We start from the raw sequence: 72,089 nt of genomic DNA, 5'->3' as shown, positions 1-72,089 counted from the left end.
TTTGGGTGATGGGAATTGCTGTCCTGCCAGCCCCTCCATCCCTCCCAGCTGCCAGCACCACTGGCCTTGTAGAGTATCCCAGGATTGTTGCTTCCTGACAGAGCCTAGCTGTAAAGCAGGCAGCAGACACAGCTGTATACTGAGCACCAGGAGATGAGGATGGACAATTTTATTATAGATTGTACTACTGATATTCATGCAAGTGTTTGCAATGCTATGAACCAAATAACCCTTCTTCCTCATCCAACTCTCCTTACAACACTCTGTCTCTCTTCCCCATGTGCTTTACTGCTTTGTATGCCTCAAAGCATCAGCAGCTAATGTTTTAGATAATGTTCAGGCATGAACACAGTTACTTTATGTATTTGCACAAACACAAATGTGCATTTGAGGATCGATAAATAACAGAGAAATATGACCTCTACCAACTAGAAGATGGCAGAATAACAGTGTAAAAAGGCCAAGAATAGACAGTATATCTGGCCAACAACTTCTTTATTGTCTAATGTGAAAGTCCTTTGTCTTTCCTTCCTGTTCTTTATCCTGTAGTAGAACAATTATCCAGTATATTGGATTATTTTGGCTACATAGATATTGAGCCTTATATAGCCCAAATAATCTTGGGCTATAACCTTGAGAAAATCAATAGAAAATGTCTGCAGGGTTTTTTTTAATGCTAAGATGTCACTTCTTTAATTTCAGTTATTAAAATAGTTTTTGTGTGAGTGTATGTGTGGGGAGATTAATTATACTCTACCTAAGTTATAGTTTTTTAACTTTTTAACTTTTGCCAAAGAAAAATTAGATTATCTCTTCCAAAGTAATTTTATGCACTTAGCTGAAAACTGCCCATTGACTCCACATAAAAATTGACTTTAATGGGGCCATACGTGAATTAATTTAACCCACTTAAATCTGGCTGGACTTCAAAGCCAGCTGGTATTTTCCTTGCATGGCTTAGCTGAGACCTCCTTAGTCAGCAGAGCTGGGTCTTCCTCTCACTTTCTCCTAATTTGACATGGTATCTATCCACAGGCTTTCAATACCCTCTTGAATAAATAGTGAGGAGCACTGTTTTTTAAACCAACAAGATTGTAATAAATGTTGACAGGAGTCAGATTCTGGAGCTGAAAAATACCCCTTTCTGTGTCTCTGTGTCTGTGTTTCATTGCAAATAAATTTGAAGGAATTATTTCTGTAGAAGTCCTGTTGTAACCTGTGAGTACATTATTATAATCAATATTTTTTAAACTTCTGATATAATTTTATGTGTGAGCTTTGCCAAAGCTATTTGAACATTCAGGAAACTTCCCTGTCTGACCATCCAGGAGCCACTCCAGCAGTCAGACTCCCACCACCTGAGACTGTCACTGCTGGGACCAAAGACTGTGGGCAGCTTCAGGGGGATGACAAGTGCCCATTGGGATGTCCTACACACCCACTCCACACAGTCAGAGCAGGTTTCCACACTGGCTCGACCCTTGGATTTCCAGAGCAGAATCTCAGACATCTGGAACCTTAAACAAATTTACTCGTGGTGCAACCACGGAGTAACAGGCAAAGCTGGTGCCTTTGAGGACAGACCCTGAACAAAGGACCCCCTGGGCTTTCATACCCTCACAGTCTGTGCATGGTGAAGTTTGGGGTCTTCCAGCTGAGTCCTTGGCTCTTGCCATGTCCCTGGGTGCCTGGTCACCTGGCTGGGACACAGGTCCCTGTGCCCCCTGTTCTGCAAAGGGTCAGCAGCTCACAGCCTCTGGGATGGGCTCCAACACCCAGAGCTCAACTCACAGCTCAAACTGCAGCTGCACCCCAACCTACCAGCAATGAATGTATTCCTCACCATGAATATCAAAGTGATTTCTAGCCATGATTTCCTGATTACAGATCACCACGGAAACATAAAAAGGATATAGAAAACAAATAAATAATTCTTTATAAAATGCTCTCACATCTCTAACTCCATGGCCTAAATTTTAAAATGCCATCAGTTATTTTGAATGGGTTTTTGGGAACCTCACCTGAATTATAAATGTGCCTGGTTTAGGTAAAATGCCACATTTAGAAAACTAAGCAATCACCCTCCGAATATCTATCCCTTTTCAAGTATTTCAGATGTAAAATTTTAATAATTGAAACCACATATTGATATTTGTAGATGTAAGATAAATATAAAAGAAATCCCATTACCCTTCAAATTCTTCCTAAAATTGATTGACATATGTAGGGACAGTCATGTACAAGTTCTTAATGTAATAGTTGCTCAACAAACAAGAAACTTCTTTGTTTTTAATCAAGACATAATATTAAGGAGTTTATCTAGCAGTTTCCCTTGAACTTCCATTTCTTTTCATCCTATTTCCTCTATTCAAAACTCTCTCCATTGGTTTGTTTACATATACTTCATTAGATTAAACTAATCCACATGTATCTTAGTATATTTATAGTATATATCATTCCCTCATGGATACCCTTTGCTGGTGACAGTAATTTCTATTTTTAGTTGAACAACATATTTACTGAGTGCTGGTGCAAGTGCTTGGCTTCAGATTTGTAACACTGTCAAGGTTTATTGAGCCAACAATTTTGTGGCCATATTAATATGGCTGACAATGAAGATACAAATACTTGTGTACAAATTATGTTTATTCTTACATTTCCAATAATTATATATCTAAGACTCTGTCAATTTCACTCCTCAGAATGTGCATAGGGTCATTTTGGTTTTATTTAATTAAACCCCAGCAAATACATACCTACATAACAAAAAAACAACAACACAACAAACAAACAAACACAAATAAAAAGAGAGGAAGATAAGCAAATACCAATATCCACTTCTTTTTTTTTAAAAAAACCTAGAAATTTTATTTCATTACATTTTATTACATTTTGTTATATATAAATTCATTGCAGAGTATCCTTTACCATTAGATGACAACTTTCCTAAAAGATTTGTTTAGAGTGGAGGAGTCTCAGTCAGCGGAATGGTCTCCCATAAGTATTTTGGGAGAGCCCTCCCTCTAGTGGAAAAAGAGGAGAGTTTTTGGAAGAGGTGTTTTTCTGTCACACCACATGACAGATATACATGATAGGTCGATGCTGCAATATAGGAAAAAGTAAGAAAAAAAGGCATTTAGCTAAGAATGAGAAGTTAGAAGCAGGAAAAAAGACTTTGTGGACCAGGTCGGAGTGTTTTATGGAACTGTGTAAATAGTGATTGTCATCTTCCACCTATCCTAAAGGGAAAACCCCCCCTCCAAAAAAAAAAAAAAACAACAACAAAAAAACTCCATATAAAACTAGCTTTCTTATATCAGAAGAGCTGCATCTTTAATATAAAAATATATCTGAAAACCCTTCAGAACTTTGCATAAACAGCAGGTAGAAAACCCTTGTATACTTATTGATTATTCTAGAAAGTATGATTATCCCAGAAAGTCCAGTTTCAGATTAGCTTCTGACAAAATTCTGTGTTCTTGTTGCATCAGCATTTACATAAGTGACTTCCCTTCATCCACTGTGATTCGTCAATTCTGATAAGTTTCATCCTTTTTGATAAGCTTTGCCTTCCACAGAGGTTGCAGAAGAAAATGCAAACATACGCTGGAAAAGATGTTAAAAATGGGAAACCTTCATTTCCCTTGTATTGCTACACCACCCATTCACTACAATGCTTTGAGCCCTGTTGTTCAGCCAGTTCTTCACCCAGTGCACCCTGTACTGCTCATCCCACAATTGCACAACTTGTCCAGAAGGATGTTGTGAGGGACGGCATTTAAAGCCTTACTAAAATCCAGAACTTTACATCCACTGCATTCTCTTCATCCATAAGGTGGATGACCTTGTCAAAGAACAATATCAAATTATAGTTAAATAGGAATTTCTCTTTGTGAGCCCATATAGATTGTGACTGATCATTACATTATTCTTTAATTGCCTTTCAGTAGTACCCGGTATAATCTTCTACAGTGTTTTTTGAAGAAACTGGATCTTCCCTCACTCTTTTTGTGGATGGAAATAACACTGGCCAATTTCCAGACATAAAAGACCTTTGGTAGATGGTCAAGAGAGGTCCTACCATAACATCCACCAGCACCTACAGAACTCTAGGATGAATCCCATCGGACCTCATGGACTCTGCTGATACAGCTGATCCCTTAAAATTCTGGTGTCCACAAATGGAGAACCTCTGTTCCTGCAGCCTGTGACTCAGTGACTCAGGACCCCAAGACATATCAGTAATACTAAAGACTGACTCAAAAAAGCATTCAATACCTCTGCCTTTTCTTCATTACCATTTGTCAGATGACCAGCTTCATCAGGTATTGGTTTCTTAAACCTCTTCTTGCCATGAACATAATTTAAAAAGCACTTTTTATTGTCTTGACACAGCACTGATCAGTTTCAACTCTTCTCCTTTTGTGTTTTCTTCCTAGACATGAGAACTACAGCTCTATGATCTTCTTGTGAAGCCTAACCTTGCTTCTAGAGAACATACAATTTCTTCTTTCACCCAAGTGGCAAAAGGAGTTCCCAGTTCAGCTAAAATGCCTACTGTGTCACTTGCTTGACTTACAACACCATGGCATTGCCTGCTCCTGGGCTTGCAGAAGGGGGTTCCTCAAAACCGACAGGCTCTCACAGAAAGCTCCAAGTCTTCAAAAGGCAGGGCACTGTAAACAGGCTGCCTCAGCTACTTAAGGCTTGCCCTCTTCTAGTCCAGGGCAGTGGCTTCACTGACCTTTTTTCTCATTACACTGCAAATTTTAAACTCCACCATTTTGTAATCAATGTGGCCAGATGATTATCATTTGTACTATTACACCTACCATCACCCCTCCTATGAGTCCTCTATACACAGATAAGAGGTGATAAGATTTTATCTGTTGAGGATATAAGGAACCATGGGGAGACACATAGAGCTACAAACTGACCTGACATGTTGCATCATGCAGTCTGGGTGAGAAGCCAGCCTCCTGCTCCCTGAGCACCTGGCATAGAGAGCCTGTGGCCCAAAATGATAGAGCTGGCCATCAGGACAACTGGCAGCCTTCACTTGGGCATTGCCTGACTTGTAAGCTGTCATCCTTGTGATGCTGTCAATGCTCTTTGGACACAGATCTCGAATCAAAGACATGAGTGAATATTTTTTCAGTGCTACAAAGCCATCTCACAGATCATACATTTTTATTTTATTCAGGGAATTCTTATAAAAGCTTCACCCAAGTCCTGCTGTAGGAAAGCAGTGCAAGTCTCCTATACCAATTGATTCAGTAGTAGAAATGATTATCAGGGTGAAATAAGGCACTTTGGGTGGTTTTCTCTCTGAAGTCAGTAAAATCTAGGTGGTACGAGAAATTATAACTGAGAAATTGAGGAAATTATGACAGAAGTGAGATATGGGAAGTTCTAAAACTTGCTATTAAAAACTTGGAGAGAATTTATGTATCCTTTGTGTCTTTAAAATAATGTTTTTAATACCTGAAAATTACTGAGTAAACATATGAACTAAAGTTAGACTAAAACTATTAAAACACACTGAAAGACACTTTCTAATATTAGACTGCAGTGAATCAAGTCTTTCTCCTATATTTGAATTCTCATAAACTTCACCTTCCTCAGTGTCTGCAGAAGAAAATGCAAAAATCTTTTTAAAAGTTTCTAAAATGTTAAAATATTATACCAGCAATTCACAAAATTGCAGGGGTTTTTCCTTGTGTTTTTTTTTTTTTTTTAATTATTTTTGGTTTGGTTGTTTTTGATTTTTTTTTGTTTGTTTGTTTGTTTGTTTTTTTGGTTTTTTTGGGTTTTTTTTGTGATTTTTTTTTTTGTTGTTGTAGTTTGTTTGTTTGGTTAGTCGGTTTTTTTGCTTTATAGAATGAAAATATCCAATTTTTTATTTGCCCTAATTAAATAATATTCAAAAACTTGGGAGAAAAAAAGAAGAGTAGAAAAAGAGGATTCCACAACACCTCCTCTTGAAACAAGTTTAGTGATTTTCCTCTGGAAACAATCCAAGTTGCCTCTAAAAGCATGACCAAGAAGTGGCAATGTCTGTGCTCCCTCTCCTGGCTCTGCAGCTACATTGGCCTGGGCAAATCCTAACCGGGATAACATCAGGGCTGAAGCCTGTGCACAACAGAAATAACAAAAATGTGAAGCACTGCATTGTTTCAGCTTCCTCAATGAGGAAAACTAAAATTTTTTCAAATGGAAATTAAAATTATTAAAAAAATATTTTATTTCCAAGCTTCTTGAAAGTTTTTTCCAAGATTTGACAATGAAAAAAATATAAAAATGTCCACAAGGGACAACAGCAGTTTTCTCAATATTTGTAATACTGCAGGCAATTTTTAAGAATAGTTAGCTACTGATCTCCATGGTGGGCAATCTGAAATCTTTAAAATAATAGTTTATCTGATAAATTGCTCACAAAGAAGATTTAAATAACCTTTTAATGCTAAAATTAAATCCTTTTTAATTGTGTAATTGTAAACCCAGTAGCTCCCCAAAACCAAACATTACCAGAAATAAAAAGCAGACAGCTTCATTCTCTTAGGAACAATTTATTTGTATATTTCTATATGAAGAACTCATAGAACCAAGACTTTATTGCATCACCACGAATGATTATGTATAGTCTGCTATGAAGAAGAACAGGTGGTGTGAACAATACAACTTTACTTCAAATATGACAGAAGGTATAATTTAAAATTCTTTGCACTGGTTCTGCTACATTCAAAACAGAGCTCTTACATGTGTAGGATGAAGCCATCCTTGCTAGATTAGTCACATGGCTTCTTAGCAGTCTTTAATAATGGCTGGTTATTTCAGTCTTAACTAAGAAAATATATTTATTTATAACTAAAAATAAATCAGTGGTTTCACAATAAATAGATAAAGTACATTCTAGCACTTGAGATTACTTTTTCATTTATTACTTATTTCATTTATTATTAATTTTATTATTATTTATTTTACTGTAATAAATATTAAATCTATGATCTTAGATAGCTGAGCCATCTCAGAGGCAATGAGGTTTATACTGTGACTCAGGAATGCCATCTCTCCAGTGTGGTGTACTAGACAAAAACTTGAAAAAACAATTTTCCCCTACTGTTGTTCAATTTAATATGAACGTGAGCGGGGCATGAGGGGTAGCAGGAAGGACAAAATAAAGATCCTGCTTGCTTCTTCCTATATTTTTTGGAATTCTTAATATCTGAAATGGAAAGGATACCATATTGGAAAGCACACTAGACAGCACTAAGCAAAAATCTGCCACGCCAGGAATCAACTGTCCACATACTGTGTAGTGTGACTCAAACCTGAGGGAGAACATTAGGTGGTGTCTAAGACACACTGTAGACAGGATTTTGAAAATAACATCTGGGATGGACCATGTTAATTACTAGGGAGGCAGCCTCTCTTCCCTAGCAGTAAATCCCAAACACAGCATATGTTCTTCCTGACACGACAGCCGAGACCATCAGCAGCGTCACAGCTGCCTCCAGCCTCAACCCCTCCTTCACAGCAGTTTGCCTGAGGAAATTGGGGAATGTGGGCAGCCTCTTTCCTCACATGCAGGCATAAATTCAGGCGTGGCTCTGCCCCATAATCATGTGCTCATGCAAACCAGAATGACATAGTAGCTTGAGACTCCATTACGAAGATTTCTGGAAGAAGTCCTGCTGGTTGGTGTCATAGGGCCAGAGTTATGAGCTATGTCGTTCCCTTCCTGCTACTCTGCAACTTGTGAGGGAAAGGAAGGAGGTATTAATTACACCCTGCCTCCTTTTTCAGTTGTCCTTCACATAAGCACAAGCAGCAGCTAAGCTTTATTTTGCTGCCATTGGCAAAGTGGAGCAATCCTGCATCTGTGCTGGTACAAGCCAATGAGCAAGTCCACTAACAAGCTATCCCTGCATTAGTACAAACTAGTGAGGTTCTAAAACACCAGCATGTTGACTTACAAACCAACACTTCCTACTTTTCAAAACACAAGGCCGTTTTGACTTCAGAAGTGTGATCTATTCTGCTAAATATCAACCAAATATCCCACTTTTGGTCTCTGTATTTAAACAATAATTAAAACCACAGAATTTGTAGATTTTACTTCTGACAGTAGCAACCTTGGCTTTCAAGAAAACCTGTTGAACAGCTGTTAGGTGAATTCAAAAAAGCAATGCTTTATTCTATGACTTACAATCTCAAGCTAAATGTTGCATGCACCACCTATGAATACTTCAAGCACTTGTAGCTTTGGGACACTGCACAAAGCCTTTCATTGAATTGTAGGGTGGTTTAGATTGGAAGGCCCCTCTGGAGTCTTCCCCTGCTCAGTAGGGCCATGTTGATCCATTTTCTCCAGTTCTGTCACCTATCTGCTTCCTGCAGCAAGAGAAAGCAAGAGAGACATACAGTCCCAAAGTTTAGGGCTGTTGTATAGAAAGACTATGGACAAGGAAGTTGTCTAATGTCCAGAGCCTATTTAATAATTAAATTTTTTGTTTCAAGGTTAGAGGAAGACATTTAAATCTTACATACCATCTGCTCTGAGAGCTTCTACAGGCCCTGCTTTTTCAGTAGCAGTGGGTCTATTTAGTTAAATTCACTTTGCAGGAATAGGTAGTAAAAAAAAATCCCTAAACATTCCTATAAACATTTATCCTTTTGGACCATAATCAAGTAAGAGTATTACAAAGCTGACCTGCTTTGTTATACCTGTGGAAGCAACAGAAGGTGCCTCAACTTTCAGATGATCAAGAACTGATAAACATTTGCTATTTGTGAAGGATGGAAAGGGGAGTCTCCAGGTCTACATCAATTCTGTGACATGATTCTCAAAACTCATATTGGGGCCTCCTGAAATAAAATATATATAGACAATATATAACATATATATAGATGCTCCTATAGACAAGGAACACCAGGTAGAATATAATTTGACCCTTTCACACAGTAAAGGCAGTACATGTACAGATACATGTCTAGATAGCAACCAATAGCAAGCCACAAAACTCAATACAATGAGTACAGTATGAGACAGTACAAACTAAAAATCTGAACAACATACAAAATGGTTTAGTTCCATCAACCCATCTTGATGCCATCCAGTTTCAGCAGCCCTGATTTTTAGCCTGTGTGTTAATGCTAGGGACTGCAATAAACTGCAGGGACATGGAACCCTTGATCTCTAAGTCATCCTGTCTGATATACCTGAGGTCTATAATGCTGAAATGCTTTTTCTGGGAGACACTAGGAGCCCCAAGTCGGGTGTGTTGTACCCTGGCAAAACCAGAATCACATTTAACACTAAACGAAAATCTCCAGTCAGAGATGAATGTTTAAATACAATTGCAGTTTAGGAAGTATAGGTCTGGCTAAAAGATGGATGATGTGCCTAGAAGTTATTCTCTTCTACAACTGCCATTTGTATTTAAAAAAGGGACAAATCTGAGTTAAAAAGACAGCTATGGAAAGTTAAGAAAATGTCAGCTTTCAAAGAAAATTTAGAAATTGCAGCTTTACACTTTGACAAAGATTGCTCATGACCACAAGTTCAATGGCTTTGGAGAGGAGTCAGCAAAAAGAAAATCTCAAGAAATGTCAGGAAGGATCGATCTTTCTTAACTTCACTGGCCACATTAAGCTCTCACGTTATCAGGTGATCCAATAAAAACGTGAATAAATACAACCCATTGCTTTTAGACATCAAAGGTCACTACAATGTGTTAGATAAGATTACTGCAAACTAAGTGCACACCAAACCTACGAACTTTGGGAGTCATTACACATGAAAACATCTATACTACTCTGAAAAACTTAACAAAGGTTTCATAAGCCAAAAGGGCTATTAGGAGTCCATGATGCATTAACAAGTAAGAGAATTATATTTATATTATTTTATTTTCTTAACAGTTTATTTATATTTTGAGTATATTGATGTTAAAATGCAACATTTATATCAATCCACAGAATATATTTGTCAATTTTCAAAGTTTTGAAATTATTATTTAGTTACTTAGTTCCTACTAAACGTTTGGTACCCATAAGTCATATACATGATACAGAATATCACTATCATGTATCAGCTGTAACTGATTTCTTAAATGAAAGTGTTAAATTGTTGGAACCTAAGGACAGCTGATCAATGTGCCCTATTTTTCCTTCTTACCCCCTTCAAGGTTTTTTTGTACAGGTAGGAATGAAATTTAGGGTATGGGTTTTTTTTCCCTTTAACAGCTACAGGAGAAATAAAAACGTACTTGTCTTACAGAATTATGACATTGTAGAAGTTAATTATTACTTTGACCCTTTGTACAGATTCTTATGTTGCCATAAATGAAACATGATCTTTACGATTTTTGTTTTAGTTAAAGTACTGGTTTTACATGTGAATGAAGTTTGAGTTAAGAAAAAACTACTCTTTTTTTTTTTTTTGTGTGTGTGCATGTTTTGAAAATTTCTATTGAGAACCTAAAGGTATTGTATCTTAAATAGAAACCATTTTATTTATAGAAGACACTTTATACTTGGGAAATTATTTCCTCTGATCTAATAAATAGTTTTATTTTATACTCCTGTAATTCCAGCTGTGAAATGAAATTAACATTGCCCAAAAGATTCTACAAAACATTGCAGTCACTTCTGAGGATGTGGGATTTAAACATTTATAAGGCTTTTAAGATTTCAAGTCTGCAAACTCTAGAACTGGGAATGTCAGCAGCATTTATTTATTTATTTATTTATTTATTTATTTATTTATTTATTCATTTATTTATTTATTACAGTTACTCTGAATATCACCACAGAAATGTGATAACAGCACACTTCTATAAACACAGAAATGTTCAAAAACTACCACATGCAGACAAGTCGTATCCAGTGCATAAAATGTATTTGTGAAAACCTCTGTGTGATCACTAACTTCATTTACTTACTGCATTGTGCTTCCAAATAACTGAAAAAGCAGTTTAGAAAATGAAATATCAGAAAAGTTGCTGCTGTGATAATATCCATACATTTATGTGGGAAAGCCTTAGAGGCTGTGTTTTTTTGCCGGCTGTTGCATATCCAAGGATCAAAGGTAGTTGCAATGCTTGTCTGAATGCAGTGCTTGTCTCAACTATTTTCACTAGACACTGGCTTTTGCAAAGGATTGAGGGACAGATCCAAAACCAAATTAAGATTCTTATCACAATGCTTAATCTCAGTTCCTGTCCCTTCAGAGATCCATCAGAATCCCAAGGTTAATGATCTTTTTCTATGTGTTCATGTGGAGTTAACGTATAAATTGGTGACTGTGAATCAAGGACTTTTTATACGTGTTTATAGAACAGTCTCCAGAAAATTTCAGGCTCTGGTGATTTTCTGTCTACTGACAGGATGTTCATCACCCACTATGCAGGGAAACTGAAGTGTATGTTGTAATTGGGAAGTCCTCAAAAAAGTACCTACTAAGCTAGCAGCTTATTCAGTTGGCTTGCCACACTCTCCGGTCTTCAACAAACTTTCAAGGATGATAAACAAGTCACAAATAATTGTGTGCAGGCAGCCTCAGCCTCCTCCAGCTCTCATTTAGCTGTCTTGGTGATAGTGAACTACCTGAATTTCTCTCCCTCTGAGAACACCAGGCAGGCAGCTCAGGAGTCACCCGAAAAAGGCAGAGTGAATGATTTCCAAGAAACACTTGCCTTTGTGCACTGCCTGCCTGTGCAGAAGGCCTGGCTCGGGAGATCAGGTGGAATGCTGATCTTTAAAAGCACAGATCAATCTGACTGAGGGACATCGTGTGGGGACATTTTCTTTTAGTGCTCGGGTACCAGAGAAAGCAGCACGTATGTAACTTTTCATGGGAAGGTGCCACACTGGTGGGCACAGGGGTCCAGGGGGTTGTCCCATGTGCTCCCACCGCTGCTGTCCACGGGGATGTCCGAGCAGTGGCGTGGGCTGGGCCCCCCGCCAGGTGCACCCTAAGGAGCTGGTACACCCTGCATCAGGGAGTACACAGAACTTTGCTGCCAACTCTCATGTTTTCAAACACATTTTTTTGGTCCCACCTCTTCTTAAACAAAAAAAGAAAGTATATATATATATTCAGATGTTTTTTCCTTTTCCTGTCAGTCGCAAACACTTATGGGAGTTAGCCTGTAGGGAGCTGAGGGAATACCGGCTGTGCCTCCCTTCCTGCTCGTCCAGGGTGCGGCTCCTTATCGCAGCAACTCCCGGCTGCCCAGCGGATCGGGGGCTGCTCTCCGCTCCTGGGAGGCCACAAACAGGCAGCAACTGTGTCCAGTTGTGGGCTTATAACAGGGAATAACCCCGAGCCTCAGTACAGATTGAGGATGACCTGCTGGAAAGCAGCTCTGCTGAGGAAGACCTGCGGGCCCTGATGGACAACAAGTGGTCCATGAGCCAGCAGTGTGCCTGAAGGCCAAGAAGGCCGATGGTATCCTGGGGTGCATCAGGAAAAGCATTGCAAGTAGGTTGTGGGAGATGATTCTGCCCCTCTGCTCAGCCCTGGTGAGGCCACAGCTGGAGCGCTGTGTCCAGTTCTGGACTTCACAGTACAAGAGAGACATGGAGCTCCTGGAGAGGTCCACATGATATGGAGTAAGGGGCTGGAGCATTTCTCTTACAAGGAAAGGCTGAGGGAGCTGGGCCTGTTCAATCTCAAGGAGAGACAACTGAGAAGGGATCTCACCAGTAAGTATCTGAAGGGAGGGTGCCAAGAGGATGGAGCCAGGCTCTGTTCGGAGGTGATGAGCAATAGGACAAGAGGCCATGGCAGAAATTGATGCACAGGAAGTTCCACCTGCATCTAAGGAAGCACTTCTTGACTGTGCAGGTGACCGTGCAAAAGAACAGATTGTCCAGAGAGGTTGTGTCCGTCAAAGGAGATATTCAAGAACGATCTGGAAGCAAACCTGTTCAGTGTGTTCTAGGATGACCCTGCCAGAGCAGGGAGGCTGGGCCAGGTGATCCAAGGTGGTCCCTTCCAACCTCACCCGTTCTGTGATTCTATGATCATATTCGGTAAGGCTATCAGCGTTTCCAGGAAACAAAACAAGTACATGCGCATTTCAAACACCAGTTGGGAATACACAGCGGCATTTCTTCTGCCCCTAGAGCACCGCTCCACGCCGCCACAGCACAGGGAACGCGCGGTCCCGACCCATCCCAGCACCGCCCCACACACTCCCCCCGCCCCGCGGCTCCCCGCTCGGCCCCGCCTCCCGGCAGCCCCCGCGCGCCGCCCGGCCTCGCGAGACTCTGGGCTCTCGCGACAGCGGGGCGCCGCCATCTTACCCGCTCGCTCGGGCGCTCGCTCCGTCGGGCGCTGCGGCTCAGGGCGGCGGGGGGGGCCGCCCGTCCCGGACCGCGCCGCCGCCGCCGCACTCGGCCGCGCCGCCCTCCGGCGGGGGGGACCCGCGCAGCGCCCGGGACGCGCTCCCCGGCACAGGAGCGGCGAGAGCGGGACCCGCGGGAAGCAGCCGCTGCTCGATTGGTTCCGCCCCCTCCGTGTCGCTGGGCCTCCGGCCCCTGCCCGGCGGCCTCTGCCGAACCGGGAGGCGGCGGAGGCTGCGGGAAGGCGCGGCGGGAGCCGGGGCGCCGGCCGGCGGGGCGGCGGACCCCGCCGCCGGGGCTGCTGCTTTTGCTGCTGCTGCTGCTGCTGCTGGCGGGGAGGCGGGGGGCCCGGGCCGCTCTGGATGGTGGTTAAAATGATCATAGAAAACTTCGAGGCGCTGAAATCCTGGCTCAGCAAAACCTTGGAGCCCATGTGAGTAGCCTTCCTCACCCTCTCGCCCCTCGAAATAAACCTTCCCCTTGCAGAAGATGGGGATCCGCGGGGGCGGGAAGCGCGGTGCCGGCGGGTCCCGGGAGGGCATCCCGGGAGATGATGCCCTCTCTGCGCCCTTCTGCCCCGGCCGCCGTGTGTGAGGGGCTGCGTCGTTCTCCCGCTCTCCCGTCGCCGTCCTCGGCCGGGAGGTAGGACCATCTCTCTCCGAGGATGCAGCTTCCCCCCCTAGCGACCGCGTTCCTCTTCCCTTTGTAGCCCGGGGAGAGCGGGAGACGCCGCGTGTGCGTGTGCAGCTCGCTGTGCCCCGCGCTCGGCCCGGAGCGGCCGCGGTAAGGAGCACGGCCCGCCGCCCTGTGCACGGACCTGCTCCGGGACAGCTCAGGTGCCGCTCGCGCGTCTTGAGGGATCCTGGCATCTTCCCAGTAGCACTTTCTACAGACTCGTCGCACATTATTCTTAGTTGTTTTGAGTATCTGACGCTGTCTGGTTTCCCTGCTCTCAAATAAAAATTGCATCAGTAGAGGACTTGGGAGTAGGAGCCCCAGAGAATAATTAGTCTGTTTGTGAATACGTGCGTGGCCTCTAAGCATAACATTCATGTGAGTAAGTGGAGCTCTTCTGCAAATGCGCCTTCCTTCTCTAAATGGTATTTTAGTGGGACTGAGGTGTGAACTTAGTTTTAAAGGTTTGTGTTCTGGAAGTGTAGTGTCTACAGATGAAAGCATACACTTTTCTTGTCATTCTGAACCACTCTTTTAACATGGCTGAATTGAATTGTTGGAGTTTGGATTGAGTTAAATGAGCTAGAACTCCTGAATTCAGTCTGGTGTTAACTTTTGTGCTGAGGTGTTTGCGCACTGTAGGTTTTACTCTTGATGAGTTCACGTGGGGGGGAAGGAAAGGAAAAAATTGCTTTATGGCTTCCATAGCCATTAGTTAAGTATATCTTATGCTGAAATAACTTGAAAAAATTATAAAATGCTGGGACATTTTTAGGAGAGCTCCACTTGGGTTGTTCTTTTGTTTGTTTGGGGCCTTTTTTTTTTGAGGTGGTGGAGGAGGGGGGTAGTGGTTCTTCTTTATACCATAGAGTCTAATCCAGACCACACTGAAATAGATGAACTGTGAATTTATTTTCATTGAATTTGGCCTGCAGCAAATTACACTGAGTGTCTTTGTTATATAGGTTTGACGTTTAAGATTTTTATTTTGTGGGGAGAAAAGGGCATCATCTTGTAAAGCTGTAGTTGGGAAGGTGAATTACTTTTTCTCTTGGTTTAGTGTAATGCAGTTGTGTTCTGGGATAATAGACTTCCCTAGTTCTCTGCTACATAATGCTCCCTATAAGTTTCTGGGTGCTTTCTTGTATGGTTATTTTGTTAATGGCAATCAGCAACTCGCTGTCAGTGTTTTGAGTGTGGTGGTTAAGAGGGTTGGAACAGTCTCAGATTGGTCCATGTTTCTTTGTTTGAATATCAAACCATGAGCTCTCTTAGCAGTAGTCAGCAGTTAAAGGGTGAAATTGAGATTTTCAGCTTTTGTGATCAGTGAAATTTTCTGCTTTTTTTCTACTAAGAAGACCAGCATGTATCTGTTAGGTTAAATTGTGGTATGTGAGCAGATCAAAAGTGGTTGTCGTTTTGGAAAACTATGGAGAGCTAGGGAGACGCTGATCTGGGGAGGATGATGAGTTCTCTGAATTTTTAGCTTTGGGCAGAAACAAACCAGCAGTGACTGTCAGTCAGTTTTCTGCAGTGTCCTGTATTACTACATTGTTGAATAGATGCTAGAATTTGTGAAGATGTATTGTCCTTTCCCAGCAGTCAGATACTCTTGGAGGTGCTTTTGGAGTCAGCTATCTGAAGTGTGTAACTACAGCTGTAGCTTCTGGCTGTGTAAAAATTTCAGTGTGCAGCTACTTCTAAAGAAGTAACTGTTGCATTACTGGCACAGTAAGGCACTAACTACTGATCCTCTAGAGGTGTGTTGCTGTAGCCCAAAAATGATTTTTGACTTGTCTTTTCCTCTTAATGAAACAAAAGTGCCAGGTGTTTTTGTCTAGCGTTCTTTCAGAAACCTTTAGCTGCAAGATAAATAGCTTAACCTCCAAACTGCGCTAAGAAAGACACCTCTGTATTAGGTCATTATGGAGGTGGTGTCTTGGTGGTTGTAACGGTAGAAGTGCATTAGGAAGAAACATAAATTTTATACAAACGTGTCTGTATTATTTATGTGCTAGTTACCTAGAGCTGCATGGTTAGAACATGCTGCACTTTCCAAGTTGTCTTTTCCAAAGAGCTAGTATTTTTTAATCAGGATGTATAACTTATTCCAAAGGCCATAATGCATGTACTTCTGAAACATAATGTTTCAGAATTAAGATATAGCGATAGCCACAAAAATTGTCTCATTTTATCTTTAAACAGTTTTAAAAATGCCAACTTCTTAATATAATGAAACAAGGGCATTACGTAATTATGTGGACTGGACATTGTTTGGTTGTTGGACTACTTTTACGTAGAATCCCTGGGAAACATTGTTCATAGACAGGAATGTTGAGGGAGACAAATGGTGGAGGAATTTTTTGTTGGTGGTAGGTTGTTGGGGTTGTTTGTTTGTTTTGGACTACTCTGATGCCTTTGGCTAAGCCTTGGTGATCATCCATACAAAAAGGCTTTATCTGAGTTTTGTCTTGTTGCATTGAGGCAGAAACTGCAAATGCTGCCATGCTGGAGCATTTGGACAGTCCAGCTCCGTTTGAGGGGTAATAGGTCTCTAAGAGCTTTCTGCAGTTCTTCAAGAAGAGTCTGCTTTTGTGGTTTTGGAAACAACACTTTGTAGAGCTCTGTGTGGTGTACAGAGAATTGCTAAATATCCACACAGAATCATTGCAGATACAGCCATGTAAATGTAGTACCAGTACAAATAAAGTGGCAAGAGGCTTTTTGTGCTGTGGCTACTCTGTGTTTGACTAGAATTATCTTGTATGTTTAACTCCAGTCAGCTCTGTAAAGAAGGCGTTTGTTACCAGTCGTCCTCATTGCTTGCAGACAGCAATGAGCTAAGTTTCTAGTGTTACACACTTTGTTGTCCGTGGCATGATTTCTGTCAAGTGTTGGAAGATAATGTTAGACTTAGAATATAACCGTATGCCTGTCACTTCTGGTTTCTGTACTAACAAGGCACTCACTGAACCTGTCAATTTGATGGGTTTCTTTTCTGCAAGTTCATTCCAGATACTCTATAAACTGTGTATATAGTCCTTGCTGAAATATCAGGATCTGGCTTGGCAAAGTTCCTGGTAGGGATTTCCTTAATTTATGTTTCTAGAATTTATTTGAATCTCTAATTGTGAAAAAAACTAGCTTTTTGTACAAATGCTACACTCACAATTTCACTTATAAAGCATTGTAATGTTCTCCCCCTTGTCCTAATTCTCCACACAGGAAAGTTTCCTTGGTTTTAATTACTTTGTGTAAAATAAATTAAACTGAAATATTTCTGTGGCCTGCTGAATGTTACTTTCAATTTGATTAAGGCTCCCATATCTATTTTTTTCCACTTCACTGTATTTACACATTTGTAGAGGTTTTCTTCTGTACTAAATCAAACTTGAAAAAAAGATGAAATGCCTACAACATTTATGCAGTATTTAGGCATACCTCATTGAAATGGAAAGGTATTTTGCATTAATGAATTCTGTAAGTGAATATGGTGGTGTAACGACTTACATCAGATGGAATAAAATTAAAATTGTTTAAAGAATATTTTGAGTATATTTATCAATGGAATATTTTATGTTAAGCGATCTGGTGTTTTGCCCTCACTATTCTTTGTTTGTCAAACTTTTCAACCCATTTTTTTGACTTCACAGGTAGCACATGAAAAAGGTTTAACAGTAGTGTAAGGAATATGCTGATAAACCAGGATGTTGAAAGCATAGAAATAAGTTAAAATGAAAAACCTTGCCATTCCTTTCACGTGGCACATCATCCTACCAATAACACTCATTGGCCCACCATGAGATTTCTGTCATTTTCCATGAAACGTCCTAAGATGTTCAGAAGCAATAAGCATTCTCTTTACTTTATTAACACTTTGCTAACACATTGCATGAAGCTGTTTGTAACTAAGATAAATAAAGCACAAGTGCACCCCAGTGGTATGTCATTTTTAACACTAGTTATTTTTCTGCATCTGTTATGAAACTTGATAGTCTGTTCACGTGACTCACAGAGAGCTACTGTATATGAGAAGTTGAGGTTCCTAGCTTAGGGTGCTGATGCTGCTAAGCTTTTGCAAAAATATTACATTAGTATTAAAAGATTGGTATTATTAGGTGTAGTTAAAATCAGAAAATAAAAAGGAGAAAATTACTCCAGTTACAGGAAGCCTTTTTTGTTCTGACAGTGAATATCAGCAGTGAAGTGAAACTCCTTTGACTGTATTTCAAGACATCACAGAGACACTGTGATGAGTTTTGCTTTCTGCATTGAATGGGTGTTGGAGAGCCAGCAAGCTGACAGCTGTTCTGCCTCATGAGAGCTGTCTTGAGTCTAGGGGTGGCATTCTAGGCTGCCAATTACTGGTTGCAGCTGTATGAACATGTCAGATTTGGGTATCATAATAATTCAGAACTGATTTAATGGCATCATTAGCTTGAATAGCAGCTTTGGAGGCTGCGCTGTTCCTCAGTGTGTTTCTATTGCTTTAAGTACTGTTAGAGAGTTAGTGAAAGTGACTGTCAGAAGAGTGGTCCTTCTCAGCCACGATAGTGTCTCAAGATAAAACTTGGATCTTGCTGAATGAGTTTGTCATTCATTTTACTTACTGAACACCATAGGTTTTAATAGATTTTATTTATTTATTTATTTATTTTATTTTATTTTATTTTATTTTATTTTTAGTAACAATGAAGTGGTGCATTAGTGGTGCCAGCCTGAATTAGGCTGGCTGCACTGCCCAGTATGCAGTGTACATCTCTCTGCACCCACTCAGCCCTGCAAGTACAAAGCATTTCTGTCAGCCTTCAAATACAGCCATGTCCACCTTGGTTAATGTCAAGAACTGAGCAGTATTTTAGCAATCAGTCTTCAGGCAATAAAACTAGACTCTGAAATTTGGGTTATTAACTCTCAGGATCAGAGCACGACGAATAGCATGCACCTACTTGTTATTTCCTTTACAGCAACACCATTTGTTGCCTGGAGGACTACAGACGTGCTTTTGAGGCTTCAGTGTGTTGTGGTAGCTTAAATTTGTCAAGGAACTAGTTTCAGGGTTTGCAGCATCATTTTGGTTTGTACATTAATTCTAAATCTGAAGAAAAAATCCCTTCCTGTAGTTTCTTTACATCTGAAAAAAGTAGTGTGTGCATACCACATTAGCTATGTGTTAATAAGGGCTTTTAAACATACAGCTACACCAGTAATGTGTTTTTGCAAACACATTTAGTATCAATGCCACATATACTGCATTTCTCAGTTAAGGCTAACGTCTGTAGTTGCCTGGTGACTAAAAAAGTCAAAGTGGGTTCTCAGAACATACTGGAAATGGATAGGTTAAAAAATGTTTAATGAATTGCGAAGTATTCAAGTAAGAAGAAGAGTCTCTACTGAGAGGTGACTCAGCCAAATTACTTTTCCTTTTTCAAGTATTATTTACAACAAAAAACTTAAGGCTTAAATTTACCCTGACAGCTTCAGCTTTTATGGTTTATATTTATTTAAAATAATGACTGCAAAAACAGGTGAGGTCAGAGATATGGGGTTTTGAACTTTCCTATGATCTTTGTTGAACTGTTCCTTCTGTGATTGAAACAAAATATTTGATGGGAATTGCTTTCCTTTTTGAAGCTTTTATCTGTCGCATAGCGATTGGAGATATCCATATAATTTTCTGAAGAGCATGTAGAGATCTAGCAAGAAAATTCTTCCATCTACGCCTGTATATTCAATACTGTTTATTAAAGCAGGATTACATGAGCAACCTTCCTTGTTAAATAGAGAGGAGTAGGCACTGTGTAATTTCTGACTTAGTGCAGACTGCTAAAAAGTATTCCTAGAGGTAAAAACATTAAACATTGTTAGGAACAATGATACATACATATTCAGAAATAGGGTGTAAGAAAACATACTATGGTGTTTAATGGTAGCACACACTGGGATGTACTTGCTGCAGTGGAAATTAATTCAGATTACTTGTACCAGCTGGTGTGTGTTTGCTTGTGTGTTTGTTAAAAAAAACACAAAAGCAGGAAGAGGGATTTGTGATTACAGATGTGTATTAGTGCTCGCAGCACATGCCTACAGAATGTTGAAGGGATGGAGATAGGGAAATCAGAGTTGAGAAATGTTTCTCTACATGCTTCGATGCATGTGACCATTTTTCTAGGAGCCATTATCGTAAGAGTAAAGTTATGTATAAAGTTTTGTCACACTTGTAATGCACAGATTGTGTTTATGGTGAGGACTGATGTACCACACTATATTCAAGTTTAGCTAAGGATTGAAACCTGTATTTAATACTTGAAAATGTATATAATTCAGTGAGCAGTAGAATCATAATATAAATTTTTTGTTCATTTTTAGGGCAACTTAGAGTATTTGAAATATGTTGGTGGTATTCTCATTTTTCTAAGATATCAGTTAAGGATCTTTCTCTGTTATCTTTCAATCTGCAAGAACATAGCACGATATGTATATTGTATGATAAATCCTTGTGCTACACAGTATATTTGCTGCCACCAGCATGAGTGCTTTTCCTTTTTTTCTTTATTCTCACATTACTTGTTAAAAAAATAAAGTCGATTATAAGAGCATAAAATGCAAGACAAAGAGGTTTAGAAAAACTGACAAAGCTAGCTCAAAATCGGTGAAAAATCCATGTATGCACAACAAAGACAGAGCAAGCATATTGAGTATTATTCACACACAAAGGCTGCTATTCTCTCAGAAAATACTGTTAAACTAGAGAACATGAGATCTTGTTTATCAGGAAAACTCAAGGCCCCATAATCCAAACTAGTGGATTTTGACTAAACCAGTGGATGGAGAATTTGTACAGAACATTTCAGAATTGAATGAAAATTGGAAAGGAATTGCTTTTTAAAAAAGCTCCCCCCAATCAAAATGAATGAAGATGATGTCTAGAAACTCTTGATAACAATAAAGAATTTTTCAGGCAGACTTCCTTAATTCACAGTTTATAAACTTTACATTTATTTTTTACTTTATGAGGTCAGTTGGTCCTCTTTTTCATCACTTGAGGTTGCTAGCAATTTAAGTTTAGCATCATCTTAAAGACATTTTACAAGAGTTTGAAAAGCAATAAAAGATCAAATTATGAATGTGTTAGATCTACTTAAGACACTATCTACAGAAACAACCTTCACTGTACTGTGGAGAAAACAGATAAATTGCTTGTGGTTTTTTTTCAAGCTTTGAAGAGCAGATTGAGAAGAGGAAACGTCTTTTTCAAGTCAGTACTTAAAAAAGGACACCAGCCTCTGTCTGTGTAAAGATCATTTGCAGTTTATTTAAAAAAAAATAAAAGAAAGCATATAAAATCTTAATGTTGGTTTACAAAAGCATCTCCATCTCACTGTACCACAAAACTCACTATATTCATTATTGCTTAAGTAGTGTCAATTTGAAATAATTTGCCTGTTACTTTTTTTTTTTTTTTAATAGTGTTTGTTAAGTAGTCAAAATTGAAAGCATGTAGATTCTTGTACACACTGAATAACAATAATAGTAGAATTCAGATTGTTTTGCATTGTTCATAGGTGGCTGTACAGGGTGACAAATATTGAACCATGTGCATGAGTGCACATCAGAAAGTGATCCTGTGTTTTGCAAATTAAAAGTACATTTTCATTGAGAATGTTTTCGTATCTGTTGGGTAGATGAGTTCAAGTTCTGGGGGTGGACAGGATTGCAAAGATATCCAAAGTCATCATGGCAGGGAGGATGAAAGCATTAACTGCTCATTATTTTTAAATGACTTCTGTTTGTTTGGATTTGGGGGTTTTGTTTGTTGGTTTTGTGGGGTTTTTGGCTTTTTTTTTGGGGGGGATAGTTTATGGCTTATTTTGTTACAGTCTAGGTGGTTTTCCAGAGAGGACTTTCTGGTTTTTATCCTGCTCATTAAAGGGGAATTGCTTTAAGCTGAGTATGAGGTTGTTGTACAGTCAATGCTGTAGGAGCTGGAGATGTAAAACACATTGTAATAGCTAAGAGCAGCAGGTTTTTACGTTCTAGACTGACTCAGGGGTTTTTTCCTGGCCCCTTTTTTTTCTTTATTTCTGTGCCCTCCTCCCCCTAAATTTTGAGTGCTATGTATAATTTAAGTAATTTGTAACGGATTTTGAAAAATGAAAGGTGATTGTTCTTATTATCGAATGAGAACAAAATCTATGGAAATTGAAATTAAAAAAGAAAAATGGAGGATAATAATGTGAAAATTGTCTGCTCCCCACCTGTCATGATGCAAACAGCACATTCATTTTCCATGGCACCTTTCAGCGTGAAACCTGTAAAGTATTGAAAAACTAAAGTGCCGTTGAAGTTGCATGAAGGAGCAATGAAAAAAGTTAATAACTTTGCAAATTCAATGACTGAAATGTTATGAAATGCTGTTATTAGGGCCTGCTGAAGGCTGAGAGAGCCCTCATTGCAGACTGTGATGAATACTGTTCCACACTGGGCTTTTAGATAATCTGCTTTGCTGATGTGCTCAGGTGCTTGTAGCGTTACAGTTCTGCTGGTTGCACTGCAGAAGGTTGTGTCAGGTCCTGCACTGTCTTGGTGCTTAGACAGTATTTTCTTCTGGATAAAGAATTGTTAGACCTGAATGAGGCAAACTAGGTGTGAAAAATTTCTGAAGCATTTTCAGTCAGTTCAGTTCATTTTGTTCATTTAATGTGTGTCAGTTCTTTTGGAATATAGACTGATCATGAACTCCTGTTTCCTGTATCTATAAATTAATATAGACTAACATGGAACACAGTGGTACATCCTCTAGCAGTCCATGTTGCTTTTTCAGTATGAAATTGTACTGTTCCCTGCTTTCTAGAGAATGCTGGGTTACGTTTGAAGCTGTGACCTTTAACTTCAGGGCTCCGTGTGCTGGGCCCAGGCTGTCCGTAAGTGATGCTGACAGATCGACTTCCTTTTCTGAGTGGATATGTTTGCATGGGGGATGTTGCTTCCTGTGCAGGAGATAAGTTTCTCTGGTGAGAGGAATTAGGTGCTGTGATATGTTTGTTTAGGGATTTGGGTTCTTCTGCCCATTGTCCAAAATAATGCCATTTCAATGATCAACACTTAGATTAATAATTAAGCTTCAGCATTTGTATCTTACCCATTGTGGAAGGGATTTCAAATGGCTGATTCCTTTATTATGACTGTTGGACCTCTATGCTAGAGCACTATTTGTGTAATGTTCATATTGAGTGCAAATCCCTGACCACAAATTAATTTTTCTTATTGGTTATTTTTGCTAGAAAGCATGTACACTTAGTATCCATCGATGCAATTTTTTTCTACTTGTCATTCTTTAAAACATTAGTACAAGCTTTAATGACCAGCAAAATAATCCGTTTGTATCACATGACCAGCATGCATCCATTCAATCCTTTGTTATTTTGTGGGGCCTGAAGTCTTCCTTTGGTATATACTAAATAAGGAGATTAAGTTCTTTGAGACGAGTGTCTCACCATTTCATGAGTTACTCTTTTTGAAACATGAATAGTTTTATGCAGTAGTCTCACTTGCTTTGGCAGGCTTTACAACACCACCACAAAGTTTGTTGTAGATTCCTATTGTGAAACATTGTAAAAATAATATACCGCTTATATTAATGTCCTACTGAATGTGGATACATGGCTTTCTTCATTCTAAGTCCTTTGTTGATGTGCATAAGACCACCAACTTCTACATTGAGGTGCTCTGTATTTAATTGTAGGTTGAATTCTGAACTCAGATGTCAAATGGATAATGGTCCCCTAAATTTCTCTCAATTTTCAGTGTACCTCTTATGCAATGTCTGTTACAATATATGAATTTAGGCTTTTGAAACCAAGTTTGAAACTGAAAAAACCAGTTTCAGTATTCATGGTGTTCATATGTAAGTAGTAATAAGAATGTTCAAAAGTGTATTTAGGAGAATACTCAAGGGTCTGATTTTTAATTTTATTTTTTTAATGTAGCATAGATTACTTCTATAGTCTCACTGTGTTAATTTGCAATTGGATAGACTGACTTTTCCCAGATAGCAGTTATTCAGTGTTATATTCAGAATTTTTGATTCCATCTTTGGGGAGTTAGGGAAGTATTTGCTGTCTTTTTTTTTAATACAAAATAGGCAGTTGAGGTTGTTCCTAATGAAATAGTTTGTTCTAGTTTGCTCTGGTGTTCTTTGTCCAGTATTAGGAAATATTCTAGGCAATTTTTCTCTTGACAAGGAAAGCGATACTTAGAAACGTTATATATCTGGACTCTGCTTTAAAAAATACACCTGAGTGTTGCTTTGGTAGGAAATGGTTTTGCCCTGTATATGTATTGGTCATACCAGTTTCAGACATTAATTACTGTAACTAAATTGCTTTTCTTTTCCTAACCTATTTGCAGATGTGATGCAGATCCATCCGCCCTAGCTAAATATGTTCTGGCTTTGGTAAAGAAGGATAAAAGTGAAAAGGAACTGAAGGCATTGTGTGTTGATCAGCTGGACGTATTTCTTCAGAAAGGTATGGGATTTGTCATAACAATTAAGATTGAGTGCAAAATTCTGTCCTGTTCAGTTTATTCAAGTAATCATTTACCATAAAATTGGGCTTTGATCTCTATTAGCTTTGTTACTTTGTAGAGTGTAATTCAATTTCCATAAAATAATTTTAAAAAGCCCAGGTGTATAGGTTGCATATATTAGGTATATGTTTTGTTAGTACTCACAGAGGGACAGAATCATAGAATGGTTTGGATTGAAAGAGACTGTAAGGATCCTCTAGTTCCAGCCCCCTGTCCTGGGCAAGGGCATCTTGCACTAGACCAGATTTATCAGGGCCTTTTCTGACCTGGTCTTGAATGCTTTCAGAGCTGGGGCACCCACAATTTTCCTGGGCAAGTATTGAACCTCTGTATCTATATACCAGAAATATTTTTCCAGATGCTTTATTAAGAAACATTAAATAATTCAAGAATTGAAAACTTTTGTAAAACATTGTTCATTATTGACACCTTTTTTGGCTCTGTAAATGTCCTTTTAAAATACAAATTAGGAGCACAGTATTTAAAGAAAATACTCTTTGTTTTTTTAACTTTTTGCTGAATGTTGGTTTTAGTTGCTTGTCTAGGTCTTTTGGGCTTATTTATTTATTAATATTTAAAGCAAATGTTAATCATGGTTTTGTATAATGGATATTTGTACAATCTTTACTTCTAGAAACTCAGATATTTGTGGAAAAACTGTTTGATGCTGTGAATACAAAAAGCTACCTACCTCCACCAGAGCAGCCATCATCAGGAAGCCTGAAAGTAGAATTTTTTCAGCACCAAGAAAAAGAGACAAAAAAAGAAGAGGTGGGAATTTATTTTAATTTACATGTACATCTTTTTCCTCATTTATATAATTTGCTTATTTGCTTAACTTCATTGGTTTTTTATTAGTAAGAGTTATTAGTAATTTATTATAGTTTATATAAATAATGTTTATTAATAATTAGTTATAATTATGTTAATAATAATTACTTTTATTAATAGTATTATTAATAATTACATGACAGCTTTAAAATAACAGAATATTGGCATGTTGAGCACTGCTGTATGACTTTTCTAACCCAAGTGGGTGTTTCAAAGGTAAACCACAGTGGTTTTGCTGAGGCAAAGGTAAATGAAGTCAATGAATAGTGTAGGAGCTGCAGTACAACCTGGATTAGTTCTCTGGTCAAAATTGCTGTTGTAGTTGTGCTGCAGTTTAATTTTCCATAAATCTTGGCTGCCATTCTAAATGGCAATTCTTATTCCTTCAGCTGCTTGATCCAGATTAACATCCTTTTGTCACAAGTGTTTATGTTGTTCATTGAGCCAGAAGAGTAAGTTTGTGCTTTTCAGTAGCAGCCTAGGTTTGCTTATGTGGAAGTGTTTTAAGTGTGAACTGAACTAGATAACCTGCTGATAACAAAAAGTCTTTGGTGTTGCTTGTTGAATATATATGTCTTTTCAAATCTTCCCAAAGCCTTAATATCTCTTTTATCTACCTACAATAAAAGCAGCTGTATTTTCAGTGCAGCACTATAAAGACTGATTATTTTATTTTCTCTCAAACAGGGCTTTGAATATTCCTAGAAATAGAAATTAACATGTTATGAAGATTCTGTAATTATGTTAGAGACTGAAATATTGAATTGCAGTATTACTGCTGATTGCTCAGTGTTCAGAGTTGTTGGTTTTATTTGATTATGCAGAAGTTTGCATTTTGGTGTACTCATGTTTTGATCTAATGTATATACTTTGAATTCAGATTGTTAAAGAGGAAGAGCGAGAGAAGAAGTTCTCTAGAAGATTAAATCACAGCCCTCCTCAGTCAAGTTCTCGCTACAGAGACACCAGGTGAAAAATTTTGCTTGAGCCCTGGTATTATATCATTATTCAGATGGATTTGGATTTTTTACTGACTTAAATAATTTGTTTCTGTATTGTCATCTAATAAGCCTGAAAAGGCGACTTCTATTGCTTTTACGCATATGTAGTTAAGTGGTGAGTGTGTGTCAGTGGAACCTGTCTCTTGAGTTGTGCACAGCTGTCATCCTTGGAGTTTTAGGAGTAATTCTGGTGTTAGATTTGTGGTTTTATTGCAGTATCTACTCTGCCTGATACTGAGTTTGAGTTTTGATTTAGAAGCATTCCCTTCAATAACCAAAGTTGCTGTTTTTTTCCAACTTGGGAAATACACAGTATTGTGCAGAAACATAAATTTATATTTGTTTTAAAATCTTAGGTATGTTAAAAATAAAACAAATAAGTGAAACTAATTTTAAAATCCTTCTGAGAGGAAAGGAGTAGCCATAAGTTACACGCAATTTGTAGCTTTTCTCTGGTTTTCCATTGACGTTTCTTAAAGTTTTTAAGTAGTTAACATTCCAAACTACAGCTTCATAATTCTTGTAATGAACGTCTAATACTTCATTTCTAGAAGCCGCGATGAAAGGAAAAAAGATGAACGTTCTCGGAAGAGGGATTATGACCGAAATCCTCCCAGAAGAGATTCCTATAGGGATCGATACAACAGACGGAGAGGGAGGAGTCGGAGCTACAGCAGGAGTCGAAGTAGGAGTTGGAGCAAGGAGAGGTTGCGGGACCGTGATCGAGACCGGAGCAGAAGCCGGAGCAGAACGCGAAGCAGAGGTACCAACAGTTGGTCTCTAAAATACGGTGAATGTTTTCTACAAAATTTAGAAACTAAATTGAAAACTATGTTCAAAATGTACTAGATTTTCATCTATTGTTCTTGTTCCTTTATTCAAATTTAACTTTGTTGTCTATGGAGATGAGGCTTCTGTGATTGTGTTCTCAATTCATGTTTTCCTCTCTTATGCTCTGTTCTTCAATGCCTTTGTATTGAGGTGTCTGTGCTGTCCACTTTTAAACATTGTTGTAAGAGAGGCAGAAAAGTACAACTTATTTTCATTTCATTAAATTTAAGAAACTCAGAATCTGGTTTAAGGAGATACAGAAATTAATACTCATCTGCAGAGGTGGAATTGGCTGAGGCTGCCTGTTTGGCAGTAAATGACTTGACAAGCAGATCAGTACAGCTGAAGACTTCCGGTCTTGTCTCCTCTTCGGTGTCATAGGTGAAGGGCTGAAATCATTACAGTAAATACCTGTGTTTGTGCACATATTTGTAGGACTTAAGGCTTCAGTGCGGTAGTTTGTAAAATTAAACTTCTTTGTAAAGGGGGTTGCTTTTTCAGGTGAAAAGAGTGCTTTTTTGCTCAGTGTTTCCTATTGGTAGATTGGAAAATAGCAATGAAAGTAATTTTATGTCTTTGTTCTGTCTTAGACAATGTACGGGTAAAAACAGTCTGGTAGAACTTTCCTGTGTATTATTTTTCTTTCTGTGAAACAGTCCTTGGTAACTGAGCCTTAAAACTAGGAATGTGGATTTCTGAAATTATGAAACCAGATATTTTCCAAACAACTTATTAACAAATTAAATAACATGCAGCAGTTTAACTAAAAGATTACAACATGATTAAGTTCTTAATTTAAGAATTATTTACGTAAACTGGAATGACAGTACCTTATGGACACTATTTCATAGTGAAGACTTTGTTTCTTTTTCTTAGAACATGAAGAAAAGTCTGTTTTACCACACTGATGAGCCATATTTTAAGATATTTCATAGTATTCATAATTATTATTTCCTGCGGAATTATTTAAGTCTGTTAACTTATGTCATGACATAACTGTTCTGTCTTAATTGGGATATTTTCTGTTTTTTGGTGGTAATACTAGAAAGTGAAGAGAATAGTTTATATGTATTCAGAATAAAAGGTCATTTTACTTGCTGTATCTGCCCAGGAGTGTTCCACACCTGTCAAGCATTATTATTTCACCTATTACAGCAAAGCTTTGCATGCAATAAATACATGCATTTGAGTGGAACAGAAAATGAAGATCAACAAAATGAAGATACAACAATAACATTGTCTTGAAATACTAAAAATTTGTATCGTTTTTTCAAGCGATGGTTACCCTTTTCTTGCCATTGCTTCCCTTTATTCAAAAAAACTTTCCATCTCAAGTTCTTAAAATATGTGCATCACTAAAGAAGATATACTCTGCCTGAAGTTAAATAGAGTATCTGCTCTACTGTGGATATAGTTGTTATTAAAATAGCCCAGGGTCTGACTATGTACTTCACAGATTATTATTTCTCTGGTTAAACCTTTGAAATGTAGCATCATGGAGTAGTTAAGGTTAGAGGAGACCTGAAGGTGGTATAGTCTTAACACCTTTTATCAAAGCAAATAAACTGAATCAGGTTGCTTAGCACCAGCTAAATTATTAATTGTTATTTTTTAATCCTAAATTATAAATAACTCCAAGGGTGGAGACTCCACAGGCACTTTGGGCAACCTGTAAAACATTTCAGTTGTCTTGTATGTGTCTTGAGTTGATGTGGAGTAAAGATACTTAGAGAGTAGTGGCTGCTTCTGGTGAAAAGGTAGATAAGGAATTACCCAATATAATTTTTATTTTAATTTTTTTGTTACAGATAGGGATTTGGGAAAGCCAAAATATGACATGGATAGAACAGATCCTTTAGAGAACAATTATACTCCAGTTTCTTCTGTGACGAATATTTCATCTGGCCACTACCCTGTCCCTACACTGAGCAGTACTATTACTGTTATTGCTCCTGCTCATCATGGAAATAACACTACTGAAAGTTGGTCAGAGTTCCATGAAGAGCAGTTGGACCACAACTCCTATGGAAGACCTCCGCTGCCAAAGAAACGCTGTAGAGATTATGATGGTAAGTACCTTTTAATTTTTTAGTTGCTTCCTACAGCTATGACTGTCCCCTTTCTGAAAAGATTGAGGTAATTCACCCTTCTTTTTCTGATCTTCTCTAGTATAGTGGGACTTTTCTATTGCACAATTCTTGATTGGAAATTTTGTGCGCTTCTTACTGAGTTTAGATAGCTTGGTCTTTTAGTATTTGTATATTTTTTTACTTGCTAGGACTATTTGCTGTAAATGAAAAATAGTATATTAAAAATCTATTTAAAAAATCAGTTTTACCTAGGTTTTCTGTCTTATGTCCTGTTGCAACCAAATGTTGTATTTGATGGTTTTGACAATGGCAACTGATGTATTGCATTCTATCCTATCTAGGAGACAATTTTTAAGTAGAAAGGTCTAGAGCTGAAACTTCCCTGGCTCATGTTAGACCATAGTTTCTTTCTGTGTAGGTGTTTCTTAAAACTGGCTAGGTTTTTGCTTATCTCTGTCTTAAACTTTCATTTTGAATGTCTTGTGCCAAAATACATGCAGGAGGCTGCTGCAGTTGGCAGTGCCTTAACTAAATTCAGGTGGTCAACCTGCAGGCTCAGGAGAGTTGAAGTCTCCTCATAAAAGCTGTTTCTGAGGGATTTTGTTGTTGTTACTGTTGTGTACCACAATGAGGAGTTTAAGTTCTAGGCTGGTTTATGTTTGGAACTCTGATGAGAATTTTTCTTTTTTTTAATAAAGAAAACGGGAAACTGAGCTTTCAAGTATTTGCAGAGTTTGACTTCCGTAGAATAGCTTTGCCAGTGTACATCACAGCAATGCTGTGGAGCAAGTGGAATTGTGAATGCGTCATTTTGTTTTGAAGGTTTCTCTCTTCAGTGGCTACGTGGTTCCATCATACTGCTCTTTCTACCTACACTTTGAAAGTTTCAGCTTTACCCTCTGCTAAACTGATTTTATTTAACATTTCAATTTAATGTGCTCTATAACTCTTCCTGAAGATGAGGTAATACATGCTGCTTCCCCACATTATATTTTGAGGAAGTTGGCGCTCCTCTTTCTTCCTATTTTACCAGAAGGTGTTTCAGCCTTTTCCCTGTATTGCATTGACTGGTATTTTTGTGTTGTTTGTTTTTGTGGACACTGTTGCTAAATGGATAATAATAGAACAATTTGGTCTAGTAGGGCCCTAAAAGTCTCATCTAGTCTAGCATCCCTGCAGTGAGCATAGTCATCTTCAATGAGATCTTGTTGTTTAGAGCCCAGTCCAACATGACCTCTTCCACTGTTTCACCACCCTCATTATAATAATTTCTTATTCTTATATTGGCTTTGAATCTACCATGTTTTAGTTTGAAACTATGACCCCTGGTCCTATCACTTCAGGTCCCACCAAAAAGTTTGAAGTACTTAAAGGCTGCAGTGAGTACTTAAATTCACTGCTCAGAGCCTTCTTATCTCCCTTCCTCATAAAAGAGGTGCTTCAGGCTCCTGGTAATTTTTGTGGCCCTCCTCTGACCCACTTCTGTTTGACTTGTGTGTAAAATAAAAGAAGTGAATGCATATTCATTTTTATTTATATGTATTTAATATTTACAAATGCATACAAATGCATTGTTAAATGAAAATAACAAATTTTGCTCCCAAGTAATCACATTAAACTGTGCCAAATGTTTACAGTGCTTCCTGACATAATTGCCAAAGAGGAAAAAAATTATTGAATTTGCTCCTGTTGGAATTTTGTAATATTAATTCTAACTTTTAATAGGGGTTTCTCAATTCAAGCATCTGCACTTTTTGCTTAGAAACAAATTGATTTTGTTAATGTGATGACATCTAGATTGCATTTTTTGCTTTCAGAATTTGTTATAATTCAGTGCAGAATTAGTTCTTCAAGAACAATTCAACACCTTTATGCTAGCAAGTTTTTGCCATGTCCGTGTGTGTTGACTGTTAAGAATAAAGTTAAAGGGTCAATTTAATTTTCTTATCTAAGCTTCTGCTGGTATGTGGAGCTCTTAATTTATAAACTGCCACATTAAACATTGAATGTCTCGTATCTGCCCTGAATCTAGCGACAGCTATTGAATACTAACATCTGTTCTTTTTGATGTTTCAGAGAAGGGTTTCTGTATGAGAGGAGACATGTGCCCTTTTGATCATGGAAGCGATCCAGTAGTGGTAGAAGATGTGAATCTTCCTGGCATTCTGCCTTTTCCAGCACAACCCCCTGTTGTCGAAGGACCACCTCCTCCTGGACTTCCTCCCCCTCCACCAATTCTGAGTCCTCCTCCTGTTAACCTTAGACCTCCAGTACCACCACCAGGCCCCTTACCACCTAGCCTTCCACCTGTAACAGGTAATTAAATGAGAATAAATTCCATGTTTTAGTAGAAAAGTTTGGATCTTACTTGAATTGTACACAGTGCAAAAAGCTGTTTTGAAGAATCCCAGCTGTATTACATTATAGAAAGTTGAACTGAGCTCTGCTATGGCATACCTTATCTCAAAATCACTCTTTTTGATGATAATTGTTGCAGAGTTGGTTGTTGTAAAATCTTGCACGCTAAATGTGACTCTTTAGTATGGAATAATATTTTCATTGTATTTAAGCAGAAGCTTAACAAAATTTAATTCCTTCAGTATTATAGAGAAGTTTCCAAAATTGGCTATGGTTAAAGAAGGGAAAATCCTGGAAACAGCAGATCCTTATTGTTTCATTTTTATAAATAGAAATAATGTTAGTTCATGATCACATCAAATTTATACCTGAAAATATAATTTGGGACTAATTGTAAAACTAAACTTGTAAAGTAACTAAGAAAAATTCTCCGCTTTGTTTACTGTTTCACTGGAAAAGTGCTTCAGCTGAGGCACTAAAAGTTACATGAAAACTTAACATGCCAGACTGTCATTTATAAAGTGGCCAAAGTTTAGTGCTCAGTTGCCTTGTGTGGTTTAAAAGCTGTTACGTTAGTTTTATATGATTATTCCTTTCTCTCTCTTTTTATTAACTTAGGTGTCCCACTTGGTCAAATTATTCAAGAGTAATTTATATTTGATACTGCTTAGAAATTTCTTAAACTGTTTTAATTTTCTGTTGATGGTATATTTAAGAAAGATATGAATGAATGTATTCATTTCAGTTAATACAAAGTGTAGTCTCGTCTGGGTTGGTCAATTCCACCTTACATGCTATTTTCAAATCTGCTTCACAAGTTCAGATATATCACTTCATAGCTTCTTCCAAAATCTTCTCTTCTCAATGATTAAACTGAAGATTGGGCTTGACCGCATAGTTTTGAGGGTGTTATGTTACCTGTTGTGAAAAAAGTCAAACCAGTTGCTGCCCAGGTCCTGACAGGGAGCTATTTCAGAAAATTTATACAAAACACCACACCAACAAAACAAAAAACCCCTCAATTTTTAGAGTAGTTCCATTAGAGTTGAAGGTTTCTTCTTGGATATTTGGAAAAAATAATTTCAGTCAAATTAGTTATTGTTATCATTGACTATTTTTGTTATATTAAAAAATACTTTTTTATTTTAAAAATAATATATGTTTCTTTGATCAGCTTTTTTTGAGCTTTAAAATCCTTCTGTTAGTAAAGATGAATACTGGGCTAGCAGTTAAATTTTGCTTGTAGAGAGAATGTGTTTGGAGAAATGTTAAATGATTCAAATGCTTTTCTCTCTAATCCAAGTTCTGAGTCATTTGCTCTTGGGGGTGGTTTGTGAATTTATGGTACAGCATCAAGTCTGCAGATGTGCCTTCTCAGCCCCATTTTTCTTAAATAGCCTTAAAAGCATTTCAGATCAGTCTCCTTATGAGTGGATTCTAATGAAAGTTTAGTGGATAATAAATGAATGCAGTGTTTTCATTTGTTTTTGACAGGACCACCCCCTCCCCTTCCACCATTACAGCCTGCTGGCATGGATGCCCCCCCAAACTCAGCAACCAGCTCAGTTCCTACTGTTGTTACCACGGGTATTCATCACCAGCCGCCTCCTGCTCCACCCTCTCTTTTTACAGCAGGTGTAGTACTGAGGCTTTGCCCACAAGGTTTGCTAAATAGAATAACATTGATTCATATTATAGTGTACTTTATAGCGATTATAATGTCATAGTTTGGGAGAATAAGTTTGTATCATATAGACTGTGACAGTAAATTAACGTTCTTCTTTTCAGACCTAGTTCAAGATGGAAGTAAAATTTGCATATAAAGTGTGAATTTTGACTGGAGAGTAATACTTTCATTGTGTTTAAGCAGAGAACTTGGCACGATGGTTTTTTATGATAGTGGTTATACAACTCTTTTATTGCAACTCTATCTTGTAATTAAATTAAATATTGTATTTGAAACCTTAGGGGTTTTAACTGCAATTTATTTTAATTAGACAATTTCTTTGTTACCAGAAACGTATGACACAGATGGCTATAATCCAGAAGCTCCAAGTATAACAAATACTTCAAGACCCATGTATAGACATAGAGTACATGCCCAAAGACCAAATTTGATAGGACTCACATCAGGTGATATGGATCTACCACCCAGAGGTATGCTCTCAAAGCTATACTTAGTTTAGCTGATTATGTTATATTAATGCAGGTTGAGGAACTTTCCAGAGAATGCTGGAAAATACCACATTTTCCTAAAATCTTCTGGAATTAATAGATATTTAGTTGAATAGGGAATTATGTTTATAATTGCTTTATTTGTGCATTTTTACAGGTAAAATGAAATCTCTCGCTAGAGAATTACAGAGTTTACTCTTAGCTGTAGTAACTGGTCACTTTGTATATCTTTCATACAGAAAAATGTTAATGTTTCTGTAGTAGAATCTCAGGGTGATTTTTGCTGCAGAGAGGAGGGAGTCATTTTTATCTGGTAGCAGTTTTATGCATGAATAATCTTACCCTCGCAGTTCCTGTGGCCCTGAGAAGAAACAGCAGCACGCAAAATAAGAATGGAAAAGGGATAAAACCATTTTTAATGTGGTTTTAATTTGCATTTGTATGTATTTCTATTTAATCTTACTATGTTTCTGTTGGTGTATTTTCAGTGAGGAGTCCCCCAGTGTGATTCCTGTTCTTCAGCAAAAGTGACTCCTTTCCCAGTCCATCCATAAATCTTGCTCCTAGGTGTTAGTGTCCTGGAGTACTGTGCATTTCCTATCATGCCCATTTTTGTGTGTGCCATCTAATAGTAGAATGAAGGTGTTAGCTGGAGTGGTGTGAGCCTCAGAGTATTGCATGGGACATTGTGAATCATTGTGAATCAGAGTGCAGTCATCTTGAGGCAGATGCCTTCTCTCACACCTCTTTTGTTTTCTGTATGTGTGATGTTACTGTGACAAAATGAGTGCTATTAGCTCTTTTGATCTGTCACAACATCTGTTGATAGCTAAGAAGTCTGTGACCAAGGTTTGATTCAGTCAGAACAACAATCATAGTAATTTCAAAATAAAACAGTTGTGTTTTCAGTGCAAATTCAGTGTGAGCAGAGTACTTTCTTACAATCAAATGCACGGAAAATAAATTTTAAAAAATTAAAATCTTCTCATCTGTTTACAGAAAAACCTCCTAATAAAAGTAGTATGAGAATAGTGGTAGATGCTGAATCCAGGAAAAGAACAATTGGTGCAGGGGATGGTGGAGTTCCTACAAAGAAGACTTGGTTTGACAAGTGAGTGACTGTTAACGCAGTGTTTGCTTAAGAGTTTGAATTTCATGAACCTCTTTACTGTGATCTGAAACATATGTATACCTCTATAAATTGCTAGAAGTGAAACTGTGAGTACACTGATGGTACTGAAGTAAATCATACTATAGTGTGATCTGTATTTCAGTGTCTTCTATCAAAGGTAGTATACAGATAGATGAAGTTGCTTTGGATGATACTAAAGATCTGTTCTTTCTAAGTTGGTGTGATCTAAGAAACAGGGAAGGTGCAGTGTGGTTATTGTTAGAATGACTGATTTTAGTTGTGAAATGTGAATTTTATCACTGCTATTTTGATTTGAGTTACCAGGTATGTTACTGAGAAAAAAGCTGAGGGTGCAAGATTGGAAGTGATTTTAAGAGATTGCTGGGAGTGAGCAGGGCCTTGAAGTAATAGTTATGTGAAAAAGTAGCAGGGAAATTTAATGGAATAGCTAAGAAACAGTTTTCTGGAGAGAAGTAATGTGGAAGTCAGGAGTTACTGACATGAGCAAATGAATGTGAATTATCTCACAGATTTATGTGCTGGGGTATGCTGAGAATATCACTGGGGAAGATGGCAGGTACATGGGTGTGTGTCCTGTACTCTTCACTTTTCTACAATTTCATTATTTTTTAAGTCTGCAGATCTTTGTTTCTCATGCTTCTGTGTAAGCATATAGAATTTAACATTGTGTTTGCTAGTTTGCTATGGATTTCTGGCTTGATTTTTTATTTGTTGCAGGCAAAATTTTAACAGAACAAATAGTCCAGGTTTCCAGAAGAAAGTGCAGTTTGGAAATGAAAATACAAAACTTGAATTGAGAAAAGTTCCCCCAGAGCTTAACAACATCAGCAAACTCAATGAGCACTTCAGTAAGTTTGGAAACTTAGTCAACTTGCAGGTAAGAGTCAACAAGGAGAAAGCATTATGCTTTGATATAAAAGTAGTAGTAGTTGCAAAAAGCAGAAGGCCAGGTTTTTTTCATGGTTCCCTGAAACGCTTTATTATTTTCCTAACTTTTTTCTCTAAAAAGATCTCATTGTTTTTAATGATATTGCCATTGAAAAAGCAGAAATGACATGTTCTAGTTATCTTTTGAACAGATGTGTTCCTCACAGATAAGGCTTCTAAGAGACATTGTTTAAAATATTGAAAATTTTGGGTTTTTCTCACCCATTTTCTCAAGTTTGAATCTGCTCTAATAAGCGCTCTGAATATTCGGATATTGTAAATACAGAAAACCTGTAATTCTCATCCAATCCATAATTTCTTTCTAGTTCCATGGTAATGAGGGTTTGTCCCTTAAAATTACTTTGTGGCTTATTGGAGTCCCCCAATATGCACTTGAAGAGTGCAAGAGCTAGAGCCTGACGTAGGCTGCACTTGTAATGTCAGTATTTCATACCCAGCCTCTAAGCTGCTCTGTGTGACCTTTCACCGTGCTTCATCGTCAACGAGTTTCAGATGCTACCTTGCATTTTTCTAAACCCTTTCTTGCTTGCACTGAGGACTGGAATGAAGAGGTGTGACAGTATTTTTGTATGTGCTTATGTGGTACAAAATGCACCTTCTGTGCCTGTCTGAACACTGGAGGGATTTTAAATCTCTCTTAACTGCTATTAAATATTTCTTAAGCCTTTCTGTAGTTTACCTGAGAATATGGGTGTATTAGCAGGCACTATTATTCTTTAAGACAAGTAAAATATGAGTGTGTATGGAAACACAGATATATATGGACATGGCAAGCTATGCTCTTCTTGCAAAGAGTATAATCTTGGCTTTTGAAGCAAAATAATGTGTTAATGCTCCGAGGGGGGGAAATCAAAGTGCGCTTTGCTGTCTAGCTCTGATATTAGATAGGACATTTACTCTTTGATCCCTGCATTTTTTGTAGTAATTTTCTTTATTTTGCTGATGCTTCCTTTTTTTCTTTTAAACAGCTAGTCATATTTGCAAACAGGTTGACCGGGGGTTTTGCCTTAATTTGTTTGTTTGAGGTGTTTTAACTATTCTTAAAGTTTATTAGCATATACTCAAGGTTGATTTTGACACCAGATCTTTCAAATGGGCTCATTTATGTAATGACACATACTGGGTGTAAATTGCAAGCTTACAAGTCTAAAAGCTGATGATTTAATAATAATTTAGACACAATGAGAATCCTCTGTGTGGTAAGTTTTGTTTTTCTGTTTTAAATCTTAGGTTGCATATCAAGGTGATCCAGAAGGTGCCCTTATTCAGTTTGCCACACATGAGGAAGCAAAGAAAGCTATATCAAGTACAGAAGCAGTATTAAATAATCGTTTTATTAAAGTTTATTGGCATCGAGAAGGCAGTGCACCTCAAATCCAGACTACCGCACAGAAGGTAGAGGATCTAAGTCTGTTCTAGCATGTTATGTAAAATAGAATTTGCAAAACATTTTAAGAGAATGTTTTTATCAAGTAAGTTAAGTCCTTTTGAAATAGTGACTACTTAATGTAAGTAATTTGCAAATGTCACTCTTGAGTTGTAAATTTTTTGACCTCATATACAACATTCAGTAGTTTACTAACAAGATGGGACTGAAGGTATTTAAAGAAAGCCCTTCGGTGATTTCTAGTGTATTCCACTCTGTTATCATCTCAAACAAGATTTGGTGCAGCTCTCTGCTAAATAAGATCTATTTTGCTTTAATTAGTATAGGCTTTTTTTTTCTTCTGTTGAGCATAAGAAAGGCAGCAGTTATTTCTTTTCATGTAAGATGATCTCCATTTTCTTCCAAGAGGTTCTGGTTTTCCCTCTTCTGTATTTCCTTTCCTTTCCTGTTGAGCATGCATATTGTTGTACAAAGGAGCAGAAGAATTTGTTTTACACAGAGACAACTATGGGTATACACAGATATAAGGACTTGTAAACAACAGTTGAAGAGGAGAACTGCATTAGAGAGACTGACTTTCTAAGAAGGGTTCATGGACATTTTTAAGTAAGAAAGGTAGTTGCTGATCTCTATGAAATCCAGGGAGAGAATTGTCTGGGAATGGATTGGAGGTGTGTCACAAGAGGTCCAAACTGGACATGAAACATCTCTTTACTGAGAGAGCGGTCAGACTATGAAACAGGTTTTCTAGAAAAGTGGCTGATGGCCCCAAGCCTGTCAGTGTTAAAGAGGTATTTGGACAGTATCCTTAGCAAGGTGCTTTAACTTTTGGTCAATACTGAAGTGACCACGCAATTGGACTAGATGATTGTTGCAGGTCCCTTACAACTGAAATACTCTAATCTATTTTTTTATTGAGTTGTAGAGGAACACCTTTTGGAAGTTGTCATGTTCATTGCAGCATTGGCAACGTATAAAAAAAATAAAACTGCAGTTACTCTTGTGAAGGGAAGATTTATAACCTGTGTAAAGCCAAGTCAGACTTGTCAGCAGTACAGTAGTGGCTGTACTCAAGGAGGAGATGAACCTTGGGTTCTCCCTGGCTCTGTGAGTTACTGAGTAGAGTCTTCTCAGTTAGCGGCTGGTGTAGCAAGTCATTAAAAATGTTTGTGTATCCTGTTCTATTGGATTGCCATCAGTGTGGTGCAGCACATTCTGCGCTTCAAAAATACGAAACAGGCTCTGTAGAAGAAATGGTCACTTAATTATATATGCTGATGTAATACAGGAATAACTTGTTAGAGGATTCTTTCAGTTGCAGCTCTGAGTTGAGAATTCCTGCTTTTGGTGTATGTTGTCATCATTCAGAATCAGTGACCTGGTTTTCCATGGCAGTCCTGCTGTACAATCCTGCTGTCTCTTTCTTTCTAAGAAACACCCTGATTTTTGTCTTCAAAAATTCGGTTTTAATGACATCTGTCTCACTATCTTCCCTGTTATTATCCTTTCAGTTTTTTCAGTATCCTTAATACTTTTTCTAAAGTAGTGCTGCTCAAAATGGTGTTTATTTTCTAAGCTTGATTTTCATCTCAGCCACAAGAGGGCAGTGGAGTACATAATTTGCTTTCCTACATACATTCCCTCTTACGCGGAGGACAGCTTAGGCTATGCTGTCAGCTTATTTGCTGATTATGCTATTCAGAGTATTATTGAAATATTAACTCTGTATTTCCAAACAAACATTCAGTCTAGATATTCGTTATTTTTAGTAGTCCCATAATTTTTAGTGGCGTTAACAGCTTCCAATAATACCACCTTTAGCAAGTTAACTTTGCTGGTTTGCGTATTAATTCCCCTTAGTCCTGGGGACAGTACTAAATGTTCCTGCCTCACGAAGAACAACCACTTAGCACATGTCAGCAGACTGCATTTTGAAGTCTGTTATCAGTCACAGAAGGCACAGAGTAACAAGAAAGCTTCTAACAGGAAATAAAAATTTTAAGTGCAATGCTTCTGTTTTCTTCTATCTTCTACCCCAAGATACAACATTTAACAAATTGTTGAGTCAGTAAGGTGTTTTCTGTTCATAAGAGCATGAATATTTACTTCTCACTGAAATTTATATTTGGTATCATATCTATGAGTAGTATGGACACTTTATACTTCTTCATATACTATAAATATTTGTATTTTGTCAAGATTTGTTATGTTAATTAATTATGGGTTAATTAATTTCACCTGTGTTTGTAATGGCTTCCAACCAGATTTTGTCTGTGAGGCACCAAAGACAAGCTTTTGAGTTTTCTTCAGTATAAAGTCAGTTGACTTTTAAATTGTCCCTTCAGTAGTATCTAGTCCTGCAATTTCTTAGCTATTGCTATTTTATCAGCAGGATTGCATTAGAAAATTTCCAAGAGCGATGGAAGTACTTAGGTAAAGATACTGGTAGTCAACTACAATAAATCATCAAATAAAAGGCTTCTGCCAGGAAGCAAAAAATAATATGCTCTCCACATCTGAGGTAGATAAAACAGGAAGTTGTGGGCGTAAAAGGCAGCACAAAGAGATTTAGGTTAAATATTAAAAAAAAACATTTTCTAATGCCAAAGCTTACTGAAGCACTTTTATCTAGAGAGGTGACAGGACCTGTTTCATTGGAAAGCTGTAAGAACAAAATAGATAGATACTGTCAGTAGTGGCATAACTGACTTTGCCCTACAGTGGAGATATGGATTAGGTGACCTTCTGAGAGCTATAAATATGACAATAAGCTTGCTTGGAAGCATATTTTTCGATCTTAACTGTTGAATGTTTTTGTCAAAGGAAAAAAAAGGAAAGGTGTTAGCTGTCAGGGTATATCCATGGTAGATTCAAAGATTATCTGCTCTCTTTTCTTTTTCTTCAGTCCCAACTGCATGTTTCTATATATTTTTTTTCTGTTTTGTCCAAGTTAACCACATAGGAGATGAAAAGTGATATATCCCTGTAAAAAGTGAGAGTCTTTGTGACACAGGTTTACATTCTTTTTTCATAACTAAATGGTTGATGGTCAAAGAGTTGTGAGAGGAATCAGAAGTCTTCTTTATTACATTTTATTTTGTTCTAACAGGTAAAATTTAAGTTAGACTGAGTAAATGTAATTAATAGAAATAAATCATAGTTGTTTGGTCACTTCTGTAAGCTGCAAGTGCAAAATGGGTGTTATTGCCAGTCGTGCTACACAGATATTCAGTGTAACATAATAAATCTCTTGAAGTGGTTGTTTAGCCGATCAGGTGAAAAAGCCATTGAATGGTAGAAGGGAAGAAGTGTAAACATAAATTCCATTGTAATTTCATTGTGTTCTAACTGAATGACGTGTATAGCAGCCTTTTAATCTTATGCTGTGCTTTTTGGGGTCTGGGGTGGTGGTGCAGGTGATCCAGCCTTTAGTGCAGCAGCCCACTTTGCCTGTAGTGAAGCAGTCGGTGAAGGAGCGGCTCGGCCCAGTACCTGCGAGTAATATTGAACCTGCAGAAGCACAGGGTGCCAACACAGAAGTTGCTCAGGTTTGTATTGTAGTGAGCATTTCAGTTGCCTGTTCTTTCTGAAATGGGTTCTGTAGTGTCTGAATGTACCCGATACTTCTGTAGTTCACGTTCACATTTACTGCTTCAAAGTGCATCTGCTTACATTGTTAGTGATGTTTTCCTGTTAAAGTTTTCTTCAGTGCAATGATATTTGGCTTTTTTTACCTGAGCATGGTACTTAATTTTTTAGTATTGTAGCTTTTTGCATAGTTTAAAAAGAAAAACTTAAAGGCTCTCAGACTGTTTCAGGATTGTTGTGTTATATTGCTGGTGTCAGATTTTAAAATAAAATGAGTCTCTAGCCAAAGAACTAAAAGCTGATTTTTTTGAATGTGTTTATATGTTATTTGTTGAACACCTAAAACCATTAGAGAATGAAGCTCTGTGTCTAAAAGAATTTTCAGAATTTGTGCATCACCTCTAATAAAAGGAAGAATGCAACCACAGTATCAATGTGAATAATGACAGAATGTTACTTGCATTAGAAGTAGTCTTTAATATTTTATTATATTTGCAATATTTCATTATTAGCATTTTGCCAACACTTTGGATCCGTTCTGGAGATCAGCACAAATCAGAACACATTTGTAGTTTAAATTCAAACAATTTTCTGCATTTGATGCACATGTAATCTGCAAATAGCAGATTACAGAACGTGAGAACTGTAGTGTATTTAAAAGGGCCTGTGCAGATAATCCTCTGCCAGCTAACATGTTTTGGAGTTCTTGCTAAAAATACGTAGGATAATCTTTGATTCCAAATTTGGCTTCATATTTGTCTTATCCAGTAACAGATTGTTGGGGGTTGTTTTGTTGTTTTTTTTTTTTTTTTTTTTTTTTTTTTTGTTTGTTTGTTTTGTTTTGTTTTGTTTTTTTTGTTTATTTGTTTGGTTTTTTTGGTTTGGGGTTTTTTTTTTTTTTTTACACAGACATATATTAACTGAAAATCAAATATGTAAAATTAATTTTATCAACTGTTTGAATATGTTTCTTGTATTGTTGCCTAAAAGTCTGTGGTTTTATTAAATATTTTTTCTAAATTGCTAATGCTTGTATTGTACTATTATTTTGCTTTGTTTTCTCAGAATGTGACTAAATTATCTGTGAAGGATAGACTGGGTTTTGTGTCAAAGCCAGTTACTCCAACAACTGAAAAGGTAAGAAAATGTCTCTTATTCTCGTCTCTCATATTTATTTTCAGTAGAATTAATTTTTTTATGAATCCTCTTGTGTCAATGTTATTTCATAAGTATGAATAAAATAATTTGTGAAGATTAGTTTTAGGAGGCATGATAAATCAAAACTCAGCAGATGGCTAAATGATTATAAGAAGGACAAAAGCTGCTATTTCGTGGATTTTGTTTAATCTGTCAGGTTCCTTTTATTCAGTCGTAAAAAGAACTTGATATGTTCGATAATCCTGAGTTGTGTAGACGTATACAAAAATAAATTTTAAAAATAAATAAATTTTGTCATTACATATGGCATTATAGGAAGCCTTTCTTTAAAAATGTTTCTGGACTTCTGTGCCCCTTAAAAGGTCATTTACCTTTTTATTTGGTTTTACATTTGCAGTACTTGTGAAAAGATAAAGGTGGAAATTAATCAGTATAGAAAGGACAAAGAGAGGTAGGGTGGGAAAGGTAGATCTGAATTGTGGTTATGAGCTGTGTTTTTTGGCCAGTGGTTCCAGTTTTCAGAATACAAAGTGGTTGATGTGTTTACTATAGTAGCAGTTTGTAATGCATGTTTCCAGATCTGTTTAGCACTTCAAGGGACAGGCTTCCCCTAATGTTTTTAACATTAATTTGAGAAAACTTGTAGTAGAAAGACAGCAAGTTTTACCATGTAACAGGGTTCCTCTGTCTAGATATGTATATTTTCTATTGGGAGTTAGCTTGACCTGAAATAAATGAAGCATACCCTGTATTTCCCCACACACATTCCCTCCCACCCCTTTTCCGTTGGGCAGTTGATGGATTAAGTGGCATCCAACAGGTAAAATTCACTCCAGAGATACTTAGCATAGAAAGGTAACAATACTTGAAGTTGATAATATTAGTTGTAATATTAGAGAATTTGTCTTTAATTCATTTCAAGCTGAGCAGTCTCTCTTCATGCATTGATCAAGGCTTCTTACTTGTATTTTATTGTTACTTTGATTAGTTTCATTCTTGGTACTCTAAATTAGTTGCAGATAAATACCTTGCTGTGTATTCCTGAACTACATTTTACATACATAATACATGCTTTCTTCAGAAACAGGAAGTGTGCTTCAGCTTGGCTCTTGAATGGAAATACTTTTTTTCCTCATTGTGTAAGAGCTGAATTATCCTGAAACACTTTTTTACAAAGAATATATTTTATGCTAGAATGTTTTTCTCCTCTGTTGTCTTATAGTACAGATGTGATTTTGCTGAATAGCTGGGCTGTTCACTGGGAACAGCTGTTTCCTTTTGACATTGTTTGTAGTATTCTGAAACTTGATTTGACTTATTTCTACCTACTGCTGCCTCTTTACAAGGAAATACCTTGCTTAGTTTGCAATCATTATATTCTATAGCCATTAGAAATAAAATTATTGACATCCATCAAAAAACAGAGGTGTCGTGTCCTAGATAGTTTTTTGCACCTGATGGAGTGCACCGTTTGGCAAGAACTTTGCAATGAGAAAGGAAGTAGCTAATCCTCCCAAAGAGCAGGAGGAAAAGGTGATAAAAAAGTAATTGTGAGACTTTGTAAGATCTGTATAGGGGCTGAAAAATTGCTAGACTTGTGAAGAGATTCATGCTATTCACCCTGTTCCTTCTTTTGAATAGTATTAAGTGATTTAGAAGACCTTAGTGTTGCTTTTGACTTGTCTGTATTGGTGCTGTGACATCTCTCCTTACATCTCCTACATAAAAGAGATGAGGAGGTGTGGTTCACAGTTCACGGTGAAAGGAATGTGTCAATATTTTTGTCTTTGCTTGATCCTCTGTTTGTTTGTCTTGTAGCCTGTCCTAAATGTACTGTGTAATAGAAACTGTATGACTGGGATATGCATACTTTAATGTTCTTTAATACATTTAGAAAAGTCTTTCATCTTTGTAATGGTCTGCTTAGAGCATTTTGTACCACCTTTTATAATACCCTATAATGTGTGTTGGTTTCTTTTTGCTGTTGTTTTCTATGCACTGTGTACTCTTGAAAACACTTTACTGTGGGAAGCAGTAATATAAATACCACACTGAAGTACAAGGGGTTTATATGAACTGTTCCCGTTGTAAATTCTTCTAATCTCTTGGCCTTTTCTGTCTTGGTTTCTTGTCTATCTCTTTTATTTTCTTCCTGTTGGTGGGCATTTTGTCTATTTTATGGAGTGCATGATGACCAATAGAATCTGCATGCATATTTTAATTTTCCATACAGAAAGTATTTTTAAACTCCTTTAAATCATACCAATTGCATAATTTCTTCTATTCGCTAACAAGGTGGACAAGATCATTCCTATATTATCTCTAGGACTTTGCTGTGGATTTTTCAGTATTGGCATGCCCAAAAAACTCTTTAAGGAACATGCTAAGAAAACAGAATAGTTCAAATCTTCTGGTATTGTGGAGATGTGCATAGTATGTTTTAGAAAGATTGTAAAGCAGTCATCAGTGTTCTTAGTCATGGAGAAATTTCATACCTCATTACAAATGTAGGAAAGAGAACAGAGATACATAGGAGTCTCTTCCTTTGCTGTATAATGTTGAAGACTTCGTTGTACTTTAGTTACTTCTTGCTAATTGTGCAACTTCTGCTTTGCACCAGCTGCATATGAAAAGAAACTGTTGTCTCTACGTTGGATCTTAGTCTCTAAAATTATGTTGAACTTTTGCTTGGAAAATTCATACAGCCATGAAATACTGTATTTTAGACTTCAAAACACAAAAACAACAGTTACTCTTGCAAAAATCTCAGTCTTCTGTTTCCTTAGTTATGCTCAAATACGTAGATATTTATGTATTTGAAACCTGGAAGTACATATCAAATCTCTGGAGAGGATTTATAAGCTGATGTTGATAGCTTACATATCTGATGTTGTGCTGCCTCTTCAGAAATTATTTAACTTCAACAACTCATAATATAATTGCTACACCAAATTTTTATATTCCATATCATCAAAGGAGACAAGAAAAGACACTGATATATTTTTAAGCACTCATGCGGGTTTTTTAAAAGATTGAAATTCACTGGCAAAAAAATAAAATGATTTCCTCCTATAGGTTTTATCTACTTCTACTGGCTTGACAAAAACTGTGTACAACCCTGCTGCTTTGAAGGCAGCACAGAAATCTTTGCCTGTTGTTTCCACTTCCGTGCTAGACTCTAATGAAGCACAGAAGAAAAAACAGGTAAATTAAATATGCTTCTTTTTAAAATGGACCTAGGTTGGGAACTTGTGACCTAGAGATAGAGCACTATGTATATTCATCTCAAGAACATAGATGAAACTTGTTGCAAGATTAAATTCACTATAATGTTTTATTTTCCCACCCCACATATTACCAGAAAATTCAGCATTGTTTTGTTATTTTTCAGTGTATGTTCAGGCAGTGTAAGCAGGTTTAAAACTGTAGAAATTCAAAATGTGAAACACTTTTTCCTGGAATCAGAATCTACACGTTGAGGTATGAATTGTCTGTTGTGAGTGAAAGGGAGTATAGTATAGTCACTGTTTTTCTCTCTTAAATATTCTGGAACTGGCCTCTGTTTTCAGTGTATTTTGTACATGTGACCAAAATTGTTTCTTCAAGAGAACTGAGAATTTTATGACTCTGCATTTTGTTGTTTCCAAGCTATAGTTCTTCTGCAGCCACTTTTATTTTGACATAGTGCTAGGCTTTCTCTTTTTTATTTATGTTAGAAAGGAAATGCACCAAAAATGTATTTGGCCTTAATAGGTCACTCAGTTACAGTTTAGCTTGCTTGGAATTTTCATGAGGGCACAGCAAAACTTCTTTAGGTTTATTCTTACCATTTAGAGAAACTAAATACAGGACATTGTGTGCCTTACTGTTTTTTAACCACAGATTACGAATACAGTACTAAGTTACATCCAAATGTAAGTATTGCAATCAGTATAATATTAAACATCGATTTTGGTCAAATACTGCTAAATTTCTGAAATTTATGTCTAATGAACTAGCAGTTTGTAGCTGCACATGAGTTTTGCCATTGGTCCAGAATTTAAAGAAAGCAGTTCTGAGTTTGAAATTTCATTTCATCTTTGTCCCTTAACATGTTTTTAGAATTAGAGTCTTTACTTTTCAAGTTAAGATGTTAAGTACCTCTAAAATGGCAAAAAACTTGTAATAACATTGCTGACTCATCATAACAGCTGTAGAGGTTTTTTTGAGAGAGAACACTGAAGTTATGCCAAAGTGATTGGCTCTTTATTAATGTGATCTTGTGCTCCTTCCTGCCTTCAGAGATTTCTGTTACAATATACTAGCACTTGCAGAAAAACATGATTTTGTGGGACTACCTTCTTTTCCTCCTGTCTCCCTAACTTTTTTTCACATTCATCCCCTTATCTGACCTTCCCTTTCCCTGCAGAAAAATGATTGCACATTGTATTGAAAAACTAACATTTCATACAGCAGAATTTGTCAGTATTTGGGAAGACACACAGAAACTTGACTGCTATTTCTTTTTCTATGGCTGTTGTGCATTTACAGTCTTGTATAAGATATTCCACTTGTAGTTGATCGCAGCTGATCATCTTCTGCCTCTCCTCTACTATTCCATTAAATACATTGATATCAAAGCTCTTAAGGGTTTTCTGCTGTCTAAGACTTTTATATTCTGTATTGAGAACAAGAAGGAACAGCTTTCTTACAAGCACCATTAGTAGGCGCTGAGCACAGCAGGGGTGGCATCTCCTCCAGCTTCTCATTCAGAGTGAAACACTGTCACTTACTGATCAGTTTCAGTTCATTTCAATTTGCCCATTGCCTGGTCAAGTTCTGTTGTTGGCAGATGGAGTAGCTGTACTTGTCATTTCCCAGTTAGAGTGCTCAGACACAAAAGAGGTACTTTTCTTTGGGTGACACTTCAAGTTTAGAAAATAGTGTGTTTTCCTTTTAACTTGTAACAGTTCTGGAGACTGTGTTTTAATTGATGAACTTGATTTACAGTTGCTTTCAAGATAATTGTGCTCGCACACTTAAACACTTGCATGCTATACTTCTTGAGATAGTGTAATGTGTTGCCTTCCAGCTTTCAGTGGAGCTGTGTAAGGTGTTACTTTATATGTGAGCAGTAATAAAGTCTTCCCAGCACAGATCTAACTAAAAAAGATCTTTGTTTAATTTGGTGATGGACTGTGTTCCAAAACAGTTGGAAATAACAGTACCTTGCATTTCCTGTTACTAATTTTTTCTCTGTTATTGTAAGTTACTGCTGTGTAGTTGCCAGGTATAGTATATTATTCGGGCATTATGCTTCAAAGTCTAGAAACTTTCTGTAATCTTTTTATGCTTCTAGGAAGCATTGCGACTTCAACAAGATGTGAGGAAAAAGAAGCAAGAAATCTTGGAGAAGCACATTGAAACACAGAAGGTAAAATATTAGCATTAAAGACAGTCACCAATTTAGTTATAAAATCTCAGTTCAGTGTAAAATATTTCAGAATTTTTAAGAATGAACCAAAAAATGCCCTATAAAATAAGCATTCTCTTAGAGTGGCAACATCATAATATTTTATATTTTTTTTTATATAGTTTTAATCTAACTTGTCCTGTTGGTTCACTTAAAAAAAGCATTACAAACTTATTTAGTTTATGTCCAATTTTAATTGATTTTGCCTAATTTGGGAGCAACATGCATATATTTGGAAGAAGGGAAAGCCAAAGTCTGTTTGACAAGAGCAGGAGGGAATGATGTAGAAAATTATGCATGACTGCACTTAGGCTTAGGAAGAGAAAGAAAGCCAAAATGTCATTTAAGTTGAATAAAATTTTGAAAGTGTGTTAAGCAAATCTGTCCAAATAAATTAGAAATATCCTATGCTCATGAGGAAACAAAGCAGAGATTTGGGCAAAGATTTTAATATAATACAATGTGTTAGAAGTCCTATGTGTTGATTTGTAGGTCACAGCAAAAGAAATGCAGTATTTGTTTTTTCCATTAGTTATAATGACCGCTGAAAAACAGAGTAGTAGTAGTAGTTGCTTAGTAAAAAGGCTTTTTTTTCTGAACTGGACAGATGCTGATTTCAAAGCTGGAGAAGAATAAAGCCATGAAGTCAGAAGACAAAGCAGAAATCATGAAAACACTGGAAATTTTGACTAATAGCATTACCAAGTTAAAGGATGAATTAAAAGGTGTATCACCAGGAGGAGGAACTCCTTTAAAAAGCATGAAAACTAAAACTCAGGTACTCAAGTTTTGATCAACTTTTTCATAGATGAATTCACTGTTTCAGGAGAATACAAGTAAGTAGTCACATCAACAGTATTTAAAATCCGAACTGGTTTAGTTTTTAAGTCCTTTTTGGAGTGAGATTCGTTTTGCCTTCTTATCAAAGCAACATGTTAATTTTAAAACCATGCTGTTGTCTAAAAGCTGTATCTGCTGTTAAATATACACAGATACTGCATCGTATAAAAGATCAAAAAAAAAACCAAATCAAAAGTCTTACGATTCTTTCTTTTACTTTGTCCAATGCTTTGTTATAGTCTATTGCTTTCTTAAGTTTTTAATAGAAATTATGGAAATAGTATTTCTTATGCAAAAAGATTATAGTTAGGCTGCACAATATCTTCTGGTCAGGCTTAATATAGAAAACAAACTGTACGGGTACGTAATTTCCCATGATTTTTTGTGTCACAGAAATTTGTCAATATATTAATCTTCTAAAACAACCTTATTGAAACTGGTCGGTTTTCCTTTGATCTAGGTGTCCATATTTGGATTTTACGTGTGAGAAGGGCTTTTTCCTCTGCTCCGTTCTTGTTGATCCATAGCTACTGCCAGTTTCCCAGCTGCTTAAAGATGCAATTATATTACCTTTTTAAAATGCAGTATTTTGCTTTTTATACAAGTATTTGTTCCTAAATCGATCACTTCCTTGAAAAGAAATACTGAAATTATCTCAATATACTCAACCATAGCTTCTTATATAGTGTATCAGGAAAAACTTGAAGCAACATTTATTTATCCTGAAAATGGGCTTAGACTGCTAGAGTGGTCAGACAATAGAATAGGTTGCTGAGAGAGGTGTTGGAGTCACCATCCCTGTGGTGTTTAAGGTGCTTCAGGTGTCTGCATCAGGTGCTGGGTGATACGGTTTTGGGGTTGCAGTGGTAGTGCTGGGTTGATGGGTGGACTTGATGATCTTAAAGGTCTCTTCCAACCCTGATGAGTCTATGGTTCTTGCTCCAGGCCTTTCCAGTCTCAGGATATGGGATTGATGAAAGCAAGTCTTTCCAGTATGGACTAAGGAGTAGGAAGTATTGAGTACCTCCGCTGTTCTCATGTCCTTTGTTGCCAAGTCCTCTTTAGTGTCCAACAGTCAGACCACATTTTTCACAGCATAGTGTTCCTCTTGCTGCTGATTGATATGTTGAAGCCCTTCTTTTTTGTCACCCCCTTGCCAGATTCAAAGCCCTTGGTGGACTTCAGCTTTCCCACCCAATACCTGTATGCTCAAGGCAATTGCGCTGTGTTCCTTTCGTGCTCCACCTCTTGTATACCTTGGGTTTGAATATAAGTTTTTCTAGAATCATCATGTTCATCCAGGCAAACATCATGCCAACTTTATTTCCTGCATCTTCTTGTACTTGGAGGATGCAATTCTTGGAAATCATCTTGCTTTTCAGCAATTACCCAGACCCATAGTATTTAATAGGAGGCTTTTGCCAGCTGTCTAAAGGAGGCCTCATCTGCTTTTACATGACTAGATAGTGTGAAGTACACACACACTGCAGTATCACCTGCGTAGGTCTGCCATCGGACCTGGCTCAGACTTCCAGGTGGCTCATCATCTGTCCTCAGGCAGAGCTCTGTGTGTTTATATTGCATTCTCTAATGAAGAGCAACTCCTACTCCTTGCCATCCTGCCTCGTCCTTCCTTAAAAGACTGTCCACTGTACCACTCCATTGTCTGTTTTTCTGTGGTATTTCTGTAGTCCTAGGGAGATTGTAGCCGTGTAACTGCACACAGACATCCACAAGTCTTTTGTATTAGTTTATAGGCTCTCTAGAGAGGCACTGATCTCCCAGAAAAGGAAGGAGATCTTGCCCCTGTGATGCTGTTATTTAGGCCCTCTCTTATTTATATGATTGGTAAGTTTATGTTTGAGATAGTTCTTCAACCCAGTTTTGTTTATCTGGAGATCTCTTCTGCCCACATCACCCTTTGCTTGGTAACCTGGTCCACCACTTCCTTGTGTGATAGTTGTTTATACTAAGAAAAAGTGAAGCAATATGAAGTTTTTGAGCTGCTTTTCCATTTCCTTTGTAACATGGAAAATGAAGATTTTAAGTAAACCTACTTCATAGTGGACAAAGTATCTATTATCTGTGTGCAGTTTTGTTAACATTTGAAACAGCAAAAACTGTTGCTGAAACAGCACCTGAAACAGCTCCATCTGATCTACATCTGCTTTTGTGGAACTGAGGATTTTAAAGAGCCTTTGGTTGAAATTTACAACTTTGACAGTTATCTGAAAGACTTTGATCTTGGTTCTCTTGCATTTTTTAAGTGTTTAAGAACTGGACAGCTTTGAAGAAGACCCTGAATATATGGAAGATGAGGCCCACATGACTGTGCCATTATCATTACCTATTTTTGCTTCTTCTAGTTCATTCAGATTACAACAGGCTTATCCCCCTTACGTGAGAAACCTTTGCTGCCTCCTGGTGTGTCCTGAAGGAGATATTGTCTTCTTCAGACTTGACACAGCTCTGTAACAGAGAAGTCTTCATTAAGATTACTAATAATAAACCTTGAAAGTCTTCATTACACCAGTGTATCACTGGCTGCTCTGTGAGTGCTAACTGCTGGTCATCATTAAACTTCAGAAATGCTTCTTTGTCGTGTCAGTGATGTATTGCAACACAGTGGGATTTGAGAGAAACACTCGTATTCCAATTTTGAAAATTTGGAAAACCATTATACAGGAGATAATGGATTTTTTTCATCTGGTTGCAGTAGATAATCAGAAAATGGGGCTGAATAAACTTGAGGTTGAAGCTGCCAGTGGAATATTCCATTTTTTTTTCTTTTAAATATTCCGGGGGGAAAAAATAAAATCACCTTTCTTTATCAGTGGTGGTAGTTGGTTTTTAACTGTCAGAAGCACAAAACTTTCATCTCTTGACATCCAGCCTTTGCAAACATTCCATGCTGTTGTTTTTAATCAACATGTGTAAACTTAATGAGTTTCACAGTCCTTCATAACTTTTTTTATAGTTAGCTTTCATTTGTGATATCACTGAAATGTTTGGGTTCTGCTTCTTCCATGAAAAAAAAGAAGACAGAATAGTTTCACTTTGGATTGGAACTTCAAATTAAGTTTTCATGTTCACATAAATCTTTCCCTGCACCTTAGTGGTTGCAGTGAACGTGTCCTAATTGGGGTTCAGAGATACCTTTCTGTTTCATGTGTGTTTTCTGAACTTTAATAATTTCTCTAAGGTACTGTGTCCTGGAAGGTAACTGAGTGCATCAGAGACCAGTCTTCTGTTAGGAAAGGTCTTGTTACTTCCTGTATTTTTTCACTGTGGTCTGAACAGAACTACCATTTGTGCTTTAGTATTATGACACTGTAATAAACATAGACACTTTTTCTCAGTACTGATCATAGATTCTGTATTAATTCATCGATTTACTGCCTTTTTTTGTTGTTGTTCATCTTATGGCCATAACTATATAATCTTGAATTTTTATTGTATCTATCTTTAGAAAAAAATGCATTACGCCTGGCTTTGCTTGGTAGTCTAAAATGTTTGGCATACAAAGCTTAAATGAAAGTTTTACTTATTAGCCACAAAGGCTCCTAAGCTTGTGCTTGTTTTGTTTTTGAAGGTGGAAACCCAGTGTAATAAGCAGTATACCTGCAAAATTACTGCTTTTTATTGAACAATTGTTTCTTTAGTAGAGAATGTGAACTGTGGAACTAATAATTTACCATAACAATTTCTTAGATGCAGAAGGAGTTACTAGATACTGAACTGGATTTATACAAGAAGATGCAAGCTGGGGAAGAAGTTACTGAATTAAGACGAAAATATACAGAACTGCAGCTGGAAGTATGTTTTTGACTTCTTTTGTAGCAATTAGCTTTTAATCAAGTATTTTCCTTTATGTTGATTAGCGTGCATATCGTATCATGAACTATTTTTATCCAGAGTGCAGTATTAAGTTGCGTGTAGATGAAGACATTTATCAGTAATATTTAAAAAAACCACTTTCTCTACTGTAGTGGAATTCAGAAATAGTATTGTTTTTAATTGCAATTGCTAATCTGTTTAAATTCTGTAACTATTTAGATGACATGATGTTTTTTAAATTTGTGGTAGTAGTGCTTTCTTGACAATGTGGAATGTTTTTAAATTGTTGCCTGAAGGTTGTTTTGTCTTTGACACAGAAAAGTTAAGAAACACTGCTTAATCTTTTGTTCTTAAGTGTTAGCATCCTTTTAATAGATTTATCAAAAAGCCTGAGGTGCCAAGTAATAATACTATAGTGTTGGTTTCAAGAGGAGAACAAAAGCAGATACAGTGTTTCAAGAAGTATTCAATGTGTAGAAACACAGCTTTTTCTTCAAGTACTTGCTTTGAAAAAAAATTGAGATGGTTGCACAAAATTCTTCATATGTGTGTCTAATTGAGAAATTATGAATGCTGTGGGTGTTTTTCTGTTATATTGCACTTTCTTGCCTATATGATTGTGTAATAGATGCCTGAATCACTTGATAATCTTACCTCTTTTTACTGTTAAGCAGGTTGTGGTGTCGCTTAAATCACACTTAATGAAGTTTGGTCATGTCTTATGTATTACTGCATAGGAATACAGTGCACGTATGTGTGGTGAAGTTGCACTTTAAAACTTGTTATGCAGCTTTGGTAATTGTGAAAATAATTTTGCTAATAATCCAACTTAGTTGAAAAGAGATGACACAAAAGATTATGTTACTGAGTTTTCTGAGGGTGAGTAATATTGGATAAATGTACTGAAAGCTTGTTTATAATTTCTGTATCTCAGAAAGTATGTGAATTGAATGACATGTAAAATAGGAAAAATAGGTGTACATTCAAGATAAAGTTACATTATAGCTGAGTGCACTCATTCTACCTACTCCATCTCCCATTAAGTCTGTTTGTATTTTGAGTTAAATAGAAAAGAACTCTTTCAGGCAGTAATATTTAAATGAGTTTTCTGAAGCCTTTAGCAAATACCACCAGAAGGAGCTGGAGAAAAACAGGATCATCAGTGATGCACGCTTACATGTTTCAGGGAACAGCATGAAATATATCCCTTGTACAGATTACAAGAGGGGTATGGTTTTCCCCACCCCTTTGATGTTTGTTTGATTCTTCAGTATTCTTAAAAATTATTTTAAAAACTTTTATTCACACATTGTGCTTGAGACTTTGACTCCCACAATATTTAATGTGTTCTTTCTTTGATTGATAACCTGTTTTTCTGTTCCAGGTGGCCCTGACTTTACTGAAGGAAAATCCTAATAGTTAGAGCTTGTTTCGTGGGTCAGCATGCCCCAAATTACTAATTTAAACATTTTAAGATGTTTAAAAAAACCCAAACAAAGAACGAAACTAAAAAAACTGAAATGTCTCAATATTCTGTTTATAAAAAACTAAAAAGCAAACTAGATACTATTGTAAAATTATCTGAATAATTTAATGAATAAAGCCATAAGAAAATGATCTCCTCCTGGGTGGTATCACAGTGATTTTTCCTGTGAGGAGTCAATCTTCACAGATAAGGGCTCTTTTGATACCTGATTCTTGTTTCCTATTTCCATCCCATTATTGGTCTGGTAATAATTAACCTTTAGTTAATTAGCATTTGAATGTTATTTAAATGTTCACCTTCTGTTGTTTTTAAGACCTGCTAGCTGCTCTTTCTGGGGTTTTCTTGGGGCTGTGTTTTTAGGAGACTTCAGAATATGTGTTTGTTAATTCTATCTAAATATGTAGCTGGTGAATTTTAATCTCTCGATCCGTTACATGTACATATCTTAGGCTGCCAAGCGAGGGATTCTCTCTTCGGTTCGCGGTAGAGGAGTTCACGCGAGAGGCCGGGGCGCATCGCGCAGCAGAGGCAGGGGAATACGGGGCCGGGGCCGAGGCAGAGGCGTTCCTGTGCACGCCGTGGTGGATCATCGGCCCAGGGCGCTGGAAATCTCCGCCTTCACCGAAAGTGACAGAGAGGATCTTCTGCCTCATTTTGCGGTATGGCGCACCTGCACTTCTTTTTTCCCTTTCCTTCCATTGAATGGCTTGTTTTATCCTGATTCTGGAAATATTATGTAGGAATGAATCTTTTTTTTTTTTTTTTTTACAATTTAAAATGGTTTGTAATATTTTTTGCTCAGGGCATATGTAATGTTTTTTACAATTTTTTAGGTACGGAATGATAAAATAACTTAAGGGTTGGTGAGAACAAAGATTGATTTTATTGCCAGACTTTCAGTACCTGAAGCCTGTTAGTCTTCGTTGAAGTATCTTAAAAAATACTTCATGAAAATTCTCTTCAAACATTTTCAGTGCTTTTGCCCAACTCTCTGAATTTTTGAGTCACAGTGAAAATTGTGCAATTATCTGTAGATATTCCAAACATTTCTGTTTAATCATGTACTTAAGCTTAAGAAGTCAAATCTTTTTCTACTTATTTTTTCTGTTTTCAGTCTAAAAATGATAAATTGACATATATAATTTTTAGCAAATTTTTCTTTGCAACTATAATAGCGAAGAATCAACATGAATTTATAAAAACACTTATTCTCCATTTAAAGAAAGAATATAATAAAAAAAAATTTGCTTAATTTCTGGAATAATTGCTAAGAATATAATGTGAATCTCCAGGTGTGCCATCCTCCCCTTTTTTTGTTTGGGGTTTTTTCCCCAACATTTAATTGCAGTGGTTCTCTGATGGGACAAGTCCAGGAGCCAGTTAGTCCACTAAATTTTACTCCAGTTAGTGTACTTAATATTTCCTGTCAGGCAGTCATATAAGAAGATTTAAAAAAAAAAATCAAACAATGACCTGTTTATCTTTTTATAGGAAACTTACTGTCTTTAACAAGCCAAAATAATAATCAAAAAGCAACTTAGTAACATGAACAAATACAATTCCATTCACAGTGTTAATAGGATAACACTGAGAAAAAAATTAATCATTGGATTTTGCAGGTTGCAAGTTTGGTGTTTTAAGCTTGCTTCAAATTCCATTAGAAATGCTCTGAACTGTATTTCTGTTTCTGTGATACAATACCACAACCCTTTTACATCAGCAGTTCAGTCCACCTGCACAGATGGGGCTTTTTGTTGGTCTTTGCAGCTTACAGTGATGGCAGCAACAAAGGTAGCATCACCATCTCGGCCATTACAGGAATAGATAGGTCATCTTATTAAGATGCTGAAATACAGTTAAATTTTCAAACTTTTTCTATAGCTCCTGACTCCCAAGAAATATTTCTGTGGAAGAGTTTCATAATAGGCTAATGCAGTAATTTCAACATCCCTTATTTCTAATCAGAAGAGAAATACTGAAGCAGAGTAGCCTATTTCTATCATAGTTTTACCTCATATCTATAGGAGTTGGGAAATCCAGAGATGAGAGCACTTTGGTATTCTAGAAGTGCAAGTACAAGTAACTGTATTCTTCACTAGAACAGGTACTCTGGCATTAAGACTGTGAAATATACACTGTTACAATTTTCTACTTTTTTTGGAGGGCATTGATTTAAGACTGCATTTTTAGAGGTGGGAGAACTATTTTACTAAACTTTTCTTTTTGTTTATTTATCAAAAGCAATATGGTGAAATTGAAGATTGCCAGATAGATGACTCTTCTCTCCATGCGGTGATTACTTTTAAAACAAGAGCAGAAGCTGAAGCTGTGAGTACAATCTTTCTTGGAAATACACTGCAGCATTCAATACTTTCTGTTTTGTCACACTTCTGTATTTGATTAAGTGTAATACTGCTAGCTGTTTTTAAACAATTGACACAAAAGTTTAAATTAAACAAAAATGTCAGAACTGTATATTACTGAAATATTTACAAAATTAAGTTTATAGTAAAGTGAAGTATAGGATGTAAGGGAAATTAAGAGAAACACTTAGGATGTCTTGGATGACTTAGATGTCTTGCTTTATTTTCATTTAATTGCCAGGTTTTTTTCACCTGAAGACTTTGTGCCTTCATAGTCTATCTGAACTTTCACTGACATCGTGCAGAGTCAACCTTTATATTTACTTTGGGATCAGTTTGGTTTACCTTTATCTGAAAACCCATGGTAGTGTAAATGGGATTTGATCTGTTTCTTTTTTTCCCGTTTTAGTGTATTTTTTAGAAGTCTGTGAAATTACAGAAGCATAGAATTACAGAAGTAACTTTTAGAAACCAAAATCCAGAGTTGACTTACGTTATGATTCAGTCTCGTTACATATGGATTGTTAGACCTTAGTACATTTGGCTCAGCAGGACTCCTGCTTTACTTGGTCCGTGGTATAGGCATATAATACAGGTATATTATGTGATCCTGAACAAATTAATGAATATCATTTTCCTGCAAATTATTTTTTTTCTTTAAAATCCTTGCGTCACTGTTGGGATGGAGTATTCCTGAAAGTAGTGGGGGCTATAGAAAGAATGGATTTATATTTGCAGTATGTTTGTATGGAAAGATTTCATTTTATGTTTATATTTTGCACAGATATTATCTTGTGGAGTTTACCTGAACACAGTTTTCATACCTGGCCAGACTATTCTCTTTTGTCTTGAGATGCCAGTGAGGTGATTGATAGAAATAACTTCAATTTACAATGCAGATTAACTGCTGGGGACAGTAGTTTTCAACACTTAAAGTATAATTTATAGTTAGATATTTTGGTATGCATGTGCCAAAGATGTTTTACAAAGCACAGAATTTATTTTGTTTTGTTTGTGAAACTCAGATGTAGTAATGTTGAGCACTAACTGTATGGAGATAGTGGTTTTTTTTCTGTAAAGAAGGAGGTACAATTAATGGTACATGGTGTATACTGACTGATATGGGAAAAACAGTATGGTATGGCTGTATGGAAGGAACACAGTTCAACAGTGAACAGAAGTTCTGTTCGAAGCGAAAAGCTTCTGTAATTGGTATATTCATAAATTAATTGAATTAAAGTTGGGATTTTAGTTTTGGTGCTTCCTGGTAGTGGGTACTTCCTTTTGCAGTTTCATATTCTTCAACATTGTAGTTTATTTAAGAAATACTCTTTAGTGTGGAGAGAAAGTGCTGCTTCCCTAAAAAAGTCACCTAGAACAATAATCTGTTTTTTTGAACTACCCAGAAATGTGTTTATTTCTCCCAGATGGAGTATGATTCACTGCAAGGATCAGGATTCATGATCGTTGTTTGAGATGTCCAGGTTCTAGTGATCATTAAAACATTTAATTGTCAGCTTTGTGTTTGTTTAGACTTTGCGTCTAATTTCATCATCTTTTGTAAATGAAGATTTTATGAAAACTATGTTCAGTCAAATCTAGAAAAAATTTTATTTTCTTTAAGTTATTCTTAAATATTAAATATATTTCCATTGCAATGTCTTTGTTTACAACTAAAGCATTAAGACTGGCAATTTGAGAAGCTGTAGAAGGTAATCATGAAAAACCTCTGTGAGGCAAATTATGAAGTAAATGCAGCTAATACTTTACCATCTTAAATGAAAATAGGCCTAGACTTTATCATCATATATGTTCTAGCCTAGAAGGAACAGGAAGATTCCCTATTGCAAAATGTTGCATTTTTATGTAGTAGTAATTTCTTCCAAAGATTACAAGTTATTTCTGGACCTAAATGTCACATATAAGTACTTCTAAAAATTCTAGTTGTGTGACATTGTGATGAGACCATGGACAAAAAGCTCCTGAGCTGCATTTTAATAAGCACAGAATCTTTTAAATTTATCATAAATTTATATGTACAGATTTAAAATTTATACCTGGGGACTTTAATATCACACAATTCATGTTCAGATGTCATTGAACATGTAATTGTTTCTACATTTCACATTATGCTGTACTTTCAGATTGTACTATAAATCTTTTGTGACCATGACGGTTATTTCGGAATGTTGCTAACGCTGATTTATGCTCATTCATGTTACTTTAATTTGAACATACTATTTCCAAAGCAGCCACTTAATGTAGCTGCTGCTTAGAAAGACATGAATATCCCATAAGTTAAAAATTTTTACATTCCAATTACAACAGCTTTACGGGAAGTGGAACGTTTTCCAGTAGATTAAATTGTAATCACAAAGTGGCTTTATTTCAGTTGTTTGGTTGTTGGGTTATTTAAAATATGTTAAATAATTTGTGGGATGTCTTAGTTCTTCCAGTAAGTTATGCATTAACAGTTTTGTGTCTGTCTTTGAAAGGTGAGAAACTCTGCAAAATAATACTAAAAAACAGGAAGGTGTTGGTTCAGTATGTTACCCACATTACCAAGTGATTTATGGTTTTCCAAGCTTATTTTCTTCTGAATGTATTTTCATAATTTTCCTCAAAGGATGTGTGAATTCCATGTGCAGGGAATGAAGTTGTTTCATTTAATCTAGTAGCAGTATGGATGTGTTGCAACTTAGACTTTCCTTTGTAAAGTCATGTGTAACTGAGATAGTTAAACTTGTTTCAGGCTGCAATTCATGGAGCTCGTTTCAAAGGACAAGAGCTAAAGTTGGCATGGAACAAGCCTGCTGCTAGTATGTCAGCTGTTGAAACAGAAGAAGCTGAACCTGATGAAGAAGAAGTAAGCTTGCTTTGTCTTTATTTTTTAGTCTATTTTTTCTTTTTTTAAGTTTAAATAATACAGATTTTTTCAAAAAGAAAATCTGTTGGTGGATTCATACTTGTATTTTTTAATCTAACTCATACTTTGATGTCAGAAAGTAGATTTCTGTATATTTCTTAGGGTTTAAGGTTTTGAAAGTCTAGATACTTTGCTTTTCCTTGCAGAAATATTTCATTTCTCACATAACAAAAAAAATTAGAGGATGTATCTAGAAAATAGAAGGCACAAGTTTGAATTTGCATGTGAGAGAGAGAGGATTTTTATCCAAAACATGGGTTTGTGCCATCTGCTTTTGGCTTTCTTAGAGGATCATATTTCACACTGTAATTTTCCTTTATAGATACAGCTCAGAGGATACAGGTGAAGGAAGAATTCAGAGCATTTTCTGACTTAATTCAGACATCTGAAGTACCCTTGCTGAGTGTTAGTCTTCATCCATGGTCCACGAGAGATACTAAAGCCTTGTCCAAATAATCCTGATTGGTTAATGTAGGAATAGTGGGGCAATATGTATTAATGCAATCTGATTCATTACGCTCAAAATACCTATACTTGTGAATTCAGAAAGATAAATATCACCTGGGGATAAAGTTAAGCAATCTTTTTCCAAATCTACTTACTGTCAGTTAACTGTATCCACATAATTGGCATAGAAAATTGAAGTGCACCTTGACTTACTCGATGGCAATATTTTGTCTGCATCTTCTTCCTCTGGCATTTTGGCGGATCTACCACAGGAGCAGCTTCACAAGTTTGTTTTGATACAACCAAATTTGGTTAGTTTTCTTACACTTGGTGGAATTCACTTTCAGTCTTTTTCTTGAAGAAAGCCACTTTGTGTGTTGCCTTTCTGTCTCCAAAAATGCTAATTTGTTTTTTTGTGTGCCAGTTGAAGATAGAGAGATATTTGTGCATTCTAATTTACTGAGTGCTACTTTTCCTCATGTACACAAACCTCAAGTATTGTCAGATGTCATGAGCTGTGAGTGAGGTGAGAGACTATGTTACGCAATCTTCAGAGCATCTTAGGTATTTTGTCACATCTCCTTCAGGGAAATATTGCCTAGGAAGTTCAACAGCAGTGTGTTGATGCAAGGAGTCTGCAAAGGAGACTTTTTGTGCAATGAAGGGCATACAGGGATATGCAAACATCTCAGCAGAGGAAAGGAAGGAAAGTAAAGATTCGTTGGTAGGTGAAGTGAACTAGAGAGGGATCTGCCTTTTAACTGCCTTAGCTAATTATTCCTGTGGAAAATACCTAGGAGTTGAACTTGGATCAAAACCCTTAGCTGTTCATTGATGTTATCTGCTAGCTACTTACTTAATTTGTTTTTCTAGCAGCTGTTGTAAACGGATGAAAAAGGTTTCCTTCATTATTCCATATCCATGCTGCCATGTTAGTTCAGCTGAGTACTATGCTAGAGAAGGTAGCAGGCTTAAGACTTGAATGAAACTGAGTACTTTGTCTCGAAAAAAAGAAAAAAAAAAAGAAGCTATGTAATTAAGCCAAGTGAGATTCTTAATAACGAAACAGGGTTCCCAGTCCATTTATGAAAATAAGAGGATAGTCTTTTGGACTTGAGTGCTTGAGAAAATCCTTGGTGAGTAGCCAGCTAGTTACAAAAGCATCTGGTCTTCCTAGATGCCTTATGTTCTACACCTGGGTGCCTGACAAAAGAGTTGACTCTGCTGAGTCAACAACTGAACCCTAGGAAGGGTATAAAATGTGTAAGTAGAGATAAGCTTTTAATCATCAGGGGTTTGCAGTTCAGGGACCTCTTGAGTCAGAGGTGTGGTGTCTTTGTAGTTGAAAGGACTTGACATGTATTTATAGTATTAATTTATCTGATTTCTTTGGAATCTGTGTAATGTCTTGTAACAGGGAATGCTGCTGTTCAACTGTGTCTACCCTGAATAAGAACTGTTCTATTAGATCTGCCACCTACATGTTCTCTCTTCACTTTCTTTAAGATACCTAATATACAGGGATACTGTCATACTTCTCTCAGGTATTTTCTCTCCCTATAGTTGTTCCCGTGTATGGAAGCTTGGCTTTCTGATCACCTCTACTATCCCTCAGTCTTGTGCTCTGTAGAGTTCTGCACTCTGCACTGCTCAGGACTCCTCCTCTTGGACTGTTGCGCTGTTGTATTTTAGCTCACTGAACATCACGGAATACCAGGAAAGAATCTAAGTCCTCAGAAAACGTCTGTGTTTTAGTCAGGGTCAGTCTACACAGGCATACAGATGGGTCAGATGTCAACCTGGGTCAGCATGTCAGGTGTGAGCATGGGTCAGAGCTCCTTTTGAAGCTGTGCTTCCTGTATGCAAGAGTAATGAAGACAGTAGTTTCTCCCTCTTGTAAAAGAGCCTGCTGGAAGGAGAGAAGGCTTAGTTCTAGGCTTTCTTTAGCCTAGAGTCTCTTCTCTTTCAGAAGACTTTTTAGTTTTGCAAATCAATATTCACACTTCCTGCTGAATTTGGAAATACTGTAGCAAAAAACCTACAATTCTTTAGACACAAAGAATAAGCAAGAAAGAACACAGCTGCTATATAAAAGCTGGGTAGTTTTGCTAGGAAAAGTCATACTTGCATTTTAGTCCTTTCTTTAGCTATGTTTATCAAAAAATTCTCAAGACAGGGTGGTTTATATACACCCCTGTGCCTATATGTAGATAGAAATTAAAGCAACTTATATTTAAAGGCTTTGAAGTCTTACTATGTTGTTATGGAACACAATTGAAAATACAGAGTTTGTCTGAATTTCTCTTAATACCTGTTGCCCTGCCTCAATTGTTTAAATTTTTATATTGATTTCAATCTTGATTAAGCTGTCAAAATAAAAAAATTCCCAGATTGAATGTTTTTGATACTGTGGAACAGGTGGATTAAGCTCTTGGATGAAAACAGACATAGATACTGTGGACATGCAAAAAACTATTACTTTTCAGTATAGCATATTAAGTTTGATGGGAACATAGCAGCTTGGACATGAATGGTATTGCTGAAGAATCAGAAAAGCTGTTTAAGGATGAGGTGCATGTGTCATGGTCATCTTGAAGTCTGTTGAAAAGAAAAAAGTTTTATTTGCCATTTAGTAATATATGTCTGTAAGACATACACATCCAGTGTACTTTCCTGAAAACATTAATGTTTGCCTGTTCAAACCAAATTGGTTGTTTTTTTTATTAAAGTGGAAGTGCAAGAGATCTGTATTTTCGCTTTTGTTTTTTAATGTTTTCTGATACAACAGTTACCACATTTTTCTCTTGAAGTTTCAGGAAGAATCTTTGGTGGATGACTCACTGCTTCAAGATGATGATGAAGAGGAAGAGGAGAATGAATCTCGTTCATGGAGAAGATGATTCAACTGATCAACGACAATGCTAGAACTGCACCTGTGTTGCATTAGTATTACCTAATGTACTTCTGCATCTTTGTATTAAAAGGGGTTTTGTGATGAAGTTGGATTCAGATATAGATTAAAAAGCAGCTGGTCAGTTATACATTTTGAGAGATTGATGTTTGAGTTACATTTCAGTAAATGATTGCTAAAGACATCATACTAGGAACATATGCAATGTTTTTATTACATAGTTCTACAGAAAGTTACAGAATTCTTTGGGTTCTTTGTAATTTACTGAATTGGTCAAACACAAACGACCAAAAGTTGTTATAACATAGATAATTTTTGTTCTATTCCAGATACGGAATGAAAATTTGCATTTAAAATCTTTGTGAATGTTTTCAGAAATGAATAGATAACAGTACTAAACTGAAGTCTCTAAAGTTATGTATTCATAATATTGCATAGTAGTATGCTTAGGCTTTACTATGTACTAGCCTTTTGTTGGATTTGTGTACGTATTTTACCTATGGGTTTTAATGATAAAGTGTATGACTGCTTTGCATATAAGTCCTTATGACTTTAAGATGTTAAAAAAATAAAGAAATGGAATGGTCTTAAAAAAAAAAAAAAGAAAAAGAAAAAAAAAGCAATAACCAAAAAAGCTAAGGCAATGGTCCTTCATGATGAAAAAAAAAAAAAAAAAAAGAAAAAAAAAAAAAGAGAAAAGACCATTCCAAATGGCAACCCCCACCCCCATGTTCACAAAAGGAGCTTGAATCACTATCACTTACAGTAAAATAATACTGAATATTCTCAATCGTGTTTTATCTACATTAACACATGGTGTACTCTGCATAAATATTTCTCAGTATTCTGAATTTAAAGTGGTGCGAGTCAAATCTTAAATAGAATAATACACCAACGATAAGGAATTTTTTAATATCTCTGCACTGTGCAACTCTAGAAGAATGATTGATGCCACAAAAATAACATGCAGTGCTGAAAAACAATTTAGAAAAATTTGAGGAGAAACTGAATAGTTAGTAGATAATATTCTAAAAATTTGAGTACACAACTAAAGCATTTTTTATATTCCCATGTCTTTATGATTCCATTTTTTCATTTCAAAAGTAACACTTGGAAAATCCTAAATTCATACTGTAGCACATATTCACCATTCAAAAATGCATGAAATGCTAGTGTACTCCACAGAAAATATTCATTGGCTCTTTCTAGCAAGTCTTTCTCATATTTGAGGTCTGAAGTTGCTTCTTAGAAAGGGGAACTACCTACTCCTTTGCAGTAAAAGTCCTCTCAGAAATACTTGTTTTTATTCCTATTTAGTAGCATTTTGCTGGACTGGATTCAAAAGGAAACTTATTAAGTATTGAAGTCTTGGGTTGTTTTTTCTTTTTTTTTTTTTTTTTTTCTTTTTTTTTTTTTTGTTCTGAAGGGAGTGGACGGGCTGTTGTTTTGATTTGATATTTTCTTTCCCCTCCATTAATTCATTAATTAGTGCATCATAAAACCAGTCTTATTTATCAGATAGGTGGATATGAGCGTTTACTGCCATTCACTTAAGTGTTGGACTTGATGATCCTTGTGGGTCCCTTCCAACTTGGAATATTCTATGATTTTATGATAGTACTTCAGTTAAAAGGGTTTTTTCTTCAGTCCATGTTTTTGTCTTTTGCAGGAAAAAGGGGGAGAACTGGTATAAGTCATATCCCTGTCCTTTTTTTTTTATCTTTTTCAAGTCCAAAGTAAGAATGGAGGAAAGTAGAAGTAGTAGCATTCTATTGAGAAGAGCTCCAGCTGTAGAATTTTTGTTTATGCTTTTCAGTTATTTGAAGGGATTTTAGGAACTAGATCCTGGTTTGGGGTCTTTTTTTGTTGAGCTTTTGGTTTGGTTTGGTTTTCCCTTCTGTCCTGACATGTATGCATATCTTGTTGCAAAAAACATGCACTTAAATTTTTGTACAGTCCTAGTTTCACATTGAAATGTCACAATTGACTGCCATGCTTGTTACACTAAATTCTAAGTTTTGCCATAAGGAACTGTGTTTGGGAAATGGATTTCCTTTTACACTGAACTTCAGGCAAAATAAAGTGTTTTAAGAACCTTTTTATCCAGTGCTCCGAATTAGCTGTTCTGATTGGTGCCTAATTAGTCCATGAGGTGGAGATTTTTTGTGTATTGTCTTACAGAAAAGGTACAGCACAGGAAAACACTGTCCATGCTCCATAAAGTGTGTGGCATGCTTTGCTGCTGCTCAAACCTGCCTTTTCACTGCAGTCACTCCGTACAAGCTAATGGCAACTATAGGTGTAGTTTTTTACATGGATGCTTCTTACAAATCATCTGAAATTGCTGTGTCATATAATTTGAAAACTTTGGTTCCAAGTTTGCCTGCTTGTTTTGAATTCAGCCTGGTAATCCATCTATCCTGGGTTCATTTAATTGAAACTTTGCACCCTGGTCTACTGGTAAGGGGAGGAAACCTTTTAAAATCCTTTTTGTCAGCTTCCTTCTGCAAACTTCCTACTGTATTTTATTCCCTGCTGTTACCTTGTGACATTCTGAATGATTGAAAAACATCTGGATCAGAATGGCTTGGTTTATTTTCATTTTAAAACCAACCCCAAAACCAATCTTGTTGGTTTTATGTCATTCAACATAAGAAAACGGTGTCCCATTTGCAGTCTGAATGGATTCTATACAGATTTCTGTCATTATCAAATTATTTTCTTAATTTGATTTTTTTGTTGGCTTGCTCTGTCTTGCTTGTCTAGCTCAGCTCTTCCCTCCATAATTTTGCTACTACCTTAGCCCATGCTTGTCACTTCAGTTCAGTCAGAACCTTATTAACATAGCTTGCAGTGAAATCTTTGGTCACCTGGAGCAGCATCCTCGTTTCAATCAGCAAACCAAACATCCTGCTGACTTGGTTTTCCTCAAGAAAGCTTTTCAAAATTTCCATGGAATAAAAGGTAATATTTAAGAAGGTATTTTATTTTCCACTTGGATGCTAAAGGGCTTGAGTAAGATGTGAGCTGACAAGCAGTTCAATGGCAGTATTGTTTAAAACTACATTTGGTTGAACTACAAAACATTTGAAGTAAAGAGAATCAGTAATTCAGACTATATTACAATCTCTCCAAAATATAAATTAACAAGAATATCTCTGAAGCAGTGCCTATGGCCAATAGTATTAGTATTTTTCCTTAAGGCCAGTCATATACTACAGTTCTACAAAGTAATATAAAGGGATAGAGACCTTCAATGAAACGCCTCATTTACTCTAATTCAATTTTGATATCTTTATGTATGCAACTAATGAAGATATAATCAGATTTAGTCCTGTATTTTATTGCAACTAGGACAGTAAGTTAAAATGAAGAAATTAAGATTAGAGTAACTGGAACAGATAACAGAAATTTGAGGGGTTTCTGGGAAAGCAAGTGAAATATGAAAACATTTTGTTGTTGTTCATCATACGTCTTTATTGTTCTGAGTGGAGCTGTATCGTGCTGTATTGATGTTATACATGGTTGCTTTCAAATGAACCTGTTGAGTCAGACAAAGTAAACGTTCTTGATCAAGATAAAAAAGCTTCATCTTTCTCAAATGAGCCAATATAGCTGTAAACTTATTCTTGGGGAAGATGAACCTTAAGTTTTGGTGTAAAGAGATCAGCATAGACCTTTATAAATGCACTAGTGTGCTTGTTACACAAGTACCTAAATACTGTAGTCTTATAATTATTTTTTATTTAAATATGCCTCTGCATGTTTTATTCTGAACTATGTTTTAACTTCGAGAACATCAAAAACACTTGCAACAAAAATACTTTAGTGATTTCAATCTTTGATTTCTCTTGAGATCTAGTAAGAACTATAATGTGAAGGATTTCAAGAACATACCACATATACTGCCCATACTATCTGTTTTTCCTAATAGATAATTATTTTTAAAATCCTTCTGTATGTGTTAGTGCTAAAACTTACCTGAATGATTGTATAGTTCTTGGTTCAAAAATTAACATTTTTTTCTTCTTCTTGCAGTAAGCTTGTAATCCTGAGACCAGTTGATGTCTTTGACAATCATCTCGTCTGACCCTGTGGTATATTGTAGTAATTCTTATATAATAGTTTAAATTCTTGAATTCCAAATCCTTCCTGCTTTGTTAGCAGAACAGACTAATTCAGTTTCTCACCTCTCTCTGCCAAAGACTGGAATATCATACTTAGCAAATCTGGCTGGTCTAGTTGATGAACTGGATTTTAACGTTTCCCTATCAGAAAATGAAAGAAAAAGTTTGAAACCTACACTGTTCGAAATTCATTTTTCTGAAAAACATCTGCAGTAAACCTGTTTCCTTTTGACCTCGTGGATAAAGAGTGGGTAGAATAGTCTTTTTCCTCTTTTACACGGTTTTCTTTTTCTGCATTGCAGATGCACATACATTTTTTGATAGTAATTTGATGGGTAAAAATTTTATTTAAAAATCAGATCTTTTAATATCATCTAGCATATACTCTTTGCAAAGAAAAGTAATTGTGTTAGAGTTCCTCCTGACAAGCTGTGAAGATTAGTGGAAATTAGAAATGTTTACAGGCCTCAGAGCTTTGACAGTGCAGATGTTTTTTTCCCAGTTGCTGAAGAACGACTTCTGTTTCTTAAACTAAGTATTCTTTTTAAATGCAAAAGGAAAAGAAACACTGGCTTCTCAAAAATGTTTTTGTGGTAGTCTGCAGCCAGACAGGATATGTCCCATCTCTAAGGCATATGAACTCTTCTATAACCAATAATTTGCTCTCTAGGGAAATGATAAAAGTTTCTTAGGTTTAAAATGTCATAATTTATTCTTTGTCTTGCACAAATTTTGTGCCATAAAGACATTTGTGCCAAAGAGAAAACAAAAGACTTCACAAAAATGTGTGTTGATGATCTGTGCATGTGAAAATCTGTATCCTTTTGCTAAAGTAAGGTGCATGTTGCTAATGCATGTATGGTGTAGCTGAGATCTGCTGAAGGCCAGAAATGCCTTCAGGGTAAAACCCCCCATTTCTATAGAGCTTCCCAGTTCTGCAGAACTCTTCTGCATAAAAGCCAAGAGAAGTGTCCTTTCCATTAAAGTACCTTGTTTTAACATGAAGAAATGTTCCTCCTTTCATTTGCAAGCTGTCCTTTCTCTGCTTAAAAAAAAAAAACGAACACAAAACCAACACACTTCTGATTTCGTGTGTGGTTTTTTTTTCTTTTTTTCTCTCGAGATAAAGCCTTGTATTTTCTCTTTCGGCTGCTAGAGGGCACTATGGCTACACAAGTGAAACACAAAAGCTAGGAAATGCTCCCATTTTAACACTTCAGTGATATTTTTCCTGTTTCAGTTCTCATGCTAATATTTGCATTTCTTGCAAAAACCTGTATACATCTCTACTATGTCAGCAGAAATTCTGTTTGTCTGAACTGAAACAAAGTATCTCTCTGGATTTAGGTACCAATGATAAAACATGACTCCAGGTGTTTAAATCTGAATAAAACAGAAGAATGTTTCTGTGTTGCAAGAGGCATGTATCTGTTGCCTTTTCTGCTCTGGGAGTTGAATTAGGTTTGATAGATTACACTTGAACTTACAGAAAACTTTGAGTAGTTTCATCCTGTTTGTCAAAGCTTTTGTAAGAATTAATCTTCTGAAAATGTGCTCTGGAATAGACAAAGCTAGAACTTTTTGCTGGAAAGTGGAGGTGGAAAGAAATGGCACACAACATTGGGTTTTCATACAAACAACAAAAGAAATCACCAGGCTAACATAGTTTGAATAAATTTCACCACTGCTGCCAGTTATATTTGCTTTATGGTAGACTCATCCTAAATACATCAAATAATTACTACTGTAGCTCCACCAACTGGTGCACTGCAATTACACAAAACAATTTTTCAGCTATGATGTGGGATACTTTCTCATCCTTGTACACTCATTCACTGTCTCTTACTGTCTTGCTTGGGTGCACCAGGAAGCTGCTGGCCCATGCATTGGAACACTGAGATTGCAGTGGAGCAGTTGGAGCTCTGAAAGTGCAATGCCCATGTACACAAATCATACATAGGTGAACACCATGCAGGACATGTATGTGACGTGTTCTGTGTTGTTTTCTGTCCCCTTTCAGTCAATTAGTGCAATGCCAAAAATTGCTGAGGCACCACGGATTTCATTACACTCCTTGTAATTCACAAAATCAGCTTTGAGGAGATTATTATATGCTCTCTTTTTTTCTTGAAGGGGGCTGCTGTATCAACACCTGTGGATAAGCATCACAAAATGCTGCAAGGAGTCAGTATCTTTGAATTCACCTAAAGATGGAAACCGTACCAGAAGTGTGAGAAGAGGAATTCTGGTTGTAAAAATTACTTGGTTTTATTTATCATGATTATTTTTTTGCATTCAGATCTGATGGATTATTAACATTTATCCACTGCTGCTCTCAGAGAGGTATTAGGTAATGTTTAAAATTATACATTCCCTGTGTGGTTCTACCCATTAAATAGGAATTCAAAGAGTATTTTAATACAGTTTTTAATTATATTTTTCTGTCTACTTTCTCTGTGGTAATACTTTGCCTTAGAAAACAGAGAAGAGTGTTTGAATACTATTTATTTATTTGCACTGTCATACAATCTTTTTCATTAGTGCTGTTTTCAAAACTCTCCTATTGGTTGTACCATCCTTCACATATTAGGCAAAAAAAAAAATGTTGTGTAAGGTTAAGTAAAATTAGAATTTTTGTCAAGAACACAAAAATAGAAATATCCAGTAAGCAGCAAGTGAGCAGGCTTAGAAAACTTTCCTGAAGCATGGAATTTTGTAAAGATCTTCAGAAAGGTGGACTTCCTATACCTGAGTAATTGAAATCTTGACCATCTTTCAAACAAATTCTTATACTGATGGCAAACATTACCTGTTCATACTTGAAAACTTTGTTTACATGCATTGTTTTAGTAGCAAAATGGACGTGGAAATGGAATCATAACTACTTATGTACTTAAACACATTTTAAATGGGTTAATCTTTTTATAGAAAGATTAAAAATCTGATTTTGCAGCCACATCCAAGAGTACATAGTATATTCAGTATCTGTGGGGTAGTCTGTCTACTTCTAAAATACTAATTCAATAATTGGTGAATATTTCTTTCCAATATTCAGAAACTTGGACTCTGGTGGTCCTACAGACTACTTCTGTCAGATTTTTTTCCTTGTTTTGTTTTTTGTTGGCTTTGTTGGTGTTTTTCTTTGTTCATTTTTTGTTGTTTGATTTAGTTTCAGGTTGGGGGAGAGGGGGTGCTTGTGGTTTTGTTTGAGGTTTTTTTTCAGTTTTCCAATTTCATCATTTACTTTACAAAACTACCTCTTCTTGCTTAGGATTTGTACTTCTTTATTCCCAGAAGCAACATCCTGTGTATTGTGTATTTAGATGTACTATGTGGTATAGCCAAATTTATCTTTGACAGTATTCTGTTACTGAAGAATGTGAGATTAAAGAGCTAAAAGGAATAGCTGTAGCCTTTATGGTGGGATAAGCAAAGTGTTGGTCACCAGACTTATTGCCTGACCTGAATTACAAAGTAAGTTTTCTATTAGAAATAATGTAAGGATATTGGCAGTACAACAGAATGGTATATAGTGCTTTTTGCTGTCAATATATAATGAAAAATTAAGGAATGTAAGTCATATTAGGCCTTGTTAGGCTTCAATAGGTTAGTGCTCTCCGTATGTGCAGTTTTGTATTGGTGAATTCCCACAATATTGTTTGCATGTCTTGATTAAATTTATATTCTAATAACTTGAATATTAAAATAATTTAAAATATATTTATTTCTTCAGTTTCTGTGTTGAACTGTCTCCAAATGTCATTTCAAGTGAATTTAAAGTGAGTACTGTATCTTTTCTATCCTTGTTTTCTGTAATTCTTTACTAAAAGTACTGAGATCTTTACTGTTAACTGGCTCTTCTCTGCAAATCTGCTGTGTATTGAATTTTTTGAAGACAGTTTACAAGGAAAACGCAGAATAAATATAGAATAAGTTACTGAAATAGGAATCTGAAATAACTAAAAGATTAGCCAGGAGAATTCACTTCACTACCATTTTTAAGGCAGCAGTATATCATGCTACAATACTATCTGTAGATAAGCTTTTGTTAAAGTTTTAAAGTAATTTGAGTAGGTAATTACTAGTGTGTTAGTAGTCTAAGGCAAGATTGATGGCACCTTGATTGGCTGTAGCAGTTACTAAAGTTCACATTTTATGACCTCCTTAAAAATATTAATTTAGAAACTTATGAATTACTCTCTGGAGTCACCCTGAATTAACAAATACTGAGCTAGTTTTTAGCATTTGAATCTTTCTGTGAAATAATTTCTGCCCACTGTTGAGCTTTATAGTGTTTTTCAAGAATTCATTTTCTAGATAAAGCAGCATTAACTCTTTGATGGCCAGAACTAAGTTGTGAAAAATGTTCTCATAAATAGTCTTGTTCCATGACAGCATCAGAGAGGGCCCTGGCTGGTCACTTCTGCCCATCCTCTGTGCTTGACACAGCAGGTATTTGAGTGGTAATGTAGTAATTGAGGAACTGGGCTATGCTTAAAAAATGGGATACTACACATGAATTGCGTCCCTAATCTACCAGATGACTAAAAAGATGTTACTGGTGGGGCATGCTGGGACAGGAGTGAGGAGGTGACATCAGTAGACCTCTTAATCCCATGATTCTGTTCCAAGCCATGCTACATTCACTGAAAAAACCGACAGCACTGTGCTCTCCTTGGTTGCATATGTTTGGCTTCAGCTCTTGGTTTGTTCTCTTCCCCTGATACACAGGAACCATTTAAAAAAAAACCTTTAATGAGCAAAATGTGGAAGCTGAAGTGTTTCCACAGAAGTTCAGAAGAGCAGTTGAGAACAGAAGCCTTACACTTTGCAGAGGACTCAGGACAAGCACAGAACATGCTGTGCTTCAGCCGTGACCCATTAAATTGAAAGCTGCATGGCCCTGCATTTTGAGCTGACTCTCTGGACCTATTTGCATTCTTAATAGCCTCACAGACAGAGACTTTGCTGTAGAATCTCTGGCTCCTTTTGACATATCCCTCAGTGGTTCTGATGGGGGAAAGGCAGTCTCAGATCAGTCAAAGATCACCTCCAGAAGAGGTGAGAAACCTTGAAAGATTTTTGTCTGACTTCTAGGACCTTCATTTAGCTTATTGTGAGAATGGTAGCTTTGTGTCATATGTTAGTGCAGTGCTAATGCAGCAGCAGCAGCAGGGTTTCCTCCTCTACTCACCATTATGCAGCAGAGCCACTGTGCTTGCACTTGGACTTCTAGAACTCAGTTTTGCCAGCAGGGTGAAGGCTAGGTTGGAGCAGGAAGAGACCATTTTCTCTAACGGATCTGTGTAGCAAAGCCAGACCATTGGCAGGGAACAAAGGCAATTCTGATAGCATTTAGGGACCTTAGTCAGAGAACCCAGCAGGTGGGGAGAAAAGAGAGTAAGTGTAGGGATGTACCATGCACTGTAGGACTTGAAATTAGGTTAGATGGTAGAAAGGCTGGCTTTGCTTAAATTTGTTGGGTGTTGGTGAAATAAACTACCAGTATTAAAATTCTTAAGAGAAGGTGCTGAGGCAGATGGAAGCTGAAGTTTCAAGTTC

The 72,089-nt window shown here is 36.7% G+C and overlaps 1 protein-coding gene across 5 annotated transcripts; it reads left to right on the top strand.

The window, feature by feature from the left end:
- Positions 1-13,304: 13,304 nt before the first annotated feature.
- Positions 13,305-63,760, top strand: RBM26 (RNA binding motif protein 26). 5 transcript variants are annotated; one of them, XM_056486257.1, is made up of 22 exons: positions 13,305-13,786; positions 24,439-24,557; positions 25,253-25,389; positions 26,330-26,418; positions 27,002-27,213; positions 29,090-29,350; positions 31,448-31,687; positions 33,224-33,391; positions 33,746-33,886; positions 34,904-35,015; positions 35,775-35,934; positions 37,236-37,400; positions 40,809-40,940; positions 42,046-42,117; positions 45,214-45,342; positions 47,477-47,551; positions 48,198-48,368; positions 52,142-52,246; positions 54,203-54,412; positions 55,995-56,081; positions 58,869-58,982; positions 62,300-63,760. In XM_056486257.1, the coding sequence occupies exons 1-22, from the start codon at positions 13,716-13,718 to the stop codon at positions 62,387-62,389; spliced, it is 3,060 nt and encodes a 1,019-aa protein (XP_056342232.1). In that variant the 5' UTR covers positions 13,305-13,715; the 3' UTR covers positions 62,390-63,760. The 5 variants fall into 5 exon arrangements, with proteins under 5 accessions (XP_056342232.1, XP_056342249.1, XP_056342240.1 ...); XM_056486274.1 differs by having other exon boundaries at positions 13,306-13,786; positions 33,224-33,316; XM_056486265.1 differs by having other exon boundaries at positions 13,306-13,786; positions 33,224-33,364.
- Positions 63,761-72,089: the final 8,329 nt, after the last annotated feature.

The sequence above is a fragment of the Oenanthe melanoleuca genome, chromosome 1, assembly GCF_029582105.1.
Source record: "Oenanthe melanoleuca isolate GR-GAL-2019-014 chromosome 1, OMel1.0, whole genome shotgun sequence".
Classification (NCBI taxonomy): Eukaryota; Metazoa; Chordata; class Aves; order Passeriformes; family Muscicapidae; genus Oenanthe; species Oenanthe melanoleuca.
Note: the sequence above shows the minus strand (reverse complement) of the source record. Positions and strands in the feature narration are given on the sequence as shown.

Coding starts and splice junctions, on each gene's coding strand:
- RBM26 (XM_056486257.1), top strand. CDS start 13,716: ATGGTGGTTAAAATGATCATAGAAAACTTCGAGGCGCTGAAATCCTGG. Junction 45,343..47,476: donor AAGCACAGAAGAAAAAACAG/GTAAATTAAATA, acceptor TTATGCTTCTAG/GAAGCATTGCGACTTCAACA. Junction 54,413..55,994: donor ATCTTCTGCCTCATTTTGCG/GTATGGCGCACC, acceptor ATTTATCAAAAG/CAATATGGTGAAATTGAAGA.